The sequence below is a fragment of the Magnolia sinica genome, chromosome 11, assembly GCF_029962835.1.
Source record: "Magnolia sinica isolate HGM2019 chromosome 11, MsV1, whole genome shotgun sequence".
Taxonomy (NCBI): domain Eukaryota; kingdom Viridiplantae; phylum Streptophyta; class Magnoliopsida; order Magnoliales; family Magnoliaceae; genus Magnolia; species Magnolia sinica.
In genome coordinates, this window is record NC_080583.1 from 25,513,949 (window position 1) to 25,586,037 (window position 72,089).

The 72,089-nt window shown below is 38.5% G+C and overlaps 2 long non-coding RNA genes across 2 annotated transcripts; one reads left to right on the forward strand and one right to left on the reverse strand.

Moving 5' to 3' along the window:
• Nucleotides 1-22,895: 22,895 nt before the first annotated feature.
• Nucleotides 22,896-23,949, reverse strand: LOC131218968 (uncharacterized). The gene is made up of 3 exons (XR_009157932.1): nt 23,785-23,949; nt 23,675-23,707; nt 22,896-23,157 (listed from the first exon to the last, which is right to left on the reverse strand). It is a non-coding gene; the product is annotated as an uncharacterized LOC131218968 (long non-coding RNA).
• An 8,588-nt stretch (nt 23,950-32,537) lies between these two features.
• Nucleotides 32,538-53,999, forward strand: LOC131218969 (uncharacterized). Its single transcript, XR_009157933.1, has 3 exons — nt 32,538-32,661; nt 32,738-32,888; nt 53,880-53,999. It is a non-coding gene; the product is annotated as an uncharacterized LOC131218969 (long non-coding RNA).
• The last annotated feature ends 18,090 nt before the right edge of the window (nt 54,000-72,089 follow it).

Genomic DNA, 72,089 nt, shown 5'->3' on the forward strand with positions numbered 1-72,089 from the left:
AAGGCAACACAACAACGCAATTGAAGGATTTATGTGACACGATGTGTTCATACAGGGACTATTTGTAACATCCAATCCCGAGAAGTGATGTAACACGCATGGCGATTTACTTACATCTATTATGTACCACGCTAACCGACACGCGAAATTATGTGCCGGCTAAAAGGGCCGCTACCCGAAATGCATTATGTCCATGATAAATATTTAAATCACTAGCTGTGAAACCTCTAATACATCACTTGCACCGATAGAGAGATAAATTGAATCATAAGAGTTTTGTAATTCCAAGACACATACCTAAGCCTTAAAGGGAGGTAGCACAAGGTTAACATAATAAAGGAGAAAAGTAGCATTAAGCTAACTTAACAAAAGAGAAGAGTAGCAATGGCTAACTCAATAAAAGAGGATAGTAGCAATGACTAACTCAAAAAAAGAGAGGAGTAGAAAGGGCTAACTCGACAAATTGGTAAAGGCAAGAGCAAGACTTGTATTCATCGCCCCACATGAATAAATAAAGATCACGCGTAATTAATATTATACCATAATTCCCGAAGGATATATAATTGATAGTGGTAAATCAAACAATTTCAGGGAGAAAACTACAGTAACATGAAAGTATGTAAAAGGCAAGATAAATCATATCAACTTAAATTAATGTAAGCTTAAAGGAATCTCTCTCCTTTGGTTGTCTGATTGTCCAGTACTAAGGTTCAATGCCCAGATATATACATTAATATCAAATTTCACCCTAATTCATATGGTTTGAATGGTTATGATTAAGTTAGGTCCTGGTTTATGATAGTGTTAGATCTAACTAAATTGCCGAATCTGAAAGAAGACCTTAGATAAGGTATGGTTTTACATGTGCTATAAGTTTCATAAGTAGATAAAATTCAGCCTAGAAATTTGAAAGTTTTGGTGTAGCCTTCCACGAGTCGACTTGGTTAGACACAGTGGAATGTTTCTACACCTTGTTGGAAAAAGAAGAAGATAAAAAAAGGAGGAAAGAACATACAGTTTCCAACCAGGGTGATGGTTCGAACCTGAACTTGGACCAGCAACCTTACATGCCTAGTTTCTCTCTCTTCTTCACGTTTCCCAGCTCTCGTTGAACTAAACAGATTTTAACCACTATTTCAGGCGTCTGAACTCCTTTTTGCATCATGTTTCTCTCTCTCTCTCTCTCTCTCTCTCTCTCTCTCTCTCTGTGTGTGTGTGTGTCTCTATTAGACTGCGTATGTTCTCCAGCGTGAGAGAGGGGATAATTTATAAGGTTGGACAGGTTTGGATCCTTCTTACATCATGTGTGAACAGGTTGTGCGGGCGCAAGTGTTGTTGCTCACTGCTGCTTCCAGCAGTTATTCAATAAGATCAGGAGTCTGATGGTTTGGTTAGTCTCCTCTAATATCTCGGGGGATTGATCGGTTTTCAAGTGGCCATTAGATGGACATATTGGATCTCAAAATGGTGAAGAGTTTCCTGATCCATGATCCTATTTTGAATGAGGAAGATGATCCTCGCTTCCATGACAGATCATCCTTCATTCCATCTTTCTATAAGCTGTCTTCTCTAGATGCTCTGGATTGGTCGAGGGATGCTTAGGATGTTTTGAAAATGAAGGTTCAGATATCTCCATTAGTGGGACTGATGGAGCGACGGTATTCCTTGCGCTGTTTATGGTTCAGCCTCGATTCCTTGGAGATCTCGGCATCAAGGAATCCTTCCGGTCTCATGGAATTTTAGCTGGAGTTGGATCTCCCTTAAGTGGAAATTGAATGGCTTGGATCTGTTTAGGCTACTGAAGTCGGAAGTTTTGCGTGCCCATTTTCTTCGGACGTTGGTTCTGTTTGTTTTAAGAATGGTGGGGTCGACTGTTTTAGTTTCTTTGGTGTGATCCGTCCCGACCACCGGGTTTATCATGCCATGATAGTACATGGGCCTAAATTTGGAGTGAATCCATTGATCAAGCAGCCCACCTATGGAGCAGGAAGGTGCGGTAAATCCCATCGTTATTTGTCGCTCATTGTTACAGCGTATGGTAAGGTGTCGACATTGACTCATTAGCTAGTTTAGGTGGGGTCCACTTGTGATGATGTTTAGGGAGATCCACTCCCTTCATTAGCATAAGAAGGTCATGTTGGGCCATGGGCTAAAAGATTGAGTAAATTCAAGCCATTGGTGGGACACAATATATCTGATCAACCGAGACTTCCTAGCACTTAAACCTTGTTGAAACCACGTAACTCCCTTACGTGATTGACTGTGGCATTGGGTGGGGCCACATAAGTGTTTCCTTAGAGGATTCGCTCCGTCTATCTAATTTGTTAGACCATTTAGGACACGAGGTTGAAAATGAAGTAATTTCGTTAATCAGGTGGACCATATGATCTAACTAAGTGGAAATCAACGCTCACCGTTAAACCTTCATTATAAGTTGGTTGAACAGTGTTACGCATGGTATTAACCTTTTTTATAAAATTTCCATCAAGTTTTCTAAATCAACTTCCAACATTCATTTTGTCGAAGTGCACCATCCGATTGCTTTGAATTTGGGTAGGCATTCCTCATTTTTCGTGCTCTTCTCATATGTTAAGTTTGGGCTCTGATTAGCCAAGGATGTCCAATATGTTCCTTTAAATGGCTAAAACACTTTGTGCTTCAGAAACTTGGTAGTACACATCTACTTGAAATCTTACCCAGTGGTTTAGACATATGACCTAAGATCTTCATTATGAATGAATTATCCTAATATTCTGACAGCCTGTTTGGGGGATCCAAATATGATAGACAGTCAGATGACATCCTAAATATATGAAGACTTGATGGTTGGTACTCTAACAATGTATATAGGTATATGTATGATCTATTTTATAAATAGAAGAAGACAAAGTGGGTTTCTAGAGTGATTAGGGGATAGAACATGTATATTGTTAGATTCGAGTGTCCTGTTCGCATGTGTAAGTTTCTTAGACTGTAGTTCTGATGGTGGGTTAAGCATATTCATAGGAGATGAACAAGATGAATAGATCAGAATTTCTAGTTAATGTGTGTACGAGTGTATGCTGAGATCAAGTAACTAGTTTACTATAATCAGGTAGTCCAAACTCAGAGTGGACAATCAGATATCTTTACCTATTACACTACAACAATAACGAGCATTGCCAACGGATTTTAAATGCATTTTTGCTGATGCCCAATACATACATACATACATACATACACACACACACACACACACACACACACACACACACACACACACACACACACATATATATATATATATATATATATCACAGATCCCTAATCGCATTTTATATTCCCAAATCCATCCCTCTGTAGAGCTGTACATGAGCAGAGTATGATCGGTTACTCGCTCGACTCAACTTGGAATTACTCTACTCGACTTGGAATTACTCGTCATGAGTTTGAGCCGAGCATGAGCGGGTTTTGTATACTTGTTTTGATTTCGAGTAGCGTACGAGTTGGGCAGTACTCGACTCGATACTTAACTCGTGTGCTCGACTCGTACTCAACTCGGTACTCGACTCGTACTCGAGTGTATATATATCCACCCAAAAAAAACCCTACGCTCCCTTTTTCCTTCTAGTCGTTTTCAGCAGCCCGCCCATTCAAGAAAACCCAAATACCTTCCCTCTTAGTGCCCGTTCAAAAAAACCCAAATACTCTCTCTCTCTCTCTCTCTCTCTCTCTCTCTCTCTCTCTCCTCTCGTTCCCCTGTGACCCTGCCTGGTGCTATCTGCCGTCCAACCTGTCCCTCTTCTTCCCCCTCTCTCTCTCTCTCTCTCTCTCTCTCTCTCTCTCTCTCTCCCTCTCTCTCACTCCCTTGTTTGGCGGTGTTAATCCCCGTCGCTCGTCCTTGCCTACTTGGTGCCCCTGTCCAGTGCCGCAACTCGTCCCTGCCACTCGTCCGGTGCCGCAGCTCGTCCCTGCCACTCGTCCATCATCCCTGCCCTGCACACATGGTGTCGGTCGTTCCTGCCGCAGCTCGCCCGATAATGTGTGGTGTTGATTTATTATTATTTTTTGTATAAATTGTTAATATATGTCAGAAATTGATTTATTTTTATTTTTGAAATATTGTGTGGTGTTAATTTATTATTATTATTATTTTGTATAAATTATGAATATATTATATATGTTAGAAATTGATATCATATATTACTAATATATGTCAGAAATTATTAATATATGTCAATATAGAAATTGTTAATATGTTAATATAGAAATTATTAATATCTTAATATATGTTAGAAATTGTTAATATGTTAATATATATTAATATAGCTAATATATGTTAATATAAAAATTGTTAAATGTTAATATAGAAATTGTTAATATGTTAATTATTGTCCTCTACTATTCAAGTCCCATGACCTAATAGTTATTTTTTTCATGTTTCTTAATTTACTTTATAAATGACAATTTACTTATTACTTTGTTAGTGTTAAATGCTACCACTTCAAGATGCCTTTGGTTTTTTATTTTATATTTTGTTATTAATTAGCTAGATGATGAATGTCAATTTCAGCCTGCTTCTTTGTTTGCATAGATATGAATTATTTGTATTGTTTTACTTGTAGTATAGGATAATCAGTTCCCCATTTAAGGATTTCTATGCTACCAGACATAGATTCAGTGTGTTCTTGGATGCATAAAAATTCTCAAATTGTCCCTTTTTGGACAATTCAAGGGTAGATAGATTGTAATGTCTTCATTTATTCTAATTTAAATGAATATACCTGTTCTAGTTTTGTCTTTTCTTTTTCTCTCTAGATATATTTCATGTATTTATTTCCTTCGTCAAATGTCCACACTTTGTGTCGATGATTGACATGGGAATCAAATACAAGATTAATATATTCTGGAGAGTTAAGGAGAGATGCTGCCTGAATTTTGGCATAACATTTAAATTAGAAAATGAAGGCATTACAATCTATCTAACCTTGAATGGGTGACTGATTTGGACAGTTAGGTAAGTATGCCTATCTAGCGGTCTAGCCGTCTAGGTATAGTCGCATAACATATCAAGAACTTTATTTTATAGATGACTAGTCAAGACAAAAGCCCAAATACCTCTGGAATGGGTGCATCAGCCACATCTACTCTAATCCTAGAGGGACACATAGATACGTCAACTGCATGCAAAGGGAAGAAGAAGAGATCAATAGTATGGGATGATTTCGAAGATATGACAGTTAACGGTGTACAAAAGATAAAGTGTAATCACTGCAAAGGGTTATATAGCAAGATTCTAAGAGGATCTACGATACATCTAAATAACATTTGAAAACGTGTCCTAAGAGACCAAGACTCCCTCTGTAAGTCCCATATCCTAGACCGTACCGTTCCATAGCCTTCCGCGGTCTTCCCGGTCGAATTTTAGCAACCTTCGACCCTTAACCAGTATTTGCGCGCGACCCTGATTCTCATGCCGTCAACCTGAGTCGACTCAACCCAGGACTTGTACCTTAGCGACCGCGTCGTCACCGCGTTTCCAATGCGACGACTCGCGTGTCGAGGCGATTCCCTGGTCGGGAGATGTGGACCAGCGTTCAGTGCGAGGAAAATACCGCGCGTTGCAAAATTCGAGAGAATCTCTATGACTTATCACATCAATCAATCCCATCATGTCAAGTACATATCACCTTTCACCCTTTCCCAAGAAAGCCCCAAAAGTCAAAAAGTTCTTACAAAACCCATACTTTTCTTACAACTTTTGCCACAAAAGTCAAAAAGGACTTTTACACCCATCACTCACCACATCAACACATCTATCACCCATCTCTCTCTCTTTACAAGTCTCTCTCTCTCATTTTCAAAGTCATTCCTAAGCAACTAAGAGCCTCACGTCCAAGCCCTCCCATGGTGAGAAAAATGCATGTGTGAGGCTCACCTTTCCATCCCTAGATCTCCCATCCTAGCCATCCATTTCTCATCTTCCTCGATCAAAGAGAAGCACAAGGAGCTAAGGAAGCCAAGGGAGCAAGAAGATCAAGAGGTGGGTGCTTTGATAGGGTAGTTTTAATATTTCTAAGATGGGCCAAGTGAGGCCAACCGATCAATGGTTTGGATCTCACTTTGGACCCTAAGATGTGGCCGATGGCCCACTTGGATCATCATGATCATTCCAGAATGGGGCCATTCTCCATGGACCCCATCATGATGTTTATTTTCCTTGTATATTTAGGGTCATCTAGACCATCTAATTTAGTGGAGAAGGGATCTCCACCGTTGGATTTTGATTTAATGGGCCTATGTGTAATAGGACCCACTTGATGTATGATTTAGTGCAAGGGGGGGCCCATAGTGTCGGGGTCCCTCCATCATGCGTGTCCCACTCTTTATCTCTCTCTCTCTCTCCCTCTCGATTTTTTTTATGTGTGATCATAATATGATTATGTGGCTCACTTGAATGGACCCCACCATGAGGCATGTATCCTATCCAAACCATCTACAAGTGGGGCCCACTTTGTGTGTGTAGTATCCACACCATCCTCCATGAGGTGGCCCACCTAAGCAGGGCCCACCTCTAATGTAGTTGCTAAGTCCAGCGTCCAGGGACGCTGGACGTTTATTGGAAAAAAAACAAATATTAGCTTGGTTCCAAGCTAATGGGGGAGGCCCACTTATTTTGGCCCACCTTGATGTATGTCTTCAATCCACGCCGTCCATTCCATTCCCAACCTCATTTTAGGCATTGAACCGAAAAATGGTGTCAACCCGAGGTCCTGGCGGGCTATACCGTAGCAAATGGTGGTTTTCACCATTGAACCCTTCCCTGTTATTTTTATACGCCAAAATATGCCCAATATTGGGCTTGTTTTGCTTGTCTTGAGCCATGGAGGGCCATTGGACGGAATGGATTCTCGAGGTGTGGACCCCACCTGTGAAAACCGCAAGAAAACATAATTTTTTAAAAAAAAAAAAAAGTATAACATCAGCAGTATGTTGCTGCCGTTGTCAGAAAGGCAGCAGGCGCTGCCTGCGCACCAGCGCCCGGGCAGACTGGCGGGAGGACAGGATCCCACGACTCCAGCCGTGGGCCCCTCCTTGATGTTTATTTGTCATCTAATCCATTCATATGGTGGGCCCTCAGGGCAGTGGACCACCCTCCAAAATTTAGGTCCATCCAAGACTCAGGTGGCCCACATTATAGGAAACAGTGTGAATTGAACTCTACCATTAAAACCCCTTTTGGGTCCACAGAAGTTTAGGATCAATATAAAATTTGTTTTCCACTTCAATCCAGGTTTGCATGACCTTCTCAACAAGTTGGATGGAAAGCAAAAGTTATGGTGGGCCCCATGTGGGACCCACAATGATATACATGTTTTATTCCACCATCCAGGCGGACGGTGGAACCCACCAAATGAATATGTTTTATTAATGTCGTCCAGCCATTTGGCTGGACTGTTGGATGGCAGGGACCCCACCATATGTATGGGTTACATCCAAACCATCCATCTATGGACCCACAACGATGCATGTGTTGCACCCAATCCGTCCAACCATCTTAGAAGCCTATTTTATGGCATGGGCTTAGAGAATGGGCCAGATCCATAGTCCAAGTGGACCCCACCTTGGCATGTTGTAAGGCCCATTAGATGTAATTGTGACCCATGGGTTAAGGCCCATTTGATGTATTAGGGGCCCATGGGTTAAGCCCCATTAAGATGTATTGGGGCCTATGGGTTGAGGCCCATTTGGTGTACATATGGGGCCCAACTCGTGTGGCCCATTTGATATATATAAGGCCCATGTGAGTAGGCCCATTTGATGCACTCTAAGGCCCACGGGTTATAGCCCATTGCAATGTACATAAGGCCCATTGGTGCGGCCCATTGATGTGGCCCACTTGATGAATATAAGGCCCATGTGATTTGGCCCATTTGATGTATTTAAGGCCCAATGAGATGTACCTAAGGTCCATTGCAATGTGTGATCCTAACATGGTTTATGTAATGATGTTTATGACAGTCATGCCTTGGGAGCAATGTTGGTTTGACGTCCACATTGCACGTTTAAATGTTGGTTAAACGTCCACATTACGACTCTCCCTAGGGCCCATTGGTAGGCCTGTACTCTTTGTGTGTAAGCCGTCTAAGCCATCTGCATTGTAAGGATAATGCATTACTTTATAGCATGTGTAGTATAGCTTCATAACTCATGATCATACACATCATATGTATGCTTGATATGAGAAGTGACTGATCATAGCATATGCCTTCGGGCAAATTGTTTAGGGGCTCTCGGATAGGGGGTGTTGCCCTACATGAGCGCATGATACGCGCAGGATTTGCTGTATGACTGGATAATATGATTCATGCATTCACATTGTGTGATATGATTACTATACGCCCTAGCGACATCAGGGCCATAGCCTCCACTGACGTATCGTGGTTGACAGGAATGGTTACCGGAAATATTATTCTACATGGGGTGCTATAGATATCCCTGGGTGAAAGTCCCTAAACCCTTACGGTACCAAGAAGTTGCTCCAATGTCTAGACCGAGTGGGTGCATGAGCGCCGAGTGTCGATTACCAGACGGTTGTTCTTTCCACTGTGTCGTAGTCGGTTGGAAGGGGGTGCGGCTTACTCGCCCGAGAGTAGGGGGCAAAGCTAGGCTGAGTCTGACCAGCTCGAGGAATGGGTCCACTATCGACGAGCCGAGCCTGATATTGGCAAGCGGATAGTGAGGTCTTTTTCACTCGCCTTATTGCGCGCGATGGGGTGACAATCTGGTTGGGGTGTACTAGACCCCGGTGATATTTCAGATTTTGAGCTGTATTGATATGTGGACTTAGATGAGGATTTGTATGCTTGAGTTGCATTTCGCATGCATGGCCTTGTTATGGCTGACATTATCATGCTTTACACCGCATGGCCTTGGTACCGCTAATGGTATTCTTGGCTTTCATTAGCATGTTCGGCATTACTCTGATACTGTATTATTGCATTACCACCTTGAGCACACACTTTCACCACCCTCTAAGCTTTCTATAAGTTTATGCATGACCGTTGCGTGTAGGTGACGTTGGATTGTAGCAGCGCTGAGGCTTGAGCACGTGGCAGATTATTTTGGAGTTTTGTTCATCATCATTGTATTTCCCTTTATGCTCATTGTACTTGTAAAGTTTTTGATCATAGTGGAAATGTAATGGAGTTTTTAGTTGTTGTTTGTGGGTTATGCATTTGGTTATGCTTATTATGAATCAAACTGATGTTAAAAATCCTCCTCGTAGCATCCTAGGATCAGAACCTGGCGAATGGGCACTGGGATCTGAGAATGGGGTTCTAAGGAAGCTGTCGGCGCCGGATTCAGCGATCGAGAATTTTGTGAGCCCGATTTCTAAGTTTGGAGCGTGACACCCTCTTCCCGGCCAACAGTTGTTATCATTTACGAAGTCAGAAGGCGACGACTCACATGACGTAGTACAACTGATAAATTTGACAAAGAGAAGCTGAATAAGTGGTATGCTAGATTAGTGATTCTGGAAGAAAAATCTTTTAGAATGATAGAAAGTAAAGGGTTTAGGGCTTTCTGTCAATTCCTTAACCCTCGGGCCGAGAATGTCTCTCGCGTCACAGTGCAGAGAGAGTGTATGAAGATGTACACAAAGGAGAAGATGAAACTGAAAGAAGTTTTGGCTTCAGTTTCTAGAATAGGTTTGACGTCTGATTTATGAATGGCATCCAATCAAAGAAAATGATATATTCATTAACCCCTCACTATGTCGATAAGGATTGAAAACTCTACAAGAGAATTTTGAACTTCTGTAACCTTCCTCCACATATTGGTTTACTTATTTCATATTGCATCTATAGTTGTCTAGAAGGCTGGGGCATTGAGAAGAAAATTTTAGCAATAACTTTAGATAATGCTTCAGTAAATGACAGTGTCATTTCATGCTTACATAACCAGTTCAAGGCTATAGGAAATTTATTTTTTGAAGGAAAAATATTCCAAGTCAGATGTTATGCCCCATATTGTAAATTTGATTGTACAAGAAGGGCTGAAAGCAATCAATAGTACTATAGAGAACATAAGAAAAAGTATGAAATATATAAGGGGGTCACCATCAAGACCGAGTGTATAGAATGACATCATCCAATGTTTGAATGTGCCATCTAAAAAAATGTTGAAGTTGGATGTGTGTACATGTTGGAACTCGACCTATGAAATATTAGATACGGAAATGGAATTATAGCTTGTATTTCCTGAATACATGGTATGTGATAGAACGTATTCTTGGTTGCTGAGTACAGATGATTGGGCCAAAGCAAAATAAGTTCACACATTTGTCAAAGTTTTCTATGATTGCATGAAGATTTATTTTTTTGGGAATCAGTATCCAACCGCGAATCTGTTTCTTCCGTCTCTTTGGAAGATTAAAGATGCTCTATAGAAAAATGCCAGTATGGGTCCAGATTTCATATGCCAGATGACAGTCGGTATGAAGACGAAGTTCGATAAATACTGGGATGAATGTCATCTGTTGATGTCCTTGGCAGTTGTTCTTGATCCTCGTTGTAATATGAGGTTAGTTAGCTTTATTTTCATGAAGCTTTATTATACTAAAAGAGTGGCAACAGAGACGTCTAAGGTTCGTCAAGCCCTTGAAGATTTGTACAAATCGTATGTTAGTACTTTACCTATAGCGAGTGTTGAAGAAAGTAGAGATGTGGATATTTCTGTACCTGGTAATTCGGATGTGCTAAATGAATACATATCATACTTGGCACAAGCACAAATGACAGTTGATACTAAGGAATAGAGCTAGAAATGTACCTCAATGAGCCAATCGTGGTGCGATCTGAATTTAATGTGTTGGAATGGTAGAAGATGAGGGTTAGTGAATCAAAATACCCTACATTATCTGTGATGGCACGAGACATTATCAATACCAATTTCAATAGTGACATCAAAATCCGCATTCAGCACAGGGAGCAGGGTTGTGAGCAAGTATCGAAGCTCACTTTTGCTGAATACATTTGAAGTGTTGATTTATACGGAAGACTGGTTGCGCCCGATATGGGGAGGAGATATGAATGATGATGATGAAGAAGAGGAGATTGAGATTCATGACGAGTGACTACCTGCAGATCAGTAATTATTTTCAATTTTTCAATTTTTTTTGTTGAAAGTTGAATGATTTGTAATGTTATTTCACTGCAACTGCAAACATGAAAGTGATGGAATATGCTTTGGAATACTTTGAATCTTTGATATTTATTTACATATGCCTGTTCATTTGCTTTAATTTTTGATACATTTATATTTTTTTATTTTGTTCCTATATTAAGTTCAAATTATTTATCAATATTCTATTTTTTTTAAAAAAATTGAGTATAGATATGTCGTCATTTGACCTATCGACAAACATTTGGGACTATGCTTCCCTAGTTGAATCACCACCAAGGTCTGAAAAAATAAAGATTAAGTGTGGTTTGTGTGGCGCAAAATTTGTGAACAAGACTAATCACTTTCGGTTACACTTGTCATGTCGAGGTAGTGATGCAAAACCATGCCCCAATGCCCCCCTAAGGATGTCCAAATTCTTTTTCAAGTCCTGTTAGATTCGAATAGAAAATCTTCCACTCCATCCAAACCTTCTGCTTCTGGATCTAGTAAATGAATGGCATCCACAAAAGATGCAGATGAGGAAGCCAGATTAAAAGCTTTGGAGGAAGAACAATTCCAGCTCGCCTTAAAACGCAGTATGGAAGAAATTTCTAGACTTCAGCGATATTCGAGTCAAAGACAACATGATGTTGAAGCAAGTTCGAGTATGATAAACAAGTTCGGTGAATTTTATAAGGCATTGGGTACTACATACAATTCTTCACATAAAGAAAGTTTGAAAAATCTAGTTCAAAGTGTAAAAGAGCACGAAGGAAATATCTCTTTGCCTTTTGACTCAGATGAAGTGAACCAATATGTATATGAAAAAATAGATAGTAGTTCTGATGGATCAGATGACAATATAGGAAGGCACTCCTCTTATGGAGGTTATTAGTTATAAATTGTCATTTTGACCAATGTAATGTAAATATGTAATTATCGAAGTTTTTTAATCATAAATTATGTGCATTTTATATATTTTATTGCTTTGTTCAACTTCAAATTCCATTTGACAATCGAATTGAAATTCAAATGAATCTCAATTTATAACTCGAACTCGGCTCAAAGCTCGAACTTGTTGCTCGAAAACCCTGCTTGAAATGGGCTCAAATTTGGACTCAACTTGAACTCGACTCAAAAACTCGAACTCGACTCGACTCAATTTCTACTCATACTCAGCTTGTACTCGGATGAGTAGAGCACGAGTAGGGAATCCATGCTCGATGCCCGAGCAGAGCCGAGTACGAGCAAGACTCGGCCAGGGCGAGCCGAGCATTAGCTGGGCAATACTCGGCTCGGCTCGACTCGTGTACAACTTTACCTCTCTGGGCTCCCATCCTTCTCGTCCCCGATCCCGTCCCTCCCTCTCTCGACCTCCTATCCTTCAATCGATGCCACTTCACCCAAACGCGTTTGCTATGTCCGCTGCATCCGAACATTACTCTCTCTCTCTCTCTCTCTCTCTCTGCATCGCATTCCTCTTATGCATCTCCCAAAAACGCTAGCAATTTTAGTCGATTTCTCCAAATCTTCCAAAATCCTAGAGATTTTAGTTGATTTTTCTAAATCTTCTAAAACCTTATTTACATTCCAATTCTGTAGTTTCGTAAGTTGAAGAGACTGCTCAGGTTTTTTTTTTCCCCCTCTCTTTTAATCTTTAATGAATTTATTTGTTTACTTGACTGGATTTTATATTTTACATGCCACTTATTTCTTACACAAAACATGCTTGTATAGATTTTAGGTATAAGCACGTCACGTGTTTGACGAAATTCCTATAGTGCAAACCTAGCCCCTTAGCACCCTAGTCTTCCATATTTAGCTAGAAAAATGATCTTTGTTAGATTATATATATATATATATATATATATATATATATATATATATATATATATATATATATATATATATATATATATATAGTCTCTTTGTGCAATTTTGGCTAATAAATCAAGGTGGTTCTACCCAAAAGTTTTGAAAGTGTTTTAGGGCCTATTTGGATGCCTATAAATAGGGTAAGTGGGAAGTGACTTACAGGAAAGTCACTTACAAGTGGTGTTTGGGGAGGAAATTCACCCATAAGTCACTTGCAACCTATAAGTTACTGGCAAAACTGCCAGGAAATTTTTAGGGGCTGGGGGTGAGAAGTCATTTCCTTGTAAGTGACTTACATGCCAACGGTCTAATTTTTAAAAAGAGGAAAAGAGGAGGGAAATGTACCTCCATGACATTAATGCTCCAATCTCTCTCTCTCTCTCTCTCTCTCTCTCTCTCTCTCTCTCTCTCTCTCTCTCTGCAATCAGTGCCCTCTCCCTCTCTGCAATTAGGGTCGCCGCACGCCCCCGTCTTCCCCTCTCTCCCTCCCTGTAATTAGGGTTATGACTTTCTTTTTTCTTTTCCTTCTTTAACTTTTATTTAAAGTGGGCCTGATTTGGTGAGGCTGTGATAGTGGGGCCCAGACCTTAATGTATTTTTGGTATATCCACACCACTCATCAGTTTTGCCAAATTGTTTTAACACTTGGTCCCAAACATGAAGCTGATCCAAATCTCAGGTGGGCCACATTATAGGAAACGATGGTGATTGAACGTCGACCATTAAGAACCTCTTAGGGCCCACCATAATGTTTATTTGCTGTCCAACCTATTGATGAGATCACACATACCTAGATGAAGAGTAAACACGAATATCAACTTGATCCAAAACTTTTGTAGCTTGCAAGAAGCTTTATTGGTGACCATTCAATCACCGTTGTTAACCGTGGTGTCGCCCACCTGATATTTGGATCTGCTTTATTTTTTGTCCCGAGCCCTAAAATGAGTTGCCAAAACTGATGGGCAGCGTAGATATGGAACTTGGCCTTTTTCTTGTAGCCATTGGTTTTCCAATCCATGGATGATATGGTTAGGAGAACATAGTGAAAGCAGTTGTTTACAACCATAACCAATCAACTATGTCCTTCCAAATAGATGTTTGGAATTCTTGATTGAACCTTTCATTCTTCAAACAATTGATCTTCTCTCATTTTACATGGTTCTATCTGAGTGGAAGGTTAATAGTCTAGATTAGGAAGCCATGAATTCTAGTTGTAGCATTTGATTATGTAATCTAGCACTATTTTAGGTATTTTGAATGCATGGGCCCATTTTTATGACCTACTTGATGATCGGTTCAGCCTAATAATTGACTTAAATATTCATCTAGATGGACTTAATAAAATGACATATTTAGTGTCAAGATTTCTTATGTGATCATAACATCTTGGAACGATTTCCTGCTCCAAGCCTGCTTGGTGTGAATATACAACTTCTCACTGTAACTAACTTACAGGTTACCCAAACACAAAAACCAACTTACTAGTAAGTGACTTACAGCTTGCATCCAAACAATATAACCTATAAGTGACTTTCAGGTGTAAGTAACTTACCTATAAGTCACTTACAACTTAAAAATCTTAAAGGCATCCAAACAAGCCCTTAGGATTGAAACCAACCATGACTAGAACGTCTTAGTTTAGACATTCATGCGTTTTTGGTTTGCATATCTCTGTATTTATATGTGCATCTCAATGTTAAATTTTGATCTAGAGCATTGTTCGGTTGGGCCCTACTGTGTATGGACCATTCCATAAAATCACCTAGGTTTGAAGATCCAAGCCCTTTAATTAGTCTGGAAATAGACACTTGATGGTCCTTAGCCCTGCAATTGATGGATGGTGTACATAACACACATATATCACAATGGGCCCTAGCCCTGCAAGGTGGTCCTGATGAGTTACTCGGTATGCAATTTGTGTCCGAGAAAAAGGTCCTTCCGAGGTGGATCCCGATGGTCTGATGGTCCAGGATAACTGAACCATGGGCCCAAACAGAGAAATCTGAAAGCCCAAAGTATTTTGTGCATGTTTAGGTTCCTGAAATGTTCCAGTGCTCTCAGCACACTTTAGCATGATCAGGTCCATTTGAACAGTTCAATCAACCAATCTTAACCATTTATTAAGTATAAAACACAATTCACGAACTAATACAATTGATCGATGGCCCATCCATGACATGTCCTGCCAAATGAGCAGTCTGCTTCTTGTACATGTCTGCTGCATGTTCGTGTGGGAACTTGTGTGCAAGAACCCATGTACAATTAGCACTCTTATTAAAGGAGTGTACGATTATTTTTTCTTCTTTTTGGAGTGATAGAAAAAGGATTGAGCGTACATGTTAGACATAGTTTATCCGAAACCCACAGTCAGCTTGTTAACAAGAACACAAAATTCAGGTTTTTCATTCAAAACTTCATTGAGAATCAGATTCCGCTTGACAAACAGGGAGGTAATATGTATCTAGCTGCCAGTATTTCTGCTCCACACCCTTCCCCACTTCCCCTCCCAAGCAATCTTGAACAGGTAAAGGAATGAACTGTGTGGAGTAACCTGAGTTCCCTAGTTTCAGAGAAGCTAGTTCACAGTACACCATATGGAAAAAAAGGCATTCCCTCCACAAAGGCCATTGAAGAATGAATAGATCCCACCAGGCTTCAACAGCTTAGGAAGATGCTGGTGGAACTCCCTCAGATCTTCGTAATACTCTCTGTAAGTGTCGAAGAATATCCCTGTACAATTACACAAATACATGTTAAATTGCATCAAAGTTGGAAAATAATGATGTCTGAAAATTGCAGCCTGATATTAGTAGAAGAAAGATTCTGAATTTTTTCTTAAATGAAACTCTCATACAAGTAGTTGGAAAATGATGTATTCCCCCCACCCCAACAAAAAAAAAAAAAAAAAGGAAAAAAGAAAAAAAAAAAAAAGTTGTATTTCGGTTATTGACATTGCTAGTAAGGGCTAGGGCTCTCATGTGTATTCAATGGTAGTAACCTTGGCTAAACATGAAAACTCAACTTCGCCCAATCAAGTCGACCTAATCATATACCATCAAGACTTAGGGGAAAAAAATCAATTTAGTCAAGACTTGAAAGAAACTCTACTTGACTCAACAGGACGCGGAAAGTACTCCAAGAAACTTGATGAAACTTGACAAAACTCAACTCGCCAAGACTCCACACAATATTTATATGTTATCACACTTTTGAATCAAGATTTCCTATCTTGGCATTCAAGATTTTTTATTTTAAAAAAAAAAAAAACTTGATCGGGTTTCTTGACAGAGTAATTGGCCTTCCAATCAAGTTTTGTAGTTTCTAAACCTTGTTTTAAGAGAGAAGATTTCATGAAGTCTTGAGGTTCAGGACATGATCTTCGGTATCACTAGATTGTTGGCTTCTATTCCTTTTTTATGGGATGCTCTTATCAACCTTGCCTTCCTTTTTAGATTTTTCATTCATTTTGTTTTTAAGTTTTAACAAATTTGTGTTTTTTAATGGCTTTAATAATACTTTTTTCTGCCATTCAAGAATGAGAGAGAGAGAGAGAGAGAGAGAGAGAGAGAGAGAGAGAGAGAGAGAGAGAGTTCTGGGTATTCACTTTTCTAGGTGTTGGACCTTTGGCCCCATGACAAATCATTTCAGGGCATGAGTGGAAAAAATGAAATTGATCAAATCTCATGTGGACCATAACATTAGAAACAGTAGTGATTGACCATTAAAACTTCCTGTGGGCCACAAAAGTTTTGAATTAAGCTTACATTTTTTTACCTTCATCCACACAAAATCAGTACAGTTGTTTCTCGGATATCAATCAAGTGTAGATATCAATTTGGTTCCCTTAATCTTCAATTTTCTTGAAGGACACGACTGACAGCACTCTGTTTTTGCAGTCAAAAGCGATACTTCAAGGGGATGCCATTTCATTTTGTAATAAAGAACTATGTAATTCAAGGAGGCGATCTTCATGGGCTCGGATCTGCAGAAGACTGGATATTGAAAGGAAAACCCCACAGTGAACTGGCGATAAGGTTGCTTTCTTGTCTTTTCATATTATTTTTTGATCTCCACATTCACTTGTAGTACAGTCGAAACTTTATGAAGAGTGATCCACACAATACAAGTGGGAATGTGTATGGTGATGGGGATGGTTAATCTGGTAGCTCTGGTGGGCCACCACGTGGATGTGACATCACAAAAAAAAATAATCAGTGATTTGACAATCCCGAAAATATATATATATTTTTTTCCTGAGATTTATTTGAATGTGGGCTGTTGGTTTTTTTATTTTGTCTTTCCCATTGATGTTAACCTTATCAGACTTCTGCCATAATCAGATAGCCTTGATTAAAATTTGGGATATTGTCCATCCAGATGATGGCACAAATGGAAATCAACATTCTTAATCACCATGCACAGGCTCCACATTACAGTGGAGGTCCTTTTGGTGCTCATTTCATGGCACCTGTGCAATGCCAACAATTCTAAATGGTCGATTTTTTATTATAGTTGTTTGATATCTCGACTCTTCTTTCTTATATATCCAGCCCGAAACATGAGGCATTTATGCTTGGAACTTCAAAGGCTAAGGGGGATGGCAAAGCATTCGACCTCTTCATTACAATGCATGGTTCTGCTTCTAACAGTCATGTAGTTCAAGTAAACAGAAATATCCTTTCTTTGTGGACATTTATAAGGTCCTTGTGCATCTGGATGTGAATAATTGGTTCATGGTTTAGTGATCAAGACCGTTGACCTGATGAGATATGTGAATTTGGGACACCCAACAAAGTGCTACTAAGTTTGGAGATCCTGTCCCTTTGATCAAAGTCCTACAAACAACCATTCAAGAAAATTAGACAACAACGGTACAGAAAATATGCCAAAGATTGGATTGATTTGGGCTGAATTTCTTTTTCTGCTAGAGGAGGTATTTTGTAAATGGGCTCATATGATAGCAACATCCCAAGTTTTTAATGGGATCAAGCTGGAATGTAGCAGTCTTGTTACAAGTTTGTTAATAAATAAATAAAAAAGTTTCTGTTCAAAAAAAATGAAAAGAAAAGAAGATAAACTCATGCCTAGCCCATTTCAGGCTGGTCTCGTGTACCATTGGGTTACCATGCCCATAGCGACCCTTACTCTTGACTAAATTTAAGAAATTTGTAATTCTTTTTAAAAATTTTTTGTTATTCTTAAAAACAGTATAATGGGATAGTATTTTCTTGGTGAAATGTGTAAATTAATAGCAATACAATGAACTTTACTATGATGTCTTGAGGACCCATTTGCGGTTGATATTAGATTTCGAGTTTGTGATGTTATTTTCATTTTTACAACATTTTATCTTTTAATTGGGTGTGATCCAAATTCATCTGAAGGCGCTGGGTGTTTTTTTGTTTTTAAATTCCAGTTGCCTGTACAAGCCCCATTTTGCTTCTTCTGTAAATCTTGTGGAATTGGGCTCATTTATCGTACAATTAGTTTAAATTTGAATAATAGTGCTGAAGTTGTCTATGTTCTTTTGGGATTCTCTTTAGATTTTGATTGAATGGTTATGGAATTTAGTCATTTCTTCTTTTTTTTTTCAAAGAGTAAAAATCTGTTTGACTGCGAATAGGATTTTAATCCTACTTGCTTGAATTGCCTTCACATTTCTCTTCACTAGTTTGTGTGCGTCCAACAAAAACAAGGTCAGAGTTTATGTATTTTGGGGACGTTAGGCTAAATTAGGATAGTAATCCATGGCCTGATCTGCTTCTCTTCCAACCTCAACATGCAACATTTGGACCACATCTAAATTAATTGACTTAAAAGCCCAAAAGAACCTCTTGAAGTCCACTACGACACTACGCATGCATACCATTGGCGAATGTTGGCATTGAATAAGAGAGGCATGCTCAAAATATGTATAAAAGGTGGCGGACAACCACTTGGATAATGATTCACCACACATTCAACGATGACAAGGACCATGTTTACAACAACGACGGGCTTATTGCTGGTGGCAGTGACTTGAAGGTTGACTGGGACAAGAATGCAGTGTGCAACAAAGGCAAGATTGAGGGCACTGAGAAGTAGTTGATGGTGGAAATAATTCTAGTGGGATAATGCAGCAAATCCCTTACAATAGATTATTTACTGAAAGTTAAGAGGGAGAGATATTTCGAGTTGTTTCAATCTTCATATATTTTTTTATGCCTTCTTGGGAAAGCGTGCTTTAGTTAATTTCAAATGGATATTGGTGACATAATGTATTTGCATAGACAATTTTTGTAGTTTTCAACTTTCATTCTCTTATTCTCCTTAATTCTGATTTATTTTTAAAAATTTGAAGTTCGCCACATAAATTTTATATTTTGATTCTCATTCTTTTGCACGTTGCCTTTTTCCTCCTTATGTTCTGCTCAAACTTCAATTTTGACAAGATCCGTGAATCAAAGATTGTTTTTCTTGTTTTACAATGAAAGCTTTGAGGCACTATATCTGAACAATTTGAAACAATGAAAACTGGGACAACTCGTTATTCATTTAGGTGCACTTATGGAATTTTGGTCTTCAAGGATGTAAGCTGGCTGATCTTTGGTTGGTTATTATCATTTAACAGAAATGCCATTGCGGCTAGTGCAGGGATGGCCTAGATTGCACCCACTTGCTTTAACTTCTTTTCTTTTAATGTGTGTAGCCCGCATTGACCTCCATAAGGTGGTTTGACCATGTAGATGTTCCTGCACAAAAATAAAACTGGTCCATTCAATAGGTGGGCCACGATTTTAGCAGTTAGATGGTACACAAATTGTATATTTATTTCGCTAAGCTAAGTTTTTTACGGCTGTATATTTATTTCACTAACTGTGGCCCACCTGACTAGTGGACCTACCTGATTATTGGGCAAGACCATCTACATAGTGTTACCACTATAATGGATTGGATCTCAGATCTATTGTTTGTACATGAGCTGCCTTGTACATCCGTGTGGGTTTCACAATGTTCTCGATATTACACTACAAAAAATATCTTTTACCGGCGGCCAAAAGCGCCCCTAAAATTCTTAAAAACCATCGGTATAAGAATTACTAGCAATCAAACCAGTGCCGCTAAAAGGGGGCATCACTGTATCTTTTATTCCTGGTCATACCTTTTCTAGCGGCGTTTTTGATGGCCGCCGCTAAAAGAGAATCTTTTAGCGGCGCTTATTATTCTTTACCGATGCTTTTGGTGACTGCCGGTAGCAAAAGTGCCGCTAAAACTGCAAAAAAACGCCGGTAAACTTGTAACAGACGCCGGTAGAATTACAAGAAACGCCGGTAGTTGAAACGAGTGCCGAAAAAACGCCACTAAAAGTACCGATAATGGAAATTCCTATGGATTCTTTACTAATCCTTTCACACAAATTCCTATTGATTTTAACTAATCCTTTCCTATAACTGCTATCCTACAATCAAATCTCCATCGGTCTAACTATCAAATCTCTATCTGCATTACTATTAAAACCCTATGACTGAATGACAAGAATTTGGATTACCCAATAATCCGATTTCATAAAAACTAAAATGAGAATAGAGATGAAAAGACAGTGAACCAGACAAGAGTAACCCTACCCAAAATTCAACAGACTCCTATTTGGATCATTAAAGCAAGTCTTCAAACTATGAGGTAGATAGCTTCACATGTTTTCAATTAAAAATATTTATCGATATACAAAACTTGTGTGACAACCCTCTGTTTGGTAACAAGACTAAAAGCTATCAAGTAATGCAGATATGGAACACCTATTACTCAAGGCAAAGAAATACTATTGGCAGATATCAAAAAATTCTACCAAAGAAATAGTTATAATTTAGATAAACTTCATCAGAAATTACCTTAGCATGTTCCTTAAAGTTTTTGAAGCAATACAACATGACATGATGACCATTCACATCATTCTTCAGACTGCTTGCATCAGGTATGGCTACCTGCTATGGCTACCTGCATATAGCAGGGAAAAAAAAGGCTCGATTCGTAAATCTCTTTAAAAAGTTCATTAAAGTTTTCTGGGGAAACAGGAAAAAAGTACGACTTTGGAAAGATATATGATGTTAGAGGATTCCATGTGGGTGGCTAAAAAGAAGTCAACCAACAGTCTGATGGGTATCATCTTTTGAGACATAGCCATCTACTGCATAATGCAAGAGATGAATAGTGGATCTCCTATATGTGTTGCTGCATGTACAAGGACATAGTTCCTGATTTCTAAGAAAAAAACCAAAGTTGCTAAGATTCATATCCTTTCTCACAATATAAACAACTAGATTCAGTCCAACTGGCCATCTTTCTTCATGGTGCAAGTATGCTGGCAAGTTTGTGTCCTGCAACTGACAACATGTTGCTGAAAGATTCAGCTTCTTAACTACCAATTTCATTTCCGTAAACTATTCTTGCAGTTTCTTGCTTAAGTCTTTCTCAAGTTGTTTTCCTGAAATCATGGTATCTGTTTTGATGATGGAGTGACCCTACAGGATGGATTGGATATTATACACACCATGGAGCACGCCACATGCAACTAGTTGCATAGTTTTCTCATCTACCCAACTAGTTGGGCATGGGATGTTCAAAATCATAACCAGGGTAGTAGTAATGGCTTCAATCATTCTAGATTTTTATTCTTCTTCTTCTTTTCTTTTCTTTTCTTTTCTTTTCTTTTTTTTTTTTTTTCTTTCCAATTTTGGAGGCGTGACTTTCTTCATCCCAATCCATCTGTAGCTTTCAAAACTCTTTTCTTCTTTAAAAGGTAGGGGCCAAAAAGTCGGGAAAATCAACCTGTCCAATGAGTCTTTTTTTTCCTAGCAATATAAATACATACATTTCCTGCCACACATCTGCAATACTCACATGAATACAAAGCTGAAACAACTAAGCGCTTGTGAAAATGAATTTCCAACAGCTGCTTACCTTTGAATCTCTCTATCACGAGTTGGTTGTCAGGAAAAAAGACCAAACCATGTAATGAGAAGTGCCACAAAGATTGTTATACTACTGGCATTAGTAACTACCACTACTTCAGAAAATCTTACTCTTTGAGACTGCTCTCTGCCAAAAAAAAAAAAAGGCAGAGGTGAGTGGCTAGAATTTTATCAGGATAAGGATATGAATCAATGTCATCTTGAACTCCAGTTTGTGTTGATTTGAGAACTGGAAATTAAAGAATTAGCAGAGCTGCTATTCAAAACAAAAGCAGATAGAGAGAGAGAGAGAGAGAGAGAGAGAGAGAGAGAGAGAGAAAGAAGCTGTAGGAATATCTCGAAAAGGATCTTTGTTGTTCTTATCGTTGTTGTTTAGTTACACACATTGCTTTCTTAATTTTATTTCATCTGGATCAGAAAGGGGGAAACAAAATCCCATAGCGGATGATGAGTGGCATGCCTAAATGCATGTGAGTTGTGACAGTTATCTCAATGTTACAATAATCAAATCTGTCCAATGTCTCTCCAGGATTCTTTATGGGGTATTCATACCTTGTAACAACATTGGAACTTTAGCAAACTAGAGTTTAAAGATGTGATTTTGCACTGCTATAATATTAGAATTGTGTGCACTATGCATACTTCCAGACCTATGTACATTATATGTGCTGCTAGATCTCCTGTTAGTACTAATTTCTTCCAGGATTCTATTTTTCTTATAAGCCTATACTATGCACAATGGTGCCACTGCTCATGATACTACATGGGTTGCAGATGCACATTACCTCTGAACGTCTTCACAAACAGTCGGTGGTCAATTCATCAGGTATCTATACATGTTTGAAAACAACATAGATTCATGTTCAAGATGAAACCTGGCATACAAAAAAATACATAAAAAGGTAAGTGATCAAGATGAAAAAGGGGTGGACAACTAACATTTGTGTTCTTGCTCTTCATCTTCATCACCATTTGTCCCAGTCTACTTTCAAAAACACAGGAGGCTTCCCTTCCTGCTTTAACAGCCTACTCCACCATTTCTTCTCTGCTTTTTTCACAAGGTAACATATATTCCTCACCCCAAAAGAAGGGCCTGTAGCATTTATCTCATCACTAACCACAACTCTTTCACAGAAAATTAGAATAATAACAGATCTTGGATGTGACAAGCACGAGAATCAGTCACCTGCAATTTCGCTAGGCCTGCTCATGAGATATTTTTTGTTTCAAAATTACAGGTATGGCATTTCCATAAGTGGATTTACATAAGGGCTGCATCATATTGAAAGATTAAGACCTCCATGGCCAGACTACTCCTTGTCAAGGGATACATAGTTCCATTTCCAAGGAGGGGCTCAAAGGCTTGATATAAGCAAGAAACAATGAAAACAAGGAAAATGAGAAAGAAGGAATATGTGTTAAGGATTTGGAATAGAACAGCAATGATCCCCACTTTCATAAATAAGGCAGATTTCTCTTGTTTGAGCTTGTTTTCTGAAGCCAAACTACAACATTTGACCTATTAATACTTTGTAAGTACTAGCTTCTTGAGTTTATTTCTTTGATTATCCAGCACTGCAATCTCGTTCCTGGAGTGGCGATAGTGCTGAATATGTAACAGTTAAATATCTCCATCAGCATTCTCTTTGTAAGAAAAAACAAATAAAATTGTCTAAAGTTGGTTAACACAAATGGAAGAATACCATGTGCAGCTGATGGAAATATAAATTACCCACCTGCCAAAAGAAGTTATCAGCTATGGAAATAATTGAATTGAACAGATACTACTGAACTACAATTCTAAGTATGTTACCATGTGGTCAGCCAAATTGTCACAGATATTAAGGCTCTCAATCTCTCTCTACTTGCTCAGCTCCTCAAATAGGTCCTCATAGAAATCCTGCAGTTTCAAAGTTATTCAAACCACAAAACAAACTAGTTCACCATACATAAAAAATAGAAAAAAAAAAAAAATCACATTTTGCTAAGTCACTTATGCATCTAGTTCTTGATTGGAAATGTTAATATTTCTTGATGTTATTTCTATTGATTTAGTTCCAATTCCAACCTAAAATGAATGTAATCATGATTCATACTGGTTATCTGCAGTGAAATGAAGTGTGGTAACTAAAATATCACGTTGCAACTTAATTATTGCAATCAAAATCAGTCTATACCCAAACAACGACAATTAATTACAACACACACACACACACTCACGTTGGGGTAAAAACTAATCCTTCCTAGTTTACTCTAACCTCCCACAAATTGAAAATATTGTTGGGTTTAGGATATTATTTCACAATCTGCAAATTGTTTTTTTTTAAAAAAAAAAAAAAAAAATGTTTTCATGCTTCTTCAGTTAAAAACCAACAAATAACTAAGTTGTTTGCCTGCAAATGCAAGAAAGGAGTGCTACAACTAATTGCAGTTACCCGACTAGCATTTTGGCATGCTTTTCGATGAGTGTCAAGATCAACTAGAAACTAACCCATGTACAAAAAGCCAGCTCCTTGGAAAATTTTCTCTTTTTCTTTCTTTGTAGGATTTTCAGTTGAGTTCTTGAGAAGCGGATTTCATTTCATGAAGTGAGGATTAAGCAACCATGAAATCTAAAGAAATCCAATACGGTCTCTCCTTCCAAATAACTTTTTCAATTTCTCAACACACTATGATCTTCTTGTTTTCCGGGTCCCGCCAAAAAGAACAAACAAGAAATAGAATCACCATCCGATTTCATGGAAAGTGCATCAAATGATCTAAGTGCTAACTCTGTGGTTTCTCTAGCTCCAGACACATTTGTCCCCACCCATTCACATGCAACTGCATGTGCCAAGTTGTCATGTTTGTGAAATTCCAAGCTTTCCATCAGGCACAGAACCCACCTTTTTCAATGCCTCACAAAAAAAATCAGGCTACCCCACTCTGACAAACAGCTGTCGTTGTTGAGGACTGTTGGAATTCTTGTTCCAGTTTATATAATGGCAAGAGAACTATCTGCAATTCAATGCAGGCGCCAACAACAAGTAGCTCCCCTTTTCTAAACCTACAAGCATTATATATGGAAAAAATGATGATTTTTGAAACTCATCAATGGCCTGTACACAATCCTATGTAATTGCCAAGTGCCTGTATGTCATCCATCTCACTCTGCCGGATTATCAAAGTTTTCATTGTTCTAGGAACTCGTTAACCCATGAATATCCTGTGGGGCCCAGGTCAGCTCACCTATGCTAGGCAAGCGCCTTAAGTCGGAAGACTCCCCAATGCATATTACAAGGCCTGTACTGGGCTAACATGGATCAGATTTCTATGCCCAAACCAACTTTAAAAATTAGTACACAATCTCTATGTACATATTAATCATATCTAAGAAATGCAAATGACATTACTGCCACTACCCATAAGTAAGCTGTTAAGAGTCACCAGACGGAGCAATGCATTCACCTGATATATGGGTTTGAAGGGGGTATTAACTTAGATTCATGAACTCCAATGGCTACGTAGATTTTCCAAGTACAAAAAATCAATAGGACAGTAAATAAAAAGGTTGGGAAATTCAAATCTAGGAGCTTTTTGAGGTATTCCACCATCCATGGTGAGCCCATCATAATAGTGATTTGGATCCCTGTACCTTGCCCCATGGTAAACTATACTATTGCAGATGATAGGACTGGATAATTACTCATAGCTGATGTTATTTATAGGAATCTGGATCTCAAAAGAAAATGGCAGTACTTTTTTTTTTCTGAATTTACTCAAGAAGTAAATACATGCATAAACTCATGTTTTTGTAGTACCAACTGCTTCATTCCATTTTCTCGTTGATTCTGATTCAAGCTAAATTGTTGGATGTAGCTCGATGAGGCTGTTCCCTAGCTCTGGTTTCTGAACTCCTCTGTTTCTCATTGCCTCTCTCACTCTTGTTACTTTGTTCCATTGGCCAGCACTTGCATACATGTTTGCTAGAAGAACATAATCCCCACTTTCAAAGAAGTCTCTCGTCTTTGTAAGAAGTGAATCCAACCGTCTGTAGATGAAACTATGTATGAAGAAGTTGGACAAAGCAAAAACTTTCAAGGAAAGAAATCAGAAAAGAAAACAAATAGAACTACCTTGATGTCCCTAGGATATCCACTCTATCCATTAGTTTCTCAAATTCAAAAATAGGACATGAACCCAAATGTGAGGCAGATTATAAAAAAAAAAAAAAAAAAAAACCTCAAGTGGATAGCATCATAGGAAACAGTGGGGGATTGAAAGCTCACCATCGAAACCTTCATAGGCCCATAGAAGCTTTGGATCTAGCTTATACTTCCTTTTTTTTTTTTTCAGTTGATCCCAATAGTATAAAATTATGCAATATAAACATCATGGTTCACTCCAGGAAGGTTTCAACTGTGGTTGTTTCAATATAAAGTATAAACTCACACTGATGAATGCCACACGGAAAAAATACATATAGGATTCCTTTAGCATGATTCAATTAGCCCAACCTGTGATTGCCTCTGGTGAAGACCAGCTACAACCCCCTACAAAAATAGATTAATGCCACCAATTAACCAAACCATTAGTTACAAAGAACAACAACAACCAGAATACATGGTGAACAGAGTAACTCAATATGTTGAAAGTGGTGCAATTTCTATGAGGTAATCTTTTAATTCACATGCACTATAAGGGCGTCATGGGAGATGCTAACCTTTGAATATCTAAAATCATCTTGTACTCTCCCAAAGCGAAAACTGCTTCATTCACAATTAAAAAAACGGGCTTTGTCTCCAACGGAATGTCTAACATTCAAAAACCAATTTAGAATATCAATATTTTCTTCTGGGCAAGCCACTCTTGTAAAAAACAGAACAAACTGTATATCAAATGAAATGAAAACTCTGACAGAACACTTAATAATTTATCTGAAATACATCCTAAGCAAAGTAAGGTGAGGGGTGTTGAAGTAAGAATGGATGCCATGTCAGGTGTACCTATTGCAGAAACATCACTGAATCTTTCTTAGAAAATAATAGACGAGAGAATTCTAGGTACTTAAACAATAAATCTTGTATTGAAAGAAGCCAGGCAAACAGTTACAGTATATTTCAGGGAGCATTTTAGCATATGCTGGGTATTTGGCACTCATATCAGCTGACTTCGGTTATCCTTGATATCAAACCGTAATGTCATGCATTCAATAAGAAGTATGCTAGAACTCCCACAATACATACATTGTGAAATTGTACAATTGATCAATGAGGTGCACAATAGAGAAGTAAAGAGTTAAATTTTAAAAATGAGTAGAAATACTGAGGGGGTGTTTGTGTACTAGAAATACAAGCTGAATTTAATTCCTCATATCAGGTTCAACCCTGGCTCAAGCAATAGATGCATAGTGCTACAACAAAAAGGTGCACTTAATTCCTCATATGCACTACACTGCAGATCCAGCGTGATAGGTAGCTAGCCATGCGAGGGATTCCAAACAAAACAGGGAAGGACTTTGTAGGGAATCCCATTACTCTGGTTAAGACAAACAAGTGACAATACCCACAAAAGTAGGAGAGTAAAGAAAAAAATTCCTGAATATACTGATAGATTAAGCCATAGTAGAAAATCAAGTTTAGATAAAAAGCTTCCTCTTCAAAAAATACTCATCTGAAAGTGCAGCTTTCTCCAATACAACAACTTGCCGCAAGCAATACATGTTCATGAATAAAACCACAGCAAAAACGAATGGATGCCCACATTATTATTTACTAGGGATGCTTTTTGGATGTACACTCCAACAATGGAAATGTTTTCAAGCTAACACTGACTGAGAAAAATTTGCTGTTAGGTGCCCAGAAAGAATAATCCAGACATTTTCTTCTTGTATAATTGTTTTGGTTGTTTGATATTGAGGGTCTGGACTCTAAATGGCAACTACATTATTTTCAAGATTGCCTAAAAGAAATGTAACTGCAGTCGGAGTTTTTTATTTTTGAAGAATCCAATATGAAAGCTACTTCCTCACCACTAGCCCAAGTATAGAACTGCCAAAAACTTGTGCATTCGTAGAACTGCCAAGGACTTAGCAAATAGAATAGACAAATGCAAAATCATATCTAGACTAATCAAGAACCCTCCAAATCTTTGTGGAGGTTGTTTTCGTTTTTCACAACACCATACTCAAATTACATACTAGAGTTTATGAATTGAAAGTAGCAATATCCTAAGCATAGCCAAGTTATTGTTTGGAGGTGACCACTTATAGCTATAAAATCCCTGCTAAAAAGATGTGGCCATTGCTGTAAATGTGAGGATGTAGAGTAGCTGGATGCAGAAATATAACCTTTCCAAGAAGGTTAGCCCCAAGCACTAGCAATGCCCGATTTTGTTGTAGTGTACACCATCCTTTTTTCTTTGTACATGTGGCCTACCTAATAGTCAAACAAACTGACTTTTTTTTTTAATTTTTTATTTTTATTTTGTTAATGGAAGATTTTTCAGGTGTGAAGCATCCATGTTATGAAACTTGTATTTTGGTGATGGTGACCAAATCTCTTACATAAAAGTGAAGAATGCTGAGAATATTAGTTTTAATGAAGAAATGGAAAAAGAAAAAAAATAGTGATGCTTTTTTAGTTTTGTATCCAAACATCTAAAAAAAAAAATCTAATGACCCTCTTACTAGCTTCGATCCATTTACATGACTAAAACATTTTATGGACCCCAAGGGGGCCCATCCACAAGGAGTGTCATGTTATTAGCTCAAATGCACTGTACAATTTCTTGTGACAAGCATTGAATACAATTTCTCTTGTAATTGATTATCATTAGAAATAAAGGATTTGAGAGGAGTATATTACATAACTCCTCTCCTTATTCCTTCTTTTTGTTCTAAAATAATGAAATGAACAAAGAGATCAAGAAATGACATTATTGCATTAAAATGATAGAACAAAGAACTCGAGGGATGGCTTCCTTGTACCATGAGTTTGCATAAACTAAAACATATAAAATTTGAAAATTTGTAATCATGATTTGTCAAGCAATTTCAACACCATGATAGATCTGAAAGAAATTTAACTCACCTAGACTCTTCTGTTTAAATAAAACATATCTTATTGATCTTTATTTCAAATCGCCTTTTGACTCATCCGAATCAGAATCATTTGCATTGTAACCTAACCAAAAACAATGATTTGAGTCCAAAAACAAACCATTGTTAAAACAATGTTAAAAGGTAAGAGGGCTCACCTTAGTTCTTTTCACAGACCTTTCAAAATGATGATATACTCTAAGATTTGGTAATCCAAGCCTTTACCTAAATCAACCACAAAATTAATAAAATAAAACAAAACCTTACTAATAAAAACACCAATAAAGATACAAAAGAAACTCATTCTACCATAAAGGTAAAAAGAAGTTCCTTGCTCAAAACCCGATTCTTATAGTGTCGGTGGTAAATGTTGGCCACCGAAAAAAATGCGTTGGCAATGCTACCTTTTGTTGTAGTGTTGTCCGTTGATTTTGGTTGTGGGGCCTACTCAAAGAGTGGACTAGCTTGATTTTATTTCCAGGTGATCGTCATGGTGAAGCCCACCTTGTGCATTAGTCCAGTTCCCTACAACATGTATCATGTTTGGGAGGAAGACGAGCATCATAGAACCACTTGATTTAATGGCCTAATCTACTTCTAGCATGCAGGGACTGGAACTATTAAGGTGCCATGCACAACTAAAACTTGCAATGGCCAGTCCATTGTAACTCTGTCCAAACTAATTCCCAACAAAAAGGGATTGCTAACAAAATGAATAAATAGACCATGCCACATCCAAAGTAGTAAAGCCATTCATAAAAAATATCTTACACTAATAATGAAGAATGTGAATCACTTCCATGGTTGTGAAAGTTGAAGAGTGTTTGTAGAAACAATCGAGAAATCTGTAGAAACAAAATGCTTCTCATGAGAATATTGAATAAAATTGACGTAAAATCCACGCCTACTACAATAACCAATCATTGAGAATAAATACTCTGAGATCAAATCCAGGTTTGAATTCATGTCTTTCAGCCCTTGTCCATACGAGCTCCATGAATCTTGCTTTCCCTGAGGAATAATGAAACCAATAAAGGCACTTAACATAGATTCACCAAAAAACTGAGCTACGAAAAGAAAAATCTAGATGTAACCCCTAAAAGACCCCCTTTCTTAGATGAAACAAGGCTGTGGTTGAATATATGTTGCAATCAACAACTCTGAGCAATGTTGTTGTGTCCTGTACGTTGTAAAACATATTTATGTTCTCCTCAAGAAGAAAGAGCTCCCCATTTGACCAATACATTTAAGTTCACGAGCTACTCTTAGAATATAGGCTTTGGGCCAAAATAGGAACTAAGCTTTAAGTTCTTTAGTGCTTGCCATCCTTAGAAAAATGCCCAAATAGACATTAGGTAAGTTTAGATCATGAGCTACTTCTATGATAAATGTCCAAACAGTGGTAGTTAGAGGTACCTTAGAATACTCATGAGTTTGATAGAGCATTACTGGATTAGAGGTAGAAAATTATATTGTACATACTTCAGTAAAGCCACTATCTAGTTATGATCTTGTGATAGTATAACATCCGAGGTCTAAATGATAAAGTAACAACTGACGACAACAAATGGTTAGTCTATCATAGGACAATGAAGAACACACAACAAACTGAAATCCTACAAAATCCATCAGAGAAACATGAAGTAGAATTTCTCAGAGAATTGATTTAAAAAAACAAAGAAAAGAGAAACAAATTGATAGTGCATGAGTCTAAAAATCAAGGGCGTGACCCCAGAACTAGGCCATTCATGGATGAAACATGTCCATCTCAGGCAATGCATACATACTTCAGACGATACTTTAACCCTTGGTCAAAAATCCAACACAGAGGCATAACTCCATTGAATAAAGACAAGAAAGAAAGAAAAAACCCACAGGATGATAGCACCACTTTAGAAAGAAAGAAAGAAAAGAAAAAGGCATTCCCTAATTAAGGAGTAGAAGAGAGTATATGAATAATATTATTAGTGAAATGTCTTGTTTGGATTTATTGTTACAGAGAAGAGAAGGATACACTATTAGACAACATGCAGTTATTAAAAGAATGCATTCTCTAACACCAAAGGAAATGGAGACCGTTCAATCTCATTAGTGGAAACAGCTGTCCACAGTGCATATAGAGAGAACATACTAGGAAAACACCTTTGAAATCCTATCCATACATTCCAAAGCATAGATATGGATCAAATGGTGGGAAAAAAAAAAGAAGAAAGAAAAACAAGGCAACATACTAGTACTCTGTTCACAACTCCAATGGTTGAGACAACAGCAACTATGGCTTTTAGAAATCTTATGTACACCCTTCCGTGGATTAGGTGATCCAGAGAGAGAGGCATGTTATGGCGAGGAGGGCATGGCCGAGAGATCAACGTACTTCCTCTTATGGGCCTTCTCAGACTTTGGCGTTTTCTGGCGAGGAGGGCAATGGCCGAGAGATCAAGAGAGGCCAGAGTGGAAAATGGAGATCAAGGAACATTGGAGAGGAGAGAGAGAGAGAGAGAGAGAGAGAGAGAGAGAGAGAGAGAGATTCGGCCGCTTATTGAAGGGAGGAGAGAAGAGGGGAGAAGGGTTTTGGGAGAGAAGAGGCGGGAGAGACGAGGGGAGAAGGGTTTTGGGAGAGGAGGGTGCGCGTGCGGGAGAGAAGATGCGCGATTTGGAGAGGCGCGATCTGAGGGTAAAAAATAGATTTTAGGGCCTGTTTGGATATGCATTTTGGGATGTATTGTATCATATTAGAAGTTATGATTTGATGTTTACTATGTTTGGATTGGAGTGAATAGGAGTTGAATCCTATGCGTGCGAATACAAACTCCAGCCAAATTTTCGAACCGACGGTAGAGTATTGTCAGTGGGTTCTATTGTTGTCAATACTTCATATTCATTGCGCTGTATTCGGCAGCAGATGAAAGTCTGAAATTTGTACGATTACAAGATATCTGGTACCTATGCAGTGTAAGATCGGGACCGTTCATTTGGTACATTTTAACGTGAAAATCATCTGGGCTAGAAATAAAAAAGTTTCATATGTCAAACAGGCCACCTGACCCATTTAAGATTGTACAATACGCAGACATAATACGTCCTATCCAAATATTGATCTATATAACGTATTGTATACTATGCCAAACTATACTTCCTATCCAAACATTGATTAATATCTGATTGATTTGGATGTATTTTGAAAACCGTCTAATGTATACATGAACAGTACCCAAGTACAATACAATACAATACTATACGCGAATCCAAATAGGCCCTCAAGTTTTTTCATTCGAGCGGCGGTGGATTCATGGTACATGGGCGGCCACTTAAAAATGCCTTTAATTTCCATATACAGTGGCAGTTTGTTGCGGCCACCTATAATAAAAATGCCCCTAATATTGGTATTTTTGTTAGTGTTAACATCATTAGCCTGCTCTGAAATTGTTCTTTGCACATCAGAGTTTCTTTCCTTCCACAACTTTTCCTTTACTAAGACACCTTTCAATTAGAAGGAATGCACATTTATTTTGGTTTGTCAGGCCTATTGATCTGATCGAATGTTTAACAGGTATGTGGAACAGCTGGTTGGTAGTGCAGAGGCTGCAATTGAGGAAGTTGTATGGCTGAGGGGTGAGTTTCCTTGGTAATTCCTTCATGAATACCATCAATACAATTTTTTATTTATATTATGACTATGCTTATTTAGGTGGCTCATCCAAATAAAATTGTTGTTGGGGGTCATTCCTATGGGGCATTCATGATGCGAACCACCTAGGACATGCTCCCCCCACCTTTTCTGCTGTGGAATTGTTTGTTCTAAAGTGTACAACAGAACGCTTACTTCTTTTAATTTTCAGGTATGGCCCCATTCATGATAGCTATTGAAATTAGTTGATTGCCAACCATTAAAGTGTTGAGATATGGAGCCACATCTGGACAGGGCCGATCGACCAGTCGAGTGGGCTGCTCAACCAGTCGAGTGGCCCACTCGACCAGTCAAGGGTTCGCTCGACTCAAAATCCAGCGAGCTGCAATTTTTGGTGTCTGAGGTGCTCAACCAGTTGAGGCCCATGCTCGACCGGTTGAGGGTCCGCTCGACTAGTCGAGGAGCCTACTCGACCAGTCGAGGTTACGCAGATTCGATTTCGGATTTGATGCGGACTGTGTAAATCTAAGGCGGTTCGGTAAGAGTGTGAAAGGGAAGTTGCCTAAACTATAAATAAGGGTCCTAGGGTTATTTTAGAGTATGAAAAAAGGGTTTTCTAAGCAAGGCTAAGGTTTTTCTCTGTGCATGGGAGCATCAAGAGGTTAATAATTTTCTTCATAATGGAAGTTTGCACCCATGGTTTTTTTTACCCTTGTTGGGGTTTTTCCACGTATATTCTGTCTTGTGGTTTGTTTGGAATGCTTTGATTCTATTTCTAGATTATATTTCTTTCTGTTTATCATTTTTGGGTGAGACAGGAGATTGGATCTCGGTTTACTAGCGTTGTTGGTGTGCTGCGCAACAACTGGTATCAAAGTTATTGGTTTAGTTCTAGTGAGAGTGATGGCGGAAGAAGAGAAAAATAAAATTGAGAAGTTTGATAATTCAAACTTTACCTTCTGAAAAATGCAGATGGAGGATTATCTATATCAGAAGGACTTCTATATTCCTCTAGACGGAAAAGAGAAGAAACCGAAAAAGATGATAGATGATAAATGGTCTTTATTGGATCGGAAGACTTTAGGAACGATCCGACTCTCTTTGTCTAAGAGCGTCGCCTTCAATATATCTAAGGTGAAGACTACAAAAGAATTAATGGAAGCCCTAGCTACAATGTATGAGAAACCCTCAACGTCCAACAAGGTTCATCTTATGAAACAGGTATTCAACATGAAGATGTCAGATGGTGAGAGCGTGGCTGAACATCTAAACGAGTTCAATACAGTCACGAGCCAATTGGAATCCATTGGCATTGTTTTTAAAGATGAGGTCAGGATGTTATTAATCTTGTCCAGTTTGCCAGACAGTTAGGATGATTTGGTGATTACTATGAGAAATTCTTTAGGATTAACAAAGATAAAATTTGATGATGTGGTCGGTCTAATTCTTAGCGAAGAATCTAGAAAAAAGGCATCAGGAGTTTCAGGGGATTAATGGAATGCTCTAAACGTTGAATGAATTTGAAGATCGCTAAACAAATGAGGCAATAAGCACGGGCGTTCTAAGTAGAGAAAGAAGTCTAAAGGACCAAAAGACAATCATGGATGTTTACATTGCGGAAAGAAGGGGCACATGAAACGTTATTGTAGGGTGCTTAAGAAACAAGAAGAAAGCTCTCAAGGTGGGAAGGATTTAGTAAATTTATCCTAAGAGAGTGACACAGAGGCGTTGATCTTGTCCCTTGATGGGAGGAATAAGTCTTGAGTTATAGACTCGGGTGCTTCATTTCATACCACTTCGTGTAAGGAAGTTCTACTTGATTATGTGTTAGGTGACTTCGAGAGAGTCTACCTAGGTGATGATGAGTTGTGCTGTATTGTTGGAAAGGAAGACGTTCATATCAGTTAGAAAGACAGAACGACTTTAAAATTAAAGGATGTCAAACATGCACCGAGTTTGAAACAAAACTTGATTTTAGTGAGATAGTTGGCCGATACCGGATAAGTGACGACATTCACTAGTGATTCCTGGAAGATCACAAAAAGTGTTTTGGTGATATCTCGAGGCAAGAAAGAAGATACTTTATACGTGACTTAAGGATCACATAGTTCACTCGCAGTCACATCAACTAGAATGAATAGGCAGTTATGGCATCAGAGGTTAGGACATATGAGTCATAAAGGGATGAAAGTGCTATTGTCAAAAGAGAAGCTACCAGGGCTAAAGTCTATTGACTTAGAATTCTGTGAGAACTGCGTGTATGGTAAGCAGAAGATGGTAAGTTTCAAGAAAACAGGACATGTTCCAAAGATACATCTGTTGGAACTTGTACACACTGATGTATGAAGACCAGCACAGGTATCATCTTTTGCTGGCTCATGTTGTTTTGTTTCTTTTATTGATGATGCTAGTAGAAAACTATGGGTCTATTTCTTAAGGTGTAAATCTCATGTATTTGATGTATTTAAGAAGTGAAAAGTAATGGTAGAAAGCGAGACAGGTAAAATAGTAAAATGTCTTAAATCAGATAATGGGGGAGAATACTTTGATAAGAGGTTTGAGGAGTATTGTACAGCAAATGGAATCAAACATCAAAAAATAATTCTAGGGACACCACAGCAGAACAATATGGCTAAGCGCATTAATAGGACCATCTTTGAGCACGCCAGGAGCATGAGGTTATATGTAGGATTGCCTAAGACATTTTGGGCAGATGCTGTGAATACTGTCACATATCTCATCAATAGAAGTCCCTCAGCACCATTGGATGGTGGGCTACCAGAAGAAACATGGACTGGGAAAGAAGTGAACCTTGCACATCTCAAAGTGGTCGGTTGCACTTCATACGTTCACATTGGTACAGAGCACAGAAACAAGCTGGATGCAAAGTTCAGGAAGTGCACGTTTATAGGCTACAGGCAATATGATTTTGGTTACCGTTTTTGAGATACAGAGAACAGGAAAATTATCAAAAGTAAAGATGTAGTCTTCAATGAAAAAGTGATGCACAAGGACAATATGGAGCAAAATAAGGCCGATGAGAAACAATTCGTAGAGTTGGAAGAGTTACCGGACATGGGTGTTATAGTGCCAAAGGATGAACATGCACAGGAGCATAGTGAGGCAGAGCCGCAGACATCGGTTGTGAGGAGGTTTACTCGGGAGATGAGACCCACAGTCTGATACTCACTCTCACATTATCTACTGCTGACAGATAATGGTGAACCAAAGTGTTTTGAAGAGGCATTACGGTCAGATACATGGGTTAAGTGGGAGTAGGCCATGGATGATGAGATGGACTCTCTTGAGTCTAATCATACATGGGAGCTAGTCACTCTACCTAAGGGTAAGAAAGCTCTTCATAAGAAGTGAGTTTACGGACTGAAGGAGGAGGACAATGGTTTGAAATGGTACAAGGGCAAATTGGTTGTTAAAGGATTCCAACAAAAGGCAGGTTCGACTTCACTGAAATATTTTCACCTATGGTGAAATTGTCTATGATTTGTATGATCTTGAGTATAGTGGCTACAAAGGACTTATATTTAGAGCAGCTAGATGTTAAGACAGCCTTTCATCATGGGGACCTTGAAGAAGAGATATATATGCATCAGCCAACAGGATACGTGACACCAGGAAAGGAGAACAAGGCATGTATACTGAAAAAAGTTTATATGGCCTGAAGTAGGCCCCGAGGCAATGGTACAAGAAGTTCAACAGTTTCATGATGAAAAATGGTTTTAAGAGATGTCATGTAGACCATTGTTGCTATTTAAAGAAGTTTGATATATCGTACATCATCCTTCTTTTATACGTTGATGATATGCTTGTGGCCAGATTAAACATGAAGGACATCTTAGATCTCAAAAGACAACTGTCTAGAGAATTTGTCATGAAGGATTTAGGAGCTGCAAAACAAATCCTAGGCATGAGGATAATGCGTGACAGGGAAAACAAGAAACTAGTTTTGTCACAGGCAGAGTTCATAGCCAAGTATAACACCCTAATTCTCATAAATCCGAGGATGATCGCTCGAGTACGAGAATCTCGAGGGTTACATCATAGTATGTAACTACCATTCATCTAATGTCCAAGACATCTCAAAATATCGACACATAACTGCTGTATAAACTATTTAAACGAGTTCATCATGTGTGAGTGGAAGTAAAAAGTAAAGTAAGATCCCATAGCAGGGGATTTTTAATTACAATTCCCAAACCAAGCAAAACTAAGATAATCTCTAAAAACATGAAAGTAAATAGATCCTATATCATCAGTTTAGCTCCAACGGCTCAACCATGTCAGCATACTATCCTTCCTCTCCATACTCTTAATTAGCTGCACTAGGGGTCTCATCATAGGCGCCATCTTCCTCCATCATACCTGTATCTATTTGGTGCAACCACACTATTGGGTGAGTGAAAACTCAGTGAAAATTTTTCGCAAGGATTCATGCATACCATATCATTCCAAAGTAGTTTAAACTAAACATAATCAATCATATGGAGGATAATGTGAACTTAAATGCAAATGTATGGGTGTATGAATGCGTGCTCAAGTCATAAATCTAGGGATGCATATCCAGCTGTCAAAATAAAGGGTCGCCCACGGTAGGTAGACTACCTGGAAAAGACCATGTAAGTGAGAGCGCCCAAGGATATTCTGACTCCTGAAAAAATACACGGGGTACGCTCGAGGAATGTCTAATCCCAGAAAAGCCTCATATAAAATAAGAGCCCCCAAAGTGACCCAAATGCACAGATTCTGGGAATTTAACTGAAGTGATAGAACCATCAATAGATCATGCAGAGTGTGAGTTACATTGAGCACTCGAAAAAGCTCATATATCATGCGTGGATGTCATGCACTATGATACTCAAGTACATTCTTTAGACTTTGTAAAATAACTCTTTAAATCACAAGCATTCTTAAAGCAAGATATCCACCATCTAAGCATGAATTCATTTGAACCTTGATACTTTTTCTAGGTCTAAGTGCTTGATTACCAATACAAAATGTCAATCTCAAGTAAGATTAGATGATTTAGGTTTACTAAGAGTCCCTTCTATCTTTCTTATAAGGAGAATATTCCATACGTAGTCTTTGTCATAGGACTTGTAATAAAAGTGAAATGAAGTTTGTAAGACTCATGTCACATTACTAGGAGTATTCTCATAAGCAAATAACTATCCATGTAATCTCTTGATAACTAGAATAGATGTAGTCATGGAGTTTTGAATAATAGGATTAAAGTATTCAATCGAACAGTAGATTTAACTCGCCATAATATGAATTTTTATCTCATGTTAGATCCAAACTAGCTTAGGAATTTTAAGAACATAGGAAGCTATAAAGGTGGTTCCTCACCCAACAATTAGTGCGATAGTTCTAAATAGGATTTCCTACTTCACATTATGATTAATAGAAGCGTACCATGATCAAACAATTACAACTATGGCATGATAATTGTAAGATAAAATTCTATAAAAATGGAATTTGAGCAATAGGGTTCTAAACACTCCATGATCATCTACACAAATTAAAGGCATAGGAATGAAAGTAAATAATACTATAACACTTCCCACATTTTAGGCTTAAACTAATCATGAATTAAATGAATGAAGAAGTAATGTGGGTCATTACCAATGAAAAATTAATAGAAATGTAACTACTAAACAATCACAAGATCATTATACTTCTAAGCTTAACTATCTTGGAATTTCTATGAAATGAGGAAGCCATGTGGGATGTCCCTCACCTTGGGTGGATATTTCTCTGATTTGTAGCGTTCTTATGGGGTAAATGTGATGATCCTGAAAATCCAAGCAATTATAAACTTAGTCTTCTAATTCCAACTCTCATATAGCCTAATTGTTATATGAGTCTTATTTTCTACTTGCTTGTCTGGACTGGTTGAAGGAAGGGGTGTCCTTCAAGGCAAACAATTTTATGTAGTTCCTGAATGGAATGTAATCAGACATTAGTGAGTCACAACCGAGTCGACTCAGTTGGGAAACTAGACGAGTCAACTCACAACCGAGTTGAGAGGTCTTACAACTAAATAACAGGCGTTGGTTTTATACCTGGGTGACGATTGCTATTGGCTGTTGAAGGGAGGATGGTTATTCTTTAGTGCAGTTGGATGGAGGTGTTACTGGAGGTATCATTACAACGCATTAGTGCTAAGTTAACTCGGTCTGGTCCCTAGTTTAAGGACTGGTTGGATGAGAGGGATACCTTTGGTCTTCCCTGGTTTCATTCAGCCTATGAATCTGGTGACGATCTTAGAGCTCTTCTCAGGTAGTTCCAGGCATTGGTCCTTAGGGGTGAAATGAATCTGACTCAGTCAGACACTCACTGAGTCAACTCATTCATGAGTTAAATGTAAAACTAACTCAAATGGATAGAGTTTGATCATGATACCTGGCAGTGAGCTAGCTCTATTTGGTAGTGTAGAAGAGATCAAAGAAATTATGGTCCTAAGTCTAGGCTAACCAGATGCTCTTCAACTAGGTGGTCGGCCGAGTTACTCACAAAAGTCGGATTGGAGATATGAAGATTCTGAACTCAGTTGGGTTTTTACCCTATCGACTCTTTAACGAGTTGAGTGCAAAACCAGTTCAAAGGAATGGGGTCCAGCGATATTACCTGGACTGAGAGCAGCTCCAACTAGTGGAGTGGAGGAGAAAGGAGTGCGACTCATGACGAGCCTCGCAGAGCTAATCTCACGAACGCGACTTGGTAGATGGGCTCTAATTGCCTAGAGTTTCGAAAACTTGTGTCAGGCTAACTGCTAGAGCCTACTCTCCCTCTCTGTAACACCCTTCTTCTTTCTCTCTTTATCCCTCCTTTCTCTCAGCAATGGGCGAGTCAGTCCCGATTGACTCGCTCTTTGGTATGGCTGGGTCGAGTTGCAACAGAAATCTACATCTCACACCAGCAGCCGATCCATTATCCCTCTCTACTTCTATATTTCTCCTCTCTTTCTCTCTCTCCTCCTCATGGTCTTTCCTCAGCAAGGAAACAACTCAAACTGAGTCGACTTGCTATAGGGGCCCGCAACTCGCTTGGCTGCATGTTCTCTCACTCTCTCTACCCCTCCTTTACTATTTCCGTTCTCTTTCTTTCTTGGGATTTGCCCTAAAAACCGGCTACTTATAGCTATTTCAGCTTCTGGGTTTTTCTACGGCCGAGCTGATAAGTAATAGTCGAGAACAACTAGCCATTAGAATCTTCCCATGAGTCGGATCTTGTACATGGGCCTCAAATTTAAACTTTGATGGACATTAGAGAGGGTGGGCTATATGATGGACGTTTCAGATAAGAGGAATGGTGGTTATCATAGAAAGTGGAATAACCGGCCAGCTTAGGGAAGATGACCTGTTGGTCATGGTGATTTTGCGCCTAACGGCTGATTCCTCTATCAGAGCCATTTATATGGGTTGGATTGTACCCAAGAAGCTTGTGGGGTCTGTCATATGGTGATGGGTAGACCCTTGATGATTAGAGGGGAGTTGGTTTGAGCCGTTATGGTGACTCGTCAATTTCTCTTTGATTTCTCGACTGGCTACAAGATTTTGAAAGAGAACCTAAAACCAACGCTCGGGATTCATCTGAGGGAGATATTTAGCAGCCAACAATCGGCTGAGATGGATCATTCTACAAATGGAATGATTCTTTCTCCCTTTTGCTGTCGCCGTGTCATTACCAGAAATAGATGGTGACTGCATGTTGAGGGTCAAATATTGCATATTAGACCCATTTATTGCATGGATTTACAAGCATGATATCGTTTAATAGCCTGATTTAATTGTATTTGTGATGCAGAGTGTATTTACAAGCATGAACTGAAAAGGGGTGCTTAAACCATGGATTTAACACTCTGATGACACCCAAGGCAAGGGACGGACTCCAGGGGACCAAGATCGATGGAATTACACACCAGGGATCTGAGGAAATCAGGCCATTCACGTTAAAGAGGCCCGAAATTGGTGAAGAATGCAAGATCACATAGTTCCCGCCATCTGATTGGCTCAAAACTTCATACATGGCTTGAGGGCCATAAATTAACTGTACATATCAAATTTCAGCCCTCGGATCACTATGGAAGTGCCCCAACTGACAGATCAGCCCATAAACCGTTGATTCTGGGCCCACCTGATATCTAGAACTATCCAAATTTGGTCTCGACGGTTTAAATAAGATGGAAAAATGAATGGATGGATCAAATTGTTGAAATACATAATGGGGCCCGTATGTGATGTGTGTGTGCACAGCACACGCAGACCCGAGCCGCACCGAGCCAATAAACGCGGGTCAGCAGCGCTGACCCGCGTCTCCTTCCCAAACACGGCAACAGCCGTTTCACGACGTAAAACGAACGGACACTGTCCGTTTTTACGGACGCTAGTGGGCCCCACAGAGCATACGTACGGACAATCCAAACCGTCCATCGTGTAGAGGGCCTCGACTACTATAAAACCTTGCTAAACTTTTGGACCCATGCAAGCACACGTGCGCGATACAGAGGCCACAAACAGGCGGTCCTGCGACATTTAAAACAGTTTTTGAGGTGATTTCTTCTCTGGGCCGCCTCAATGGGCATTCAAAATCACCCATTCTTAACTGAAATTTCATCCTGAATCTAATGGACGGGGTGGATTTCTCTGAAAATACCTCTGTGGGGCCCACCGAACACGTCAGCGCCTCTACGTACGCCTTACGCGCGTTCGGCAAAACCGGAATTTGCGGGAGATAGTGGGCCACGGTCATCAATACTTTGAGTGATCCAGACCGTCCAAAGTGTCCACAGGGAGTCCAATACTCTAGCCAAGATTTCAGAATTGTCAGGTAGGTCGATATCACGCCGCAAAGACACTCCAAACGCAAGTCGTTTTGCATTTTTACTGCGCATACGAACTCAGTTGCGGAAACAAAGTGCGAAAGCTCTCCTAGTGCGGAAGGAAAACTTCGACCGAAGTGTTCAGGAGGGTCTTCTATAAAACAGAGAAGAGAAAACATGAAAAGGAGTCTCGGTTTGGAGGTTGGAGCGTGGAGGCTGAAAATGGACATAAAACGGAAGCGCTGAAGACGTTGGCTGCTGGACGTCGGCTGCTGAACGTGGAGTTGCTTTTGGGCTGGCACGTGAGTGGAGGTTGACTGCTGGAGGACGTGGGTTAGAAGGAAAGAAAAGAGAGAGTTGCTGGCTTGTGAACGAGAAGACTGGACGGGGAAAGGGAAGTTTTCCCTTATTTTCTTCTTCTTTTTCTTATTTTTCTGGGCGGTTATTCTCTTCTTTCCTTATGAACTCTAAGGATTTTAGCCTAATCATGGTAGGCTAAACCTCTTAGCTAGGGCTAAGAGGTGAAGCTTGTAGCGAGATGGGAGACACTATTTCATGCGTTTAATTTGAATTTCTGAACTGAACTTGGTTTTAAATTGATTATTAAAAGAATATTTTCCCAGTCTTTAATGGTCAGTTGTGACTGAAATTACAATGGGTTTGCAATGGCTTTGAATATCTCTTTTTCTCTTTTTGATGTTTATGACGTCAGGAGGCCATGTTGTTCACCATCGTCTCCTGGGCATGGTTGGATGATAGTACTCTTCCTGATCTTCATACATTGTTGATTGGTTGGTAATTAGTTTAATCCTGTTGTTTGCTTTGTCTCCTAGGCATGGTTAGATGATGGAATCCATTCTAATTCATACACCTTTCACCTCTTGAAAACTATATCAAGTAAGTTCAGTTTGAATTCCATAATCCTTGATGCAGGCATAAGATCTCCCTGATCTCTACAAGTGGATCCTCTGAATCCCTAGTTTCCTTCCTCAGAATTCCTTAAAGTTTTAGATAATTATTCCACAATTATTTCTTAAATTCTCTTTGGTTTAAATCACATCTTAGTCTAGTTCTAGTTCTACTTGGTTTCAGATAACGTACAGGTATCAGTCCCTGTGGATTCGACCTCGGTCTTACCGAGTTTATTACTACATCACAACCCTGCACTTGGGGTGTGAACAAGTTTTTGGCGCCGTTGCCGGGGACTGATGGTTACGTTTTTCTGAAATTAATTAGTTTTAGAATTAGGATAAGATTAGGATTTTACTAACATTATGTTAAATGTTTTTATTTTATTTTATTTTTAGAAACTATTATTTTATTTTTAGAAACTAACCTGTTTTCCTGTTTTGTAGGATTCTGAAATAACTTCTAAACTGGTAATCCCTTTCTAATTCCTCTACTTTTTCTATTTTTAGAATTAGAATTTGAGTTTTGAAAATTTTCTATTTTCTAGTATTTTTCTATTTTTAGGAACTAGTTTATTTTTAAAACTTTCATCTTTTGTTTTTAGAAACTAGGTTAATTATTGCCCTTTTTAGAAATTCTTTCTAATTTTAGAAACTAACTCATCTTTCATTTATTTTATTTTTAGGCTTCGATTTTCTATTTTAGAGACTTTCTAATTCTAGGTCTTCTTTTTAGAAACTAACTTAGCTTCTAGGTTTAGGGAACTTTCCTTTTTAGAAACTAACTTTCTATTGTTTTCTTTTACAGGATCTTAACATAGGAACTTCTCATTTGGTACCTTCTTTCTAACTTCTCCTCCTCTTACTTTCCATACTTCTGTAGGATTTTTCTTCTATTTTTCTTAGAATTAGACTCAGAGTTAGGGTTCTACTATGGAAGCGTGGGTACGTGCATATGCCGAGATGGATAAGAGATATTGGGGAATGCCTGAGGGTTGTGGAATTCAACGTATACCTCAAGATTTTTCTCCATCGAGAACAGACATTGAGAACCGACTAGAACGTTATGCTCCATCGGCTAATAGGTCTATATACGATCATAATTATGGGAATGAGGATTATTATCAACCATCATATTCTCCCATGTATGATCAATATGACTATAACCAGTGGAACCATCAAAACTGGGAAGATGAACCAACAACATGTTGTAATGATTATTCTCTTGGATACACTACCTTTGAGAACCAACCAGAAACGATCCAAGAGAATTCATTTCAGCATAACATGGAGTGTATTAGAAAAGCAATGAAAGCACTCAATTCGCGCCTCGATAGGATAGAGGAAGCTCGCTCATCCCAACTACAATCCAACCTAGAAATACAATGCGAGGAAAATGATCCTCACTCGCTTTTGAAGAAATCTGAAATTTGGAATGAGGAGTTGGATTCCATTAATGAGCATACGGTTCAATTCCCCGATGAGTCGATCTCAATGACTGTTCAAAAGAATGGTGGAGATACATGGGTGTCTTTCGAATATAATGATGATGATATACTTCACTCACAGGATACACTAGATTTCAATGATGAGGGAGATGTTGGTTTATGTGAACCTCAATCCAATCTGGGAATAGAATGCGAGGAAAGTGAACTCACCCCAAATGTGCACTGCACTGAACTAGAATATGATGAGTACTGGGATGACGATCATGAATATACAGCCCAAAGTCCCCTAGAATCAATCTCAAGTTTGATCCAGGTCAATGATCAAGACGTACACGAAGTGGTCGGTCATAATGAGCCACTCTCCTCACCTGACATGTCTGATTTTAAGGTGGAGGATGAGCCCCTTATAATCGACCCGTCCAACTCGTATGAAACATGTTTGGACCACTCCTCTGAATTAAATGATGATGTGATTCAGGAGAAGGATGAGTTGCTCGCTACGACCTTGGAAATTGAAGCCACTAAGTTGAGGCCACCATCTGAGCTGTACACGGTTGACAATTCAACACCTTGATTGAGTAGTTTCAATGAACAAAGTGATCACATCGATACTTCCCCTATTGATTTTCATCTATCTGTGTAGGGCTGGAGCAAGAGAGCACACCTCCGTTTACCTTTAAAGACAATGGATTCCTTGGGCAGATCATCACGAGCTTTAATGTGGAACATAAGTCATGCTCAACTGAATTTCCTAACTTTTTGGATAATTGTTTTGCACACTTTGCAGATTCAAATGATCTCATGATAAGAGACATAGTGAATGCCTTGCAAGACAACATCTCGGTAGTCATCACTGACCGAGAGAACCCTTACTCTGAAGCCCCTTCTTCCACAGATCCTGAATGTTTACCATTAGGGGAGGAGGAGCTAAAAATTGAACTGAAGTTTGCTACTTCGGAATGTGTTGAGACTACACCACTTCCTAAAAATTTTTCTCAATTTGATCTACCTGTAGTCTCTGATTCACCATGGGATACTAACTTTGCAACTTTTTCTGACACAGGTGAATCATATATACTTTGGATACCTCAAGCGAATCAACCTCAAAATTTTAATGAGGTACATAAGTTTCTCTGTAAAGTCAAGCTCCAGGGCATCCAAGCCTATTGCAAAAAGGGCTTTTGGATGATCCTGTTGAGAAACTTACAGAGAAACTTATCACGATACTGGCCGGAAGAAGAACCTTGCGACATGATCGAGTAGTTTTTCCCTACTTTCATAGGACTATGGTAGTTTGCTTTATGCTGTTCTAGGATAGACGGCTTTATGTTGTTAGGTTAGTTTGCTTGATACGTTGTTTTAGGATAGTTTGCTTTTGTTGGTTTCTCTCTTATGCTAACCTGCTCTGATATCTTTAGAAAGTCTCTCGATTCGTTATCCAGGTACTATCTTCCCATCACTTTTTCATTTATTTTTGTTGGCCCATGTGCATTGCATGCTTATTTCTTTTACATTGAGGACAATGTAGATTTTAGGTTGGGGGTGGGAGATTAGGTTTCCTAATAAGCATTTTTCTTGGTCTTGAGCAAAAATTGTGAAATTTTTTTTAAATTTTTCTGGACTTTCTTGTGAATTCGAAGGGATTTTGACGGCCATCTAGGGCACTTGGAATTTCAAGATACGTGATGTTGGTAATTTAAGACGCTTGGATTCAGTATCTGTTGGATTTCATAGTTAAGTTTGAATTGTTAATCCAAAATTAGAAGTTGTAAACATTGATTGAGTTATGATCTCACATGTCACATCTCGCTTTCACGTTAAGGTTTCAGTTTGATATTGAAGGATTTACTTGGTACTCACTAAGCTTGAAAGAAACCAACCTGAGAAATTGAAAGGATTGGGCGAATGGTCTATACCATAGGTTTGCTCCCTATAGGTGTAGATTTAATTCCCTATAAATGATATGTGAAAAATTTGGGTGTACAGTCTTCATCATAGGTTTGCTCCCTGAAGGTGAGGATTTGATTCCCCTTCTTGGTGTCACTTTTAATGGAAAAGTCAAAAGCTGAAGGAATGAAAAGATGATTTGTGAGGCAAGTTTTGGTTATCATGAATCTTTTTATTAGTTACCAGTGATATCCTGAAATAGAGAAGTGAATTTTAATGATAATAAGCTGAGATTATACTGTATACTTATAGATCTCAATGATTAGAATTTTTTCTAATTAATGGAATAATACTTTGAACTTGATTAGGAAGTTTACCGTGCGCTTGAGTCTAGGAGGAAGTAATATCCAACATTCATGAATCTGGGAATTCTCATATCTGGATTATTCTACAAAAATCACGCGAGTTTATAGAAATTGTCCTGTAATTCTCAATTTATTTTTCGCATACCTTGCTCGGGACTAGCAAGATGCTGGTTGGGGGTTATGTTGAGGGTCAAATATTGCATATTAGACCCATTTATTGTATGGATTTACAAGCATGATACCGTTTAATAGCCTGATTTAATTGTATTTGTGATGCAGAGTGTATTTACAAGCATGAACTGAAAAGGGGTGCTTAAACCATGGATTTAACACTCTGATGACACCCAAGGCAAGGGACGGACTCCAGGGGACCAAGATCGATGGAATTACACACCAGGGATATGAGGAAATCAGGCCATTCAAGTTAAAGAGGCCCGAAATTGGTGAAGAATGCAAGATCACATAGTTCCCGCCATCTGATTGGCTCAAAACTTCATACATGGCCTGAGGGCCATAAATTAACTGTACATATCAAATTTCAGCCCTCGGATCACTATGGAAGTGCCCCAACTGACAGATCAGCCCATAAACCGTTGATTCTGGGCCCACCTGATATCTAGAACTATCCAAATTTGGTCTCGACGGTTTAAATAAGATGGAAAAATGAATGGATGGATCAGATTGTTGAAATACATCACAGTGGGGCCCGTATGTGATGTGTGTGTGCACAGCACACGCAGACCCGAGCCGCACCGAGCCAACAAACGCGGGTCAGCAGTGCTGACCCGCGTATCCTTCCCAAACACGGCAACAGCCGTTTCACGACGTAAAACGAACGGACGCTAGTGGGCCCCACAGAGCATACGTACGGACAATCCAAACCGTCCATCGTGTAGAGGGCCTCGACTACTACAAAACCTTGCTGAACTTTTGGACCCATGCAAGCACACGTGTGCGATACAGAGGCCACAAACAGGCGGTCCTGCAACGTTCAAAACGATTTTTGAGGTGATTTCTTCTCTGGGCCACGTCAATGGACGTTCAAAATTACCCATTCTTGACTGAAATTTCGTCCTGAATCTAATGGACGGGGTGGATTTCTCCGAAAATACCTCTGTGGAGCCCACCGAACACGTCAGCGCCTCTGCATACGATTTGCGGGAGATAGTGGGCCACGGTCATCAATACTTTGAGTGATCCAGACCGTCCAAAGTGTCTTCAAGGAGTCCAATACTCTAGCCAAGATTTTAGAATTGTCAGGTAGGTCGATATCACGCCGCAAAGACACTCCAAACACAAGTCGTTTTACATTTTTACTGCGCATACGAACTCAGCTGCGGAAACAAAGTGCGAAAGCTCTCCTAGTGCGGAAGGGAAACTTCGACCGAAGTGTTCAGGAGGGTCTTCTATAAAACAGAGAAGAGAAAACATGAAAAGGAGTCTCGGTTTGGAGGTTGGAGCGTGGAGGCTGAAAACAGACATAGAACGGGAGCGCTGAAGACGTTGGCTGCTGGACGTCGGCTGCTGAACGTGGAGTTGCTTTTGGGCTGGCACGTGAGTGGAGGTTGACTACTGGAGGACGTGGGTTAGAAATAAAGAAAAGAGAGAGTTGCTGGCTTGTGTAAACGAGAAGACTGGACGGGGAAAGGGAAGTTTTCCCTTATTTTCTTCTTCTTTTTCTTATTTTTCTGGGCAGTTATTCTCTTCTTTCCTTATGAACTCTAAGGATTTTAGCCTAATCATGGTAGGCTAAACCTCTTAGCTAGGGCTAAGAGGTGAAGCTTGTAGTGAGATGGGAGACACTATTTCATGCATTTAATTTGAATTTCTGAACTGAACTTGGTTTTAAGTTGATTATTAAAAGAATATTTTCCCAGTCTTTAATGGTCTGTTGTGACTGAAATTACAATGGGTTTGCAATGACTTTAAATATCTCTTTTTCTCTTTTTGATGTTTATGACGTCAGGAGGCCCCGTTGTTCATCATCGTCTCCTGGGCATGGTTGGATGATAGTACTCTTCCTGATCTTCATACATTGTTGATTGGTTGGTAATTAGTTTAATCCTGTTGTTTGCTTTGTCTCCTAGGCATGGTTAGATGATGGAATCCATTCTAATTCATACACCTTTCACCTCTTGAAAACTATATCAAGTAAGTTCAGTTTGAATTCCATAATCCTTGATGCAGGCATAAGATCTCCCTGATCTCTACAAGTGGATCCTCTGAATCCCTAGTTTCCTTCCTCAGAATTTCTTAAAGTTTTAGATAATTATTCCACAATTATTTCTTAAATTCTCTTTGGTTTAAATCACATCTTAGTCTAGTTCTAGTTCTACTTGGTTTCAGATAACGTATAGGTATCAGTCCTTGTGGATTTGACCTCGGTCTTACCGAGTTTATTACTACATCACAACCCTGCACTTGGGGTGTGAACACTGCATATTACACGATGTACATGTGCGTAACCTCACGTCCACATGGTCGTCCGAATTTCCAGCTAAAAGTATGCCTTGGGAAAATTTCTCATCCAGTCGTTGCATTAAGGTGGATTTGATGCTCCATTGTTCGAGTGTCCAAGCGGCCCATTCGACACCACATCTGACCTAGGTTATGGTCGGTGGGTCACGCTGGTCATGATGGATGGCTCGGATCCGATGAGACCTAACTCAAATCACTCTAAATGGTGGGTCTCTCAGATGCAGACGAACGAAATTTTAAAAAAATGATCAGCAACGAGAAGAAAAATCAAGTAGAATCCGATTTTGAATTTATATCGGGTTAAACTCTTTTTGACCCGGTACTTTTGTTTCGTGTATTACACGTGCAGTCCACCTATGCACACACACGGATCTAATGTGGGGTCCACATCAAGATCTAGGTCGATCAATACCATCTATTAGTCTTGAAAGGTCCTTAGATGCCTAAGGTTGGAGTTCTAGTAAGTTTGATTACTCGTGAATGAGCTTTGAGTTGTCTGTTCCTCTTACAATGCTTGTGAATTGTCCTAAGCTGAGGATCAATCCCCTTTTGTTCTTGTAAGAGACCATACTTAGAGATTTATTCTTAATGAGTGTTTGATCGCTTTTAGTTAAACCGTTGGTTTTTAAGTGGGGTGGTCGATCCTATTTTTAAGTTGATATCTATGATTAAAATTGAGGGTCGTTACACCAAGGTACTTGATCGATTCAGTATGGGAGGTGTTAAGCCGGTTAGCATTCCATTAGCCAATCACTTCAAGCTTTCTAAGGAGCAAGGTACGAAGATGTAGGAGGAACGAAACTACATGGCTAAAGTCCCATACGCGTCAGCAATTGTGTAACGGCCTGAAATTCGGGGGTTGAGCATAACTCAACTCCCGAGTTTCAGAACATCACTTATGTAACATATGAAATGATGAATGTATGTTGTCTGTATTAGTGTATAAAACATGGAGTAGATTAAGCCAAGCTGCAAACATAATCCAGGGACAGATGAAATGTACAAGCGGAAGACAGAAGTGAACATATGAACTAGTGTAAGTCCCCAAAGGATGTGTGCAGTGCTAGGTTAATATTTACAAGTGTTTGTCTCAAAATACAAGTATCAAAATGAAATAAACTACTACAATAATAACTCTGAATCCCCGTAGCTCAGGACACGACTCACATGAACCCGCCTGAGAACTGCATAAAGGAGAACGCCTTCTCATCATCCTCATACTCCTGCTCTGCCTCGTGGGTGGCATCATGATCTGCATCTAAGACAGAGTCTGGTTAGTGTTTAAACATCGTCCCAGAATGTGGGAGTGAGTGATCAACTCAGTGGAACTATACAGTAAAAGTTAACATGTTATCAATTCAATCAAGCAGTAATGATAAAGCAATGCAATCAAACATATCCTAATTGCTCTTGTTAATGTAAGGATGTATGTAAAAATGATGCATGCCCTCGCCTGCACTCCCTCAGTGTCTTCATCTTACGGTACGCATGACAACCTCCCGTAGTGCTCCACAACGCTAAGGCACATGCAATGCAGTGTATGAACATGATTACCAAGTTGTTATTAGTCCTTTTCATACAGCAGGATTGGGAAGCTAAGGTACCTTCCTTATATCAATTCCTAAATGGTGATCCATTCTAGGGTTGTCAGTCCTAGACAATCTCATATGATATTATGGTTCTAGGTCACTGCAAAGGGCTCGTCACCAATCAATGTAGGCCTAATCATAACTTAGTTGCTATAATAAAGCTCATCGCCTCAATGCAGTATCATGGTATGCTCGAGGTCACTACAAAGGGCTCGTTACTAATCAATGTAGGCCGACAGCACGAATATAGTGTTCCATACCACCATAATCGGCTCATGAGTTTGGATTGCTCACTGGTCACTACGGAGAGGCTCGTCACCCTAGCGTAGGCTGACAGCTTGACCACAGTGTCCCATACCACCATGCCCGACTCATGAGTCTTAGCGGATCGAGGTACCATAGTTAATGGGATTGCACTGGTAAGTTTGGTACCCTAGATTCAAACAGTAGCGTCCATACATGGTGGACATCCACCAGGACAATCAGGTTACTTGACGAGCTCGACTAGCACGAGCGCACGTTGAGTTGAATGACATGAAGTGTGAAAACACTCTGTGTGGCCAAACTACTGCTGACAACCCTAATACGACTCGGGTTCGTCAAACACGTCTTACGTGGCGAAAACGACCTCAGCCACGAACTCAAAGCTTGTTACCAATTTCCTGGACTATTTCATAGTCCCAAACACCTTCAATTATAACAAATATTCATACCAGCAATTCAGAACAGTAATGGATCAACAATTCCAATCATACAAGCATGTGAGCATTTGATGGATTTCAACTTAACATAAATTCACACCTAAGTAGTGCCTAAATTAAACAAACAAAGAATGGAAGTTGTATGTAGGAAATCATAATCATCATTAAGATAGTTGAGAATCTCCTCTCAACGCCCATAAACAGTACAATATATTACACACTTGACCATTCAGACATTTCTACAAACACTTAGACTACATATTCCAACATACATGATGTATGTTGGTGATAGTACACATTAGGATAATTCCTTTCACCAAGGAGTTGATACACATACAACTAGCACAAACACACGATAATTAATCATGGTAAACACATGCTCGTATTTCATATGTATATGATACTTTCTACCTATACATGAAATACACAAATCTCAATATAGTTTATATATATCAGAAGCACAATATAGACATAATATTTGGCATGTGAAATTTCACCCACAACAATAATAAACCATTAACCGACATTGAAAGCCTTGAAAATCATAACCTATACAAATATAGTCCGCACCTTTAACCAGATATTGCGCAACGGATTCGATTTAGACGATAAATCTTCGTCGACGCTGAATAGGTAACCTAAGGCATGAATTAGATCAGCTACATCAACACTTAATCTATTCTAAGTTCTAAAACAGGTTAGGGTTTAATTGACTTACCCAAAAATGAGATTAGAATCGCCAAAATAATGATTCAGATGTGATGGATTAGGTACGCCGGGTAATTGGAAAGAATTCCAAGATGATTCACTAACTTCTCTCTCACTTCTCTCTCCTTTCCTCTCTCTCTCTCTCTTAGCCAGGGTTTGAAAAATTCGTATGGAATTTGAGAGTGAGGGTTTAAGGTCTTTATATACGCCAAAATTTAATGGAATTAGCCCCAGGGCCAAGGTATACTTTGGTTATAACCAAATCGGGTCTATTTCAGTACAACGGAGCACTTCTGGAGGCCCCTTTTCCATGTGCGGTCGGACTTAAGCTCCCTGACCATGGATCTAGGTTAGGCTAAGTTTTTATTCCGATCGAATTTACAGATCAGCCGTGGCGGACCAGTTTCAGTTCAGCGGTCAGGGTCACTCGATCAGGGCCACAAGTACATCGACATGTGAGGGACATTTCTCCTGATCCGAGGGTGTATTTGGGTCAGATTTTGACGGTCAAAATCCTTATATTTGATCCGTAAGCGACATGACTCAGATTACTTAAATTTAAATTTTATTTCAAAATATTTTCACGTTTCTCACACTTTTCACTCCAGGCTCAAGTTGTGCATTTCTATACACAGTTTGGACTTGATTTTCGAGGGGGTTGTCAAGTCTAGTAATGCGGTCATAACTGTATAGTTTCAGGGTAATCGGACTTTCGACGTGCGGTCCAGGTCCGATACGGAGTTTCATGATGCTCTCGAGAGCAACTGGGTTTAAAGATGGATTCTAGATTTTAGGATAATGTAGCATCAATGATTCTGCACGTTTTGGGTCTTGCAAATCAAATTTAAAGTAATTAGTGCTAATTTCATAAGCACTCTAGTTTAGCACTTGCTAATATTAACCTAATTTCTAAAGGATTTGGTCCTGGGTGATTTCTGCCTGAGGTGGTACTTGGGTCTTTGTATGGATTTTTTTGAGATGTTACATATTGGGAGTCTCATGTATGCTATGGTAAGCATGAGGTTAGATATTGCTCAAGCAGTGGGAGTTATTAGCAGGTTCATGAACAACCCCGGGAAGGAACATTGGGAAGCTCTGAAGTGGATCCTTAGATACCTGGTAGGTACTGTGGATATATGGTTGTGTTATGGAGGATCAAAAATCAAGCCACAAGGCTACGTAGATTCAGATTTGGCAGGAGATATCGACAGCAAAAGAAGTACTACAGGTTATGTCTTTACTCTGGGTAGTGTTGCAGTCAGTTAGGTCTCTCAGTTATAGAAGATAGTATCTATCAGTACAATGAAAACAGAATATGTTGTAGCTACATAAGCATGCAAGGACATGGTGTGGATGCAAGGTTTCATGGAAGAGTTAGGAAAGAAGCAAGCAGATTGTAAGTTGTATAGTGACAATCAGAGTGTAATACACTTGGCTAAGAATATAGCCTTTCATTCAAGGACCAAGCATATTAACATTAGATATCATTTAATACATTTGTTACTAAAAGATGGATCGATTGCTCTGGAGAAGATCCATACAAGTGAGAATCCTATGAATATGCTCACCAAGGCGGTCACATGGGAGAAGTTAAAGCTCTGTTCAGCTTTGATTGGTCTTCAGGCTTGAAGACGGGGAGGTGGTGCACTCCAGATGTAGAAGACGAAGGATTATGACGATGTGTCTCTAAGTGGGAGATTGTTGAGATATGGAGCTACATTTGTATAGGATCACTTGACCAGTCGAGGGTTTGTTCGACTCAAAGTCCAACGAGCTGCAATTTTTGGTGTCTGAGGTGCTTGACCAGTCGAGGCCCATGCTCGACCGGTCTAGGGTCCACTCAACTAGTCGAGGTTACGTAGATTCGATTGCGGACTTGATGTGGACTACGTAAATCAGAGGTGGTTTCACAAAAGTGCGGAAGGGAAGTTGCCTAAACTATAAATAAGGGTCCTAGGGTTATTCTAGGGTATGAAAAAAGGTTTTCTAAGCAAGGCTAAGGGTTTTCTCTGTGCATGGGAGCATTAAAAGGTTAGTATATTGCTTGTAATCTCGTTTTCTTCATAGTGGAAGTTTGCACCCATGGATTTTTACCCTTGTTGGGGTTTTTCCACGTATATTCTGTCTTGTGGTTTGTTTAGAATGCTTTAATTATATTTCTAGATTCTATTTCTTTTTGTTTATCATTTGTGGGTAAGACCGGAGATTGGATCTCAATTCACTAGCTTTGTTAGCATGCTGCGTAACACGAAGGCCTTATTTCACTTTTGTTGGTGTAGAATGAAGATAGAACACTTTGGGAAGCTACTAATACTTATGTTGAGATGAGCCCCTTCATGTCAGCTAACAAAATCAAGAAAGTGATTTTACCTATGCATGGAGGAGAAGACAACAATCCAATGGCAATAAGAGGTAGGTTGTCATTGGCATTTGCAGATGAATGCTAACAACATTCCTACTGTGCATTGTGCATTGGCTAGCTTTTTGCAGCTGTCAGCTTGTTTTCTGCATTGTGGCCCACCTGATGAGCTGACCACAATGATTCTTGGTTTAGGACATCTACATGAGGGCCATCTGATGGATATCTTGGATCTTACCAACATTGCCACATCGACACATGTGGTGGTGTGTGAGTAGGTGCTGGCTACATGTGCATATGTTTTTGTAATTCTGCAGCGGTGAAGGCTACCATTTGTGATGAGTTTTGAGCTGACCTTGAGTTTTAAATTTGAGTTTCTGGTTAAGTGCCTTGAGCCTAATAACTTATTTATTTATTCGTTTTATCTTGTTGGATGTTACAGCCTATTGTGTAGTTATAGTTGAGTCAGTTGGCAGACAAATTCCCATTGCCTTTCTGGAGCAGGTTAAGGATGATTTCAACAAGAAGTACAGAGAAGAAAGAGCTGCCATTGCTATTGCTAATAGCCTTAATAAGGAGTTTGGGTAATTCAACTAAAATGGTGTTCATTGCTGAAAATTTCTTTTTCTCTGGTGTTTGAACGCATGAGAATCATTTAATATGTCATCAATTGAATTTAAATCACTTTATGATTCTCATATTTGTCTATGAAATTATAGCCATTCCTCTCATTTCAATGTATTCTTTTTCAAGTTCAATGCTTGATTTTAATCTATGCCTTTCTGTTCCTAAAGCTTTCTGAATTTTATTCATGTTTTGTTTTACCCCCCCCCCCCCCCCCCACCCCGAAGCATAAGATAATGCTGAAATCTACATATTTTGGAAGCCCATTTTGAACTGTGATACGTGTGCAGGTAGTGATGAAATCTGCCCATGACTGTGATATGGAGAGATTGCGGTCTTATGATACGGAGCAAGGGTAGGTGGGGGAAATGTGGCTGATTTTCATTTGATTTTTCTATATTATTTATTTTTATGAAGATTGTTATTTTTAAGAGATAAATAAATGTTCTTATTCTACACGAGCATTTAAGATTCAATGTTTTTTGCATCACTATTAACCGTTATTTTTGTCAATCCTGTTTCCGCATAACTTGATTCTGTTCCCTAAAGGGGTAGCTTTCTTTCTCCCATTTGTTGTTCCTCTAGTCTATACCTCCGGTCGCCCATACACTTCCTTGTTCTTCAATTTGGGTTGTGGGGGTGCATGTTTTTAGATAGCACCTGGCCTTTCTTTTTTTGGCATTTCTATGAAGTTGCATTTGTATACGGATAAGCTTGTAGATTTAGAGATTTCTCACCTGTTTTCAATGAAACAGTTGGTAATTTTTTCTTGCTAAAATTGTAGAAAGTGGTGAGGGCCATCTATATTATTTTATGCAATAGATGGAAACTTATCCAATGCAATTATGTAAGTCATAGAAAATAGTGTTTTCTCTGTTGGTTGTTGAAATTTCTTCATACCTTTTAACAGAAGAAAATTTCAAGCTATTGTTTGGCTGCTGAGGGTTTAGTGTGTTTGTTTATAACTCTGGGTTGGTCCACTATCTAAACAAGTCATTGAGCAGGTATATTTCGCTTAATGAAATGAACCTTGGAAGATATTCTATCAATTGATGCCATGATTTTCATGCTTTCATTGTGGAAATAAGCTTGTACATGGATACTTTCCTTCCATGTTTTTTTTTCTTGTTCTAGGTCTTTGTTGTTGTTGTTCCTCTTTTCTTTTCTTTTCTTTTTTTTTTTGGTGGGGGGGAGCCTGAGAATCAAACCATGGATCATTCACACACACTACACTGTCTCTACCTGCTCAACTAACAAGCAGGAGACAATCTTTGTTGTTCGTCAATGCCTTATTTCATTCCATACAATATTTTTAACACGATGAAGCTTCTAAAAGGCAAAGAAGCTCAATTAGTTTTGCTATTTTCCTGGATAAAATTCTATATAAATGGAATATATTTATATATAGTTTCTTCATCAAATTTTTTTTTATGCTTTTATGTATTGTTTTTCTGTAGCTGTCATTTCGTCATCGTCAGCTTCCTCATGATCAAAATAAGATGATAGTTGTTCTTTACTGCATTCCAATAGTCAAATGAAATTAAAACTATTCGTCCAAAATTTTGGTACAATAATCATTTCATGGTGAATGAAACTTCATGAATAAGTAGATTGCTATCAATTGATCCAGATTTCCTTTTTCCTAAGGTTTCTTGGTGCAATGGTAGATTTTTTTCATTCTTTTTCCTATCATCCCTTAGGCTTCTCAATCTCGTTTCTCATCTTTGGCACCCATACGTGATTGATTTCATTTTGTTTTGAGTTGTGGTATTTCGGGTTGAGTCTCAGAATATTAGTTTGACTCGGCTTTGACTACCCTTGACTAGTTTGATGAGTTACCTATATTTGAAATTTTATATGCATCGAGTATTTAGCTATACATTAAAAAAGAAGGCTGTGACTTCCTTTTGGAGTGACTTGTGTGGTGCCTTCCTTCTGGAGTGCTGTATGATTGAAGGTTATGTGGTGTGTCTTTATAGGTCTTAAAGTATAGGCCTTTGTTGGGTTCATGAGATCTTACTACCAAGGTGTCTGCTCTTGGCTATGGTCCGTTAAAATTTTGAATGATGGTTAATTAATTTTCTATATTTTCATCTGTTTTGTTATACCTATACATTGTCATTATCAGTGTAAGCAATGATGGTTAATTAATTTTCTATATTTTCATCTCTTTTAATTCATTTATTCTCTCTTCAAAGAATGTTACTTTTTTACTCTCTCTCTCTCTCTCTCTGTCTCTCTCTCTTTTCCTTATGTGTGCAGCATTTTGATCAATTGCACCTAAATTTAGGCCTACAAGCACTTTAGCCTTTTGACGTCACTCATGCTTAGGACCACATGGAGGATTTTTTATTTTTTAAAAATATTTAAGACCATTTTCAACTTATTATTGTAAATATTATAATTTTTTTAATTGTGAAGTAATATAATTTTTATTTAATATTCATTTTTAATTGTATTACAATGTTTTTTATGTTAATATTAAAAAAATAATACACATTTCAATTTGAATTTTTTTAAAAAATTACTGCCTGCAGTGCAATCGGGCCTCTCAAATCTATACAGCCCTATGAAAGACTTTGATTGGCACTTGTATAATCTTTTACTAGTGCTTTTCCGCGATTAAAACTGTCCAAAAACCATGCTTTGGAATACTTTTACTGGCGCTTGATAGACTTTTGTCGGCGCTTTTTAACTTTTGCTGGCACTTCTGTAGAAAATACTAGCGGCCACCAAAAGCGTCAGTGAAGTCAGATTGGGTGCCGAAAAAGTGTATACAATTACTGGGGCTCAGACAAGCGCCGGTAAAATTTGGTTAGCACTAGCAAAGGGTTGCCGCACACCCCTTTATCGGCGCTTGTCTAGTGCCGGGAAAAGTATTACCCGTCGTTTTTTGGGCTTTTACTGGCACTTTTGACCACCGGTAAAAGCCCATGTTCTTGTAGTGATACTTAGGTATATGATGATCCTATCTCATACATGTTGGAGAATAGATGTAAGGTTAGGATAGCTAGATTGGTATCATACACATGTACATAATAAGTTAAATTTCATGGTAACACTCAAGAACTTTCAATACTCGAGTATTGAAAAGTTTGGGGTGTTACAATCTACCCCCTTAAATAAAATTTCGTCCCAAAATTTAATTACTTCTACCATTTATATCGACTCGTTGTGTTTAAGTTTTCACTGTATTCTTCATAAGATAAATATATGTGTTTAGGCATGCGTTTAATTGGCTACCTAAAATTAGGATGCTACAACTTGAAACTAACTAGTGGAGGCCATGCTTTGAAAAATTACCTCTCACAGACTCAAAGCCTTTACCATCTAGCACTAAGGGATCGAAACTTGACCTAAAACCATTACCATCCAAGCTGAAATATATTTATTTAGGATCAGAAAACACATATCCAGTGGTGATTTCTTCCCACTTGGATGATGAGCAAGAGAGCAAGCTGATTGCTACTATTAAGAATCACAAGAGTTTCATAAGATGGACTATTGCGGATCGCAAGGGAATTGACCTCCGTGATTTGTACTCATCGAATGCACATAGAGGTGAATGCCAAAACATCGAGGAAACCACAACACCGACTAAATCCAGATATGGGGGATGTGGTTAAGATGGAGATGTTGAAACTATTGAATTTGGGTCTCATCTACCCTATATCCAATAATCAATGGGTGAGTCCAACTCATATGGTACCCAAAAAGTCTAAAATTACCATTATGGCCAATGCCAACAATGAACTCATACCAACTAAAGATATCACTAGTTAGAGAATGTGCATTGACTACAAGAAGTTGAATACTGTCACAAGGAAATATCACTTTTCCATACCTTTTGTTGATCAAATTTTGGAAAGTTTGGCTAGTCATTCCTACTATTACTTCTTAGACAGGTACTCAGACTCCAATCATATTGAGATAGCCCTTGAAGATTAGGAGAAGATCACATTTATATGCCCATTTGGCAATTTTCTTGCCGAAGGATGCCATTAGGACTGTAATTGCTCGTGACATTCCAAAGATGCGTGTTTAAAAAAATACCTCATTTCATAACCAATTGATGAAATCAGGCTCATTGCTCTTCGACACGTGGTCATTTCTTCATTATCCCTTTGATGTGGTCTTTCTTAAATATATTTCATACTTCTTATATAAAATATATGTAAATATTTATCTAATTACTACATCTAATTCAATATTTTAGAAAATTTATCTATTTATCTTTACCATTCATAAATTCCATCATAGCAGCGTAGAACCCATCTACGTACTTATTAATGTTGCATGTTAGTTAAGTATGTATTTTTGCCGTCATCCAAAGGCTCTTCATCGCATACATCATCCTCATCCAGGAACCTTTGACGTGTATACTTGTGAATTCCTCTCTTACCATTTGGCATGTACTCCAAACAATACAAAATAGATTCTTCTATAATGTAACACTCTATAATACATTCTTCAAGATGTGTTGTATTATTTACGTATCCTTTATAAATTTTTACTAATATGATTGGAGGCATCTAATTAATAATATATTATCAAGGTTAGATATTTACCATTCAAAATAATACATCCACTAAAATCTAATTGGACCGCAAGAGAATGTTTCGTCAACTAGATGCATCATAAGATGAACGCTAATAACAAATAATGGAGGAAAAAACTTCTCCAAAATACACATTATCACAATAAGATGTTTGACGGTAATGATATTATTTGTACTTATTTATCTCCAAGCACATGATATTAAAGAAGTAGCATATGTGCTGAATAGCAGTTCGCAATGTCTTATGCTCTAAGAAAGCATGTTGTAGCAACACAGGTAGTAATTGACATATAATGACATGATAGTCATGTGACTTTAATCCATTTATCTCGAGAGTTTGTAAGTTCACAAGAACTTTAAATCTGAAACTATACCCTATTGGAACCTTCAAATCATGCAATGTTTAATAAAATAATTCTTTCTCCTCGTGACTTGGAGTAAATAGTGCATTTGGTTTAATAGTGCTGTCATCCGCTTCTTGCAGTCATTATTCTATAATTATATTAATTCTTTTCAAATCTTCTCATGCACTTATACCATCCTTAGTTTTATTTTTAACTTCTAAAATTGTCGACAAAATATGGTCACCAACATTTTTCACAACATGCATTACATTCAGGTTATGACGAATGACAACACCTGTTAAAACACATTTGTGACGGACTGTTTAGTTTTTATTCACTGACAATAATGTATATAAAATTTAGTAATAATTTAAGGAAATCACCTTCTCATGCACTTATATAATCCTTAGTTTTATCTTTGATTTCTAAAATCGTCAACAAAAGATGGTCACCAACATTCTTTACAACATGCATTACATCCAAGTTATGGCAAACTGACAACTGTTGTCGAAACACATTTATGATGGACTGTTTAGTTTTTATTCACTGACATACATGTATATAAAATTTAGCAATAATTTAAGGAAATCACCTTCTAATATGGCAGGTCAAATAGAATCGATCTGTTATACTAGGTAGTTATATTCTCAGTTGAATCATCACCATAACTTTTTCATTTCTTTCCCTTCGATTTAGCGATATCCATTTAAATACCAATTATATTTGCTTCGACCTCTGAACCACTTAACTAATATAAAGTCTTCTTTCTTCTACTTTATTATTGAATGCCCTTTTTGGGTCCTAAAAATATGATTAATAGGAAGAAATCATTGATGGCCCTGATAGGAGTATTTCTTGTCACTCTTAAGCCATTCAGTAACGACTCCATCAGCACAAATAGGGCAAGCATATTTTGCATATGTAACACATCATGATAAACTCTCATATGTATGAAAATCATGAATTCTCCACATTAACATAACTTTCAAATTAAAAATTGTCTTTGAATGATAATCATACGTTGACACTCCATTAAGCAACAAATCCTTCAACTCATCAATCAACAGTTGTACGTAGACATTAATGTCCTTACTCGGTCCTTTCGAACCTGGTATCAATACTGTTAACATTGAAAATTCTCTTTTTTATACACATTGAATGGAGGATATTATAAGGCACTATAATGATAAACTAATAATGTAGAAACTACTTAGATGTCTAAGTGGGTTAAATCCATTAGTCGCAAGCCCTAAACACACATTATGACATTTCGTTGCAAAACTTGCCCGCTTGGTAATTTTTATCATCTAAATTGATGAATCAGATGAGTGCCACATAACACCACTATAGTCTTTCGGTTTAGAATGCCAAGTAATTTGCTCCACTATCCATGACAGACTACAAAAATAAAGTTTAAAAAATTATTACTTATTAATTTATTAACAAAAGTTATATGGGATGATATTAAAATTATATTTAACATTGAATAGTAACTTATATAGCCTTTGTAGCCTTGGTGCCAGAGGAAAATATCTCAAAACCTTTACTGGAATTCTAACACTTTTTTTTGTTAAGTAATTTGACCTATATCTTGAAGTATATAACATATTGGATAATTTTGTCTATCTTTATACTCTTTATAATAAAGAATACAATCATTTGGACATACATGTATAGTCTCATAAGTCATTCCCAATGAATTTATCATCTTTTTAGATTGATGTGTGCTCTCTGGAAATGTGTTCCCTACTAGTAACAACTTCTTAGCCAATTAAAGAAAATCATTAAAACTATTATTCGACCAACCATTGCATGCCTTTAAACTAAACAACTCAATAGTAACCGATAATTTTGTGAGTTCTCTAAGACAAGAAGGGTATAAAGATTGTCTTGCATCATCGAATAAAGCCTTATACCTTCATGCATCAAGGTCTTCATGGTAATTTTTATTCCTTCTGAGATCATCTATAAGATTATTAGCATGTTCTCCAATTTTTCTAAATGCATCATTAACAAGTTCCTCCATTTTAGGATATGCATCATCGGATTGATCATCAACGTCGATGATGATGGTTTCTCATTACTTTTCACAAGACTTTCACCATGAAAATTTTAATGTGTATGACTTATCAATACCATTAATGAGCAAATGCTCTTGAATCTTTCTAAAAGTGAACATTCCACTCACATTTCTACATTTCACACAAGGACACAAATAATGATCAAATCCACCACCATTATTCTTTGTAAACTCTATAAAATACACAAGTCCATCCAAATATTATGGACTTAACATATATTTGTCCATCCATGCTTTGTTACTTAATGACAACATTCTGTAATAAATGAGATAATCAAGTCAATTCTTGATTAAAAATGCATTTAATTTTTTCCATGAGTAAAATCAAAGTAAATGCATTTAAAGTGACTAGATGTTAAGATGATGGTTGGACCTTACTGACTAAATGTATTTAAAGTGAATAAACAAAATTTGACGCATGCTTTAATGAAATGAATCAATGTCATTGATTTGACCATCCAATGTGCTTGTATGTAGATGGGGTGGGTCATCAACTAGGTCATATGACTATACTCATTGGCCCCAAATGTCCAATGACAAGCAAGAGAAACAATTAATTAACTTAGCATACGAGGAGATTCAATTTTTTTTTTAAGTCTTGATATGGGCATGATTTTATCAAAATCTACTTTGATTTGATAATTATTTTTTTACATGTGTGTGTGTGTGTGTGTGTGTGTGTGTGTGTGTGTGTGTGTGTGTGTGTGTGTGTGTGTGAGTGTATTACAAGTTTTTTTATTTCCATTCTCAATCGCAAGTACTATTTATCATCCAACTAACTCTTAACAGCATTTATAAAAATAAAAGATATCCAGCCAACTTTATATAACAACTTGGAACTTAACCTATTGGGAATCATCATGCACTGTAATAGCTTATAGCAGAGCAAGTTTTGAGGAGTTACAAGTTGGACTTCTACGAAAGAATATAAATGAATTGATAAAAATATAAGTTAAGTATGATTATAGGTAGCCACACAATTATACTTGATTCAATAGGTTCTTATTTGCAGCAGCAGGAGTGGACTTCTAACAAATAGGATTATATTCCTTAAACCAAACAAGCACCATTTTTCAATTCAAGCCATATCAAAAGGAAACAAGTATATGGTTCATTTGATTAAACAAGCATTTAACATTCTATAAAAGCATTTGATGCACCACATAATCCATGCTATATATTTGAAACAAGTTGACCTCTCTGTTAATGAACTTTTATACCACATTGATCTGATGGCCCTCACCTTGGATGGACCATTCCTCAAAAGGCTCCATAATTCTAGCCATCATATCTTTGGCTTCTCTCCCATTGAACATGGATTGCTGGTCCACTTCTGTTATATTTCTCTTTGTAGACCATTACTCTACTTTGATTATGTCATATCACTTTCTAAGCCCCTTTATTTTTTTATCTTACCCATCATATCAAATGTCCTGACCACCATATGCAAGTGCCACAAGTACAATAGTAACACTGATCTAATTTCCTTCTTGTTCGAAGTCCCTCGTAGAATTTCCTTATTGTCGTGTTTGATCTTACCTAATGTTATTCTTCTTTCTTCTGTAAGAGAATGGATGCTAGGATTTCATGTTTAGGTTGTTTCAAGATGCCCCCGAATTAACTTGCATTTGGATGCCAAAATGAACTAAATTGCAATTCATTTGGTCAGGTGTATCGGAAATGAAGAACAAATTGGGGGCGCACATTCTAATTCAAAATGATAACCAAACCTGTAATTATAAATTTTTGTGTTTCAACTTTCAAGTTGAACTTGAAACTACAGTAATCGCACATTTGGGGGTGAGTCCCTCATTTTGAATGTAGTGGGGTGTGAGATCCGACCCTAGTTCGCATGTGTGCATGTGTGTGTGTGAGTATCCATTCCATCCATTTTGGTCCCGTGGTCCTACCAGTCAAATTTCGGCGACCCACGACCTTCAGATTATGTTTGCTATCATCCTTGAGTCAAGTCACATAGGCCCAACTCAGATTGACCCTAGACCTATGCCATCTCAATCATATCATCGTCGCGGTTCCAATGTCGTGTCTCATGCGTAAATCTGACGTGTCTATCAAAAGTTGTAGGCCACACATTATTTGGGCCATCGATCATGATGTGGGGACCATTTTACCCATGTACACATTTTTCCATATGGGCCCACCCTAGGTTCCATGTGCCTAGCATAGTCTAGTGCCTAGCCTACCCTACACCTCCTTATAGCTAGCAATGACAGAAGTTCTCTAACCTAGGCAAGGATAACCTCTTTTTAAGAAACTCATGATGTGTTGCTCTAACCCAAGTCCTCTTTTCTAGCAACAATCTGGATTTTGCTCTTTTCAAGAGAGAAAACTCATCATTCTCCTCCTTTTTCTAGAAATCCCATCATTTCTTTGCTATATCTCTCCCATTCCTCCTCTTTCTCTCTCTCATTCTCTCATTCTCCTCTCCTCCTAGTAAAAACTTCCAGCCCCTTCTCCCCTCTTTTCCAGCCCTTTCTTCTCTCATTTCCTTTCCATCTAGCCATTAGCAACCCATCTACAACCTTTAATCATCTTCTTCTTGAAGCCCAGTACCTATATCTTGGAGTTTGAAGGCATATTTCTAGGAGGGTTCTCTCCTTAGCTTCTTCTCTCTTTCTTCTTTTTTATTTTTTCCTTGCATGTTTGGAAGCATGTAGGACCCACCAATCCATGGTGGAGGTCCTACATGGTTCGTAGGATGAGGCCATGGGCCTAGATCCTCCATATTTCTATTTATGGTGGGCCATTCTCCATGGACCCACCATAATGCTTTCTCCTTCTCATTTATTGCACCCCATGGGCCATCTAGGCCTTGCATGCATGTGGGAAAAAGGATCCCTACCCTCTAGTAAGTTCTTTTGATGTATTATAGCATGCACATATCATAACATAGTGGATGGTGTGGATTTGGGTGTGGGAGGTCCATTAGTGGCGGGACCTTCCACCAATGGCCGATTGCTTCTTCCTTCTCCCTTTCTATCTATTTTTCTCTTGTGTATTCTGATGATGTGTGGCCCACCAGGGAGAGGTCAGCAATATCTCAGACCCTTAGCTAGATGAGAAGTCCAAGCCCACTTTGACTAGATGTCCATGTCCACAATGCATGCATGGTTTGGGTGGCCTCCAAAATGGCTTTTTCATGAAGGTCTGAGTGAGCTCATAGGTCTGGAATTTTATTAACCCAACAAGGTGGACCCCACATGTTGAATCAGGGCCATAAACCCTTTGATTAATTTATATGGGCTGAAATATAAACAACATATGTTGCTGTCCAGATTTCAGGCCCAGTTTGAGCATGACTTTTGAGCTAATGTTTGGATCTATTTGTATGCCATTTTCTCCCAAATTTCTTTTAGGTTTTTCTGAGGCATGGACCCCACCTTGATGTAGGATGGGCCCCACATCATTTCACCCTTGGTTGAGGCCTATGGGATGGCCAAAGTAGGTTGCACGTCGAGAAATTTTTGGACAGTCCAGCAATGTTGCATGTTGGAAGAAGAGCCTATTATACCTTGAATTTGGGGAAGTGGGCCGCTCCAGTAGACCCCACCTGCTATCCTTACATGGGAGTACCAAACCCACCTATTTTCCCAGTGAATTGAGAGACCTATGCCCACCCCATGAGGTGCCAATCATGGGGACAACAACATTGTGCAGTAGCAGATTTTTTTTGGAAAACATTGCTGTCTAGAATTTGTATCAATTAAATAAAATACTTATACCACTTCAAAAATTATAAAATTTTGTAGGGGGATGACCCATCTATATTAGGACATACTTACAAAATTTTAGGGCCAATTTATACCTGTACTCACCATGGAAATAGCTGAACCAGCCCACTATATTCTAGTATCCAGATCAGGCAGAATCTCAGGACATATTGTTTTATTAAAATGAATTAAAATATTTATAGTTGTCCAAAAATTCTAAAATTTTATATGGACGTGCCACTCATGATAGGATCTACATAAAAATTTTTGGGGCCAATGGACCCCTGTGTACACCGTGGCAAGGGTTGGACCGACCCACCACGTTGGGACTTCCAGGTCAGTCCAATTTTCTGAACAAACTGATTTCTATAAATTAATTAAAATACTTTTAGTTATCCAAAAATTACGAAATTTTCTGAGGGTATGGCTCACCTATGGAAGTATCACCATAAAAAATTTCAAACCCAACGGACATTTGAGCTGACCGTGGTGCGACTGGGAGTGGCCTACTAGTCAGGGACGCCCAAGCTAGGGCGTTTAGCCTACTTCGTGGGCCCACCTTGATGTGTTGTAGACCCCACCATCCATCCATGTGGGGTCCTTAGGGGATTGATCATCCTCCCCCTTTTTTTTGGGTATTCGATTGGGCCCATTGGATGGATTTTTGGGCCAGATACCATGGGCTTATAGGGCCGCCTACACATGGGACGTCCTTGCCTTAGGCTACTGCTGTGTTGCATATCCTCTCCCATCTGGTGGGGCCCACAGTGATGTGTATAGGCCATCGGGGATTAAATATACTAAGAAATATTTTTATTGTTGGACTCTAACTAACCTAAAAATTTGGGTGGGTTGGAATTTGGTAATGGGCCCAATGTTGCTACCCATAAATGAATTGGGGTAGCATGGCTTACCAGATGTGAGGAGGATTTAGATCAGTTATCTTAACCTTTCTCTACAGCATTTCGGGGTGTGATTAGGTCCCAACTGAGGCCCACCCAAGTTGAGTTTTATTGGAATGTTGCATGTGATTAGTTGACTAATTCCTTAGGCCTTGTGAACTAGATCCTTTTAGTAGGCCCATTGACCTTTGGGCCTATACTCTTCTACCTATTGTGATGGGTTTAAGGGCTACAGTATGCAAGTAGTTAGGCCTTTTGACTGCCCACTAAATTGCCCTATACTTAGGTTAGGATGTGAAGCCCAACTCGCTTGTGTTAAGTGCAAAATGGCCCATGTGAATGAACTATTGGGCCACCCATGAGGCCCACCACAAAATGTGGACTTATGATGGTTGGGCCCAAACCTTGCTTGAGGGCCCACCATACTGTCTATGAGTTGGGCTCGTGTATAGCCCATCAGGCCATGTATTGCTTGGGCCTTAGACCTTATTTTATAAGCGTAGCGGGTTACCTTTTGGGACCTAGTTGAGGTTGAATGTCCTCCTTGGTGGCCCTAAGGTAGGCTTATAAGGCCCTTATAGGTGGTTGAAGGCCCACCTTGGACCTTGTTAGGCCTGTCTCCTCTTTGAGGCTTTATGATTCTCCTAGCTTGTGGGTTATTCCAAAATGTTGGGCCCCCACTAGAGGACTTTGCTTCTCCTTAGTACCTATCTATGTACCTAGACCTTGTCCCTCAGGACGGAGAAATACATTCTACAGGTAGCACACTTACATCATTTTGACCCATATGCATCATCTGTATGAATTGATTGCATTGTATGGTGATCATTGAGGGATGAAGTTTCTCCCCTTGTGCACATTGAGTGCTTGAAGCTGTGCATGATCTGTATGTGTGACTCTTGCATTGACATCGAATTTCATGATGATACCACCCTTGCTTCATAAGGACCTTGCCTCCACAAGGACATTCTTGGATGACCGTATGTGTGGACACCAGAAATATTACTTGAGCATACCGGGTGCATAGGATGCCCATGGGTGAAATTTCTAAAACTTTCATGGTACCAAAGATCTGCCCCAACACCGTGACCAAGTGGAAACTATGAGCACATGAGGGCCTTATACCGTTAGGCTGCGACTCCCACTGTCATGTAGTCGGTTGGGTAGGGATGTGGCCTTATCTGCCTATGATGGAAGGCATTGCTAGGCTGAGTCTGACCAGCTTGTAAATGGGTCTGCTACCATCAGTCCTTGCTGGTGATTGACTGTCCATAGGCGGGTAGTGAGGTCTCTTATGCTGATTTGACTGTGTGGGGTCTGTAGAGCGGCAGTGATTCAGTAGTGTAATGGACCCCAGTGATTTCCCTATGATTGGAAATGTATTTGACATATGGTTTAGATATGAGCACTGGCATTATTTGCATCATTTTAACATTGGTTGTATAAGCCCCTTCATGTTGCCTTGGTATGACGCCCAGTACTCATTGCATCGTATTCATGATAAGCCTTGAAAAGGCTAGTGATATCCTCCTTGAGCATGATTCTCTTCTTACATATCCCACTATTCTTATGTGCACCGTTGTCACACACTTTCACCACCCTCTAAGATTCTATAAACTTATGCACGATTAATGCGTGCAGGTGATCGTAGGTAGGTTTTGTAGAGTGGCAGAGTGTGGATTAGAGCTGAGCTTGAGGACCCAGTGTTGCTGACTTTCTCTCCTTTTCTATTATCTTCTGTATGTCCTTTCGAACTTGATGTAAACTTGTAAAAGTTCAAATTCATAGTGGATTTTGTAATATGTGCCTTGTTATTCTTAGATATACTTGTTGTGATCTTGGGTATGTTCGTATTAGAAATGATTACACTATGATGAAAATCCTCGTAGGATCCCAGGATCGGAACCTGTCTCAGGAGCTGAGAATGGGGTACTCCGGAGGCTGTTGCGGCCAGAACCAGCCATCGGGTTCCTTATGAGTCCGATTACTGAGTCTGGGGCGTGACATGGGGCTCACTCAACTTTGGTTTGAATTAGATTGTTGTGGTTCAATTGAATTGATCATCTAAATGTAGCCAAAACCATTCTTTATCCCCTCATTCTAGAGCATTATAAATCTCATACTATTGATTCTTTTCCTAGTTATGTAATACATCTGAAATGGAGCACAATTTTTTTCATTTACAGATGGAACTGGCAAATCACATTTCCTAGTTAAAAGTAGCTCTCAATTATGGGAACTTCTACATGGTAAAAAATCATTTTGTAGTCACATTTCATGACAAACCTTGTAATTCTACATTTTATTATGTGTTTTGTTTTTCCTTATTGCTTCTCTATGTGTCATCACCACATGTTGATCTAATGATTGTGCGGGCCATGTCTCGATTAGTGAATGGGAATCATCTATGAGGTGCGAATTATCTAGAGAGATACTTGGATACTCTGGCAGAGGGATGATAGGTATGTACCTAAATTTTTTTAAGGGAATTGCATACTTGGAATATAAGTAACTTAAAGTATCAAATTAACTGTCTAAATTATGGGTCCTAGTTTAGATGTATGGTCAACCAAATCTTACAGTTTTTCATCATTTGATGATTCAAATTCACGAACGATTATCAGTTGGTTAGAAATGAAAAATATCCAATGGTCCTATTTTAAAAAATAATTGTCCAAGATTCATAGGTTACTGTCGTTCATCGAATTTGATTTTGAAACTTTGACTTAGGGGTAATGAGTTCCACAATTTAACCTATTTAATTTGTGTTAGTTAATGCTAATGTAGAAACTTTCTAAGTGCTTGTGTAACCAGCATCATGCATGCATGCACAATTAGAGTATCAAATAATTTCCTCAATATCTATGGAACTTGCAATCTTTTGATTAGCTACAAACTGTTTAAGGGTTTAGGGTTAGGTTTAGATTTTTGGTTTTTTCATGTGGAGCCCATAATTCACACATCCAAATCACTGGTAAGATGGGCCTATTGTGGATAGATGATGGCCCAAAATTTTTTATGTTGGTTTATCCTATGGGCAAATTTAGACCATTATTGTATTCCCTCTCTTGATCATCCCACTTGCAAGTTGCCATTAGAAGTGTTAGGATTGTCACTTGGAGGTTGCTTTTAGGTTATGGCCCATCCATATGGGGCCCACCAAATCTATGGTCTTGATTATTGTACCATGGGTCCAATTGTACAAGCCGGGAACCCAAGTTAAGGGCAAGAAAGGATGTACAAACGTTAAAAAAAATGTTTACAGGAAAATAGGTTGTGATCATACACAAACAATATGAAAGCATATTTCATTGACTACCATGCAAACATCACACTGATCTGACAAATATTAACCATATGATAAATGGCCAAAAATGTTTACACAAAAATAAGTTGAACCAACTATTTAATACATGTATTTGCCTGGGTCCATAAAATGTGTTCAAGATCATTTGTCATAAGAAAAACCCTTAAATTTGAACACATGGAAGGTAGATAGGTAGAATACTTATACATGATATAAATGGATAATCCATTGAATCTGAATAGAGCTAATTAAAGATGGAGGACCTAAAGCCTAACCCTCTTAAACAGTATTTCAAAGGCAGTCCATATGCAACCAACATGCAAGATGATTTAACAACTCCAAAACCATCCTAGAGAAATGTCAATAAGGAGTCAAACTCATACAAAATGTGGACCAAAATAATTGGTAATGGATCAAAATGTGCACTGGTGTATCCTCCTCTACCATTCGAGTAACATGTAATCCATCATATTCGTTTGCCAAGAAAAGGCTCTAGCATAAGATCTCATACTAAGCAAATATTCAAGTGAGTGATACAACTCTCAACATGGTGCACGATCTTAGGTTCCAATGGTGGATAGGCATCTTGTGCACTTTCATAATTCATGATTCTCCTTTCAAGGGAAAATCATGATAAGTTGTCAATGGACCGATCCTGGGTTGTTTTGGCCTGGATTTTGAATTGGTCCTAAAATTGCGGTAGAACCGCTATTACTGAAGTATGAAGTATGTCCAAATGTCCTAGAGAGGGGTGAATAGGACTTTTTCAGAGTTATTTTCAACTAAGAACAAATTGTGCCTAACTTTAATCGAAGGAGTAAGGCAAAGTAACTCTATGGCTTCCAAGCTAATAGAGGGTCCAATTCACATAGGCTTATATAAGATTTGTATATAAAGAACAAAGCCTGCATTGATAGTGTATATTGTGTGTGGGATGTGATTTCTATCAATATTTATACATTAACTAAATCATGTATCATAAAAGTCATTTGATGAACATAAGTATGATTAGAACAATGCACAAAAGACAATCCCAATACAATCATATATAGTGGTTCAGCTACTTGCCTACTCCATTCCCGGTGGACGTACTCTCTCCTAGAGTGTACCAGATTTCACAATCCAATGGTTTTAAATTAGGTTAACCATGAGCCTTCACAACCTACACAAGGTTAACTAAGGGACCTACATAAGGTTCCCTTGAATGCCTACTCAAGGCAACAAGTCCTACCTAAGGACACAACAGGAAGCCTACCCAAGGCTATCCAAACCTGCACAAGGCAATGCCTACACAAGGTAACTTAAGCCTATACAAGGCAACTCATCCTACAAAAAAGAACCACATATTCTCCCGTCGGAGGCCTACAAAGAGGTTTTGGTGAGTTCAACACTCAAACTCTAAATCTCAATCATACACAAAGAAAGGGCTTCAGACTCAACGGATTCTGTATACTTACAATAAGTTAGTGAGCCCCTTTCTCTAACAATGTGAAGATCTTTGATGATGACGAAGAGTCTTCAACTCCCTTGAATCGCAACCTATTGTTGATGCTTTCACGAATGCTCCGAGGTTGTGATGTTTAGAGTTTTTGATCTTCTCTATGGATATGCTATGATCCTAAATACATACAGAGAAGGTTCTCATGAGTTATGCATTCAAGAGTTCCAATAATAGGTTTACTCAGTTGGAGACTCTCTGAGTGCTAGAGTTCATAATTCAGTTTTAAGAACATAAGATGATGAGTTAATGCATATGCCAAGATTGAATGATGAACTCTAATGGGAAAGAGGGAATAAGGAAGAGGATATAATGTATGTGAAGCAACTCTCTCAAACTCTCTTGATTTTTAGCTCATCTTACTAGGAGGCAACTTGTGGTATTTATAGAAGAAGAATCCCAATGATAAAAAAAAGGGGCAGAAATATGTAATTTTCAATACTATTGAATAATCTTCGATATTATCAAAATTTGAATTTTGATGATATAAAGTCTAATTTGATTGTATCAATTTTCTACACATATATGTTCATTTTCATGTAGGACAGATTCTACTTGATTTTATTGAGTACTATTCGATGTTATCGACGTGCACTTTGATGTCATCGAAAGGTAGTTCGATCTCATCGGATTTTCTTTAGAAAATTACCTTTGGTTGATGGAAGATGTAAGTGCTATGTTTTCTAGTTCCTATGATTGTCAAATTTTGTAGTGCGAAAACCTCTTAGAATCTGTATCTTGTTTAGTTCATCTTTTTAGTCAAGATCATGCAATTCAAGTACAAGCTCAAGATATTCCAATTTAAGATTCAAGCATCACAAGTATAAGAGATATACAAGTTCAAGAACAACATCAACTGATAGTTCAAGCTTTAAAAGCTTCATCTATGTCAAGACAATGTGCTTTACTTTAGATCTCAGAGCTTAAGGTGAGATACAACTCACAAGTACATCAAGTTCAAGCTTCAAAGTACTTCAAGTTCAAGATTTAAAGTACGTCAAGTTATCAAGCTTCATGTACTTCAAGATCAACAATCAACTGAAGGAAATGATGAATCAATGTTCAAATATCACTTATAAGGTATGA